At 37.7% G+C, this 60,948-nt stretch overlaps 4 protein-coding genes and 2 long non-coding RNA genes across 6 annotated transcripts; 4 read left to right on the top strand and 2 right to left on the bottom strand.

Annotated features, from left to right (window-relative positions):
- Window positions 1–4,466: 4,466 nt before the first annotated feature.
- On the top strand, window positions 4,467–5,254 carry LOC122651191. Its single transcript, XM_043844504.1, has 2 exons — window positions 4,467–5,182; window positions 5,215–5,254. The coding sequence occupies exons 1-2, from the start codon at window positions 4,467–4,469 to the stop codon at window positions 5,252–5,254; spliced, it is 756 nt and encodes a 251-aa protein (XP_043700439.1).
- A 3,931-nt stretch (window positions 5,255–9,185) lies between these two features.
- Window positions 9,186–9,653, top strand: LOC122649743. The gene is made up of 3 exons (XR_006331323.1): window positions 9,186–9,257; window positions 9,348–9,440; window positions 9,543–9,653. It is a non-coding gene; the product is annotated as an uncharacterized LOC122649743 (long non-coding RNA).
- Window positions 9,654–10,696: 1,043 nt separating this feature from the next.
- LOC122649744 lies at window positions 10,697–21,204 on the bottom strand. Its single transcript, XR_006331324.1, has 2 exons — window positions 21,162–21,204; window positions 10,697–10,815 (listed from the first exon to the last, which is right to left on the bottom strand). It is a non-coding gene; the product is annotated as an uncharacterized LOC122649744 (long non-coding RNA).
- A 2,736-nt stretch (window positions 21,205–23,940) lies between these two features.
- On the top strand, window positions 23,941–30,260 carry LOC122651189 (endoglucanase 11-like). Its single transcript, XM_043844503.1, has 5 exons — window positions 23,941–24,171; window positions 24,267–24,482; window positions 24,609–24,809; window positions 28,900–29,154; window positions 29,588–30,260. The coding sequence occupies exons 1-5, from the start codon at window positions 23,941–23,943 to the stop codon at window positions 30,224–30,226; spliced, it is 1,542 nt and encodes a 513-aa protein (XP_043700438.1). The 3' UTR covers window positions 30,227–30,260.
- Window positions 30,261–33,139: 2,879 nt separating this feature from the next.
- LOC122651188 lies at window positions 33,140–34,258 on the bottom strand. Its single transcript, XM_043844502.1, has one exon. The coding sequence runs from the start codon at window positions 34,256–34,258 to the stop codon at window positions 33,140–33,142; it is 1,119 nt and encodes a 372-aa protein (XP_043700437.1).
- A 12,453-nt stretch (window positions 34,259–46,711) lies between these two features.
- LOC122652331 (dihydroceramide fatty acyl 2-hydroxylase FAH1-like) lies at window positions 46,712–54,515 on the top strand. Its single transcript, XM_043846042.1, has 7 exons — window positions 46,712–46,734; window positions 50,648–50,716; window positions 51,584–51,676; window positions 52,015–52,211; window positions 52,323–52,428; window positions 53,463–53,609; window positions 54,396–54,515. The coding sequence occupies exons 2-7, from the start codon at window positions 50,666–50,668 to the stop codon at window positions 54,513–54,515; spliced, it is 714 nt and encodes a 237-aa protein (XP_043701977.1). The 5' UTR covers window positions 46,712–46,734; window positions 50,648–50,665.
- Window positions 54,516–60,948: the final 6,433 nt, after the last annotated feature.

Here is a 60,948-nt window from a genome sequence, read left to right as displayed (position 1 = left end):
AAAGTGAAATCCTTTTATTTTGCATTGATAATTCTAATTACAAGGGTCCTCATATCATGAAAATTGTACAGTTTATCAGCTTGTTTCCATGGAAATTAGTTTAAGTAAGGTCCTTGTACCATGCTGAGTGATAATTCTACTCAGGCTCCCTTGGTTGTACAAAAAAGCGAAATTATATTCGCTTCTTTTATTTTCCACTAAAAAAATAGAGTTACTTTAAAAGGATCTTTGTAGCATGATGACTATAAAGTTTATCAGCTGATCTCCAATAAAATTAGTTTCAGCAGGGTCCTCTTTACCATGAAAAACTACTTTTAAGTGAAGATTAATTTCAGTGTTCCTTGTACCATGTTGAAATGATATTTACATACTCAGGTAGCCTTGGTTGCACAAAAAGGAAAAATGATTTTGCTCTCATTTTTCAATTTAAAAAATAATCTTTAAAAGGGTTTTCATATCATGAAAAACTATTAGTTTTTCAGCTTGTCTTAATGGAAATTATTTTTATATTAGGTCAAATTAGGGATTGTTATTCTATTTCTTACTGTTCTTTCCATAGTTCGGCTCCATTGAGAACGCCCAAGAACAATTTTCACCTTCATTGAAACTACTACATTAACATTAATTGCTGGCATTGCTTTTGATGACAGAAACTTGGAGTGAGGTTCACATGATGAGGTAATAAAACAAATGCTATTACATTAGCATTCATTAGTGCTTTGTGTTTGAGAAACTTGAAAAAAAATAAACAATTCCATAGCTGTAGTTTTTTTTATTTCTGGGAATGCAAGTGAAGAAAAGTTAAAAATTGAAATAAAAGAGAGAGAGAGACTGATGAACTCATCATTACTTTTGTCTTATTTTGGTTTTCTTTTCTTTTTCTATTCATTTCTTGCATTCCAAACATAGCCTTAGTGTTGTTAGTCCTTAAAGACTTGATAGGTTTTGTTATTTAGTTTACTTTTTATTAATAAAATGATGATTAGTGTAATGTTAATTTAGTTACACTATTACATTTACGTTTATCTTGCATTTGATGGAGCCCTAAAGTTCTAAATAATTGTTGTTCATAATAAGATATGCTGTCTAAGATTGCTCGTGATGTCAATTCTCAGTTTGTTTTCTATGAATACATTTGAACTCTTTGGGTAAGATCGATTTTAATTGTCTTGTGGGATTGCTGAAACAATTGCAATGTTTCCTAGACCACCTTACTTAGTACCTTACCATGCCATTGCCAGCCTACCGGGTTATAAGATTAGGAAATTAGGGAGGGAGAACGCCACCTAGGTGTGTGCGGTGCGCTGCCCCTGTGCCCAGACACATGCGTGCGAAATGACCACTGTGCCCCCATTGAAAGGTGGAAACCCCCTGGGACGCAGGGGTCATTTTGCGCGTCACTCTGTCTTGGTGCAGGGGCAGCGCACTGCATGTGCCTGGGTAGCGTTCTTTTTCCCAGGAAATTATTATTAGATAATTGTGTCCTTTTTACTGTTCGATTGTTGAAAATGACCTCTTTTTCATTAAATGTCTTGGGATCTTGTGTGGCTATAATGATCAAACCTCTCCCCAACCAGTAAGTCAAGATTGCATCCAGCTTCTAGTCTTTGCCAACAGTAGCTGCTTCTTCATTGAGCTTTTTCCGAATTACTTGAGAAAGAAATAGATGTACACTGAGGAGTTGCATGTCCACTGTTTTCAAAAGAATCATTTAGCTGACCAGTTTGTTGGCTAGTAGAACTGCGTTCTTTTAGTTCCTTCCACTGAGAGAAGTTCTCAACAGTATTGAGAACTGCATAGACATAATGGGACCTGCTGAGCATTCTTCCAATTTGCATGATTCTCTAGGCTTACTAGATAAGTTGTTCCAGAAGTTTGCATCTCATCAGTTAGTCTTAATGGTATTGGACAAGGAGAACAATAAGATCCATTCTGACTACCTGGGCATCAGTATGCTTCAGACTCTTTTTTTTCCCATTTGATGGATAGTTATTTTTTTGGTAGAACATTTGATGGATAGTTACATTCAAAGCACACTCTCTTGTTCCTTGATTAAATATCTACTGCCAGGGGCTCAGGAGTAACTGAGGCGAGGTTATCATGGTCAGTTATAAAAAGAAGGTTTGTAATTTGTGTCAGAGATCACAAACTTGCTACCTTCTTTGATACAGTTCTGCTCTACCATATCTCCTTTAGACATACAGCATTGGGAAGTGATGGAGTAACTATAATATCAGTTAGCTTTACAAATTTGAGAAATAAATCAAAATCCCACACTATTAAACAGTCATACTCATGATACCGAAGCAGCCTATGATGAATCTCACAGAATGATCGTTTCAAATTAGAGAAAACCTATGAGCATTACCCCATATTTTACAGATTCTTTATATTATGTTTGTATTTCTTTTTTGTTTTTCATCTCCTTATCCTGAACACTCAGAGGAATAAAAGGTATTTGATGGTAGCAGTCAGTCAACTTAGGCATATGATGGCAATGCTCAACTTAACATGATTACCCCTAATGGTAGGCCAGTTTCATTGCTTATCAAACAGTTCCTCAATGTTTCTAGTTGTGAAATAAGTAGTTTACAGGAGTGGCTGAAACACAACCTGCTAGGCCCGTGCTCAAGATAATACAATTGCCCTCCCAGATGTTCACAAAGTTTGGCAGTGGAAATAGAAACCTTTTCAGGTTGTTCCTTCCAAGAGGGTTCCTTGATGGAAGAACTGGGAAGCTGTGATTGCAACCTGGAAGGCTCCTCTGACTTCACTGTTGTTTTATGAATGGATTTAAGTTAATCCTGATAAAAAGGACCCAAAAAGGCTTGGCTTTTGCATTACCTGTCTCTCTATTCAGTTACAGCAGTGGAGATCAAGAGATTCACGTTAGCAACCAAACCAGAACCAAGATAATGATTCAACAATACAAGTTCACGTGGAAGTTAGAGGAGTTGAGGAGTGTTCAGAAACAATGCAGCTCTACTTAGAAAATGACAATCTACTTATTTGATGCCTCAGAATTTTATAGGATGAATTACTGAAATTCGGTGTACTCAGGAAAGGTTCACCTTTTTCATTGGGTTTTGTGTGGTGCTCTTCCTATATGCCCTACGGCTAAGCTCTCAATAAAGAATCCCCACATTGTAGTCGATACGAAAATCAGTCTCTCTGGCCTTCGGCTGAGTGAGCCAGCTGGATCCGGCTCCTCTCCACTGAATGGAGAGTCCAATGAGGCATCTGACGGTTGGGTTGTGCCGCATACATCTGAACGGCTGATTAGGTGCATGCTGAGATGTGTGCAGCACAGCTTAGCCATCGGATACCTCATTGGGCTCTCCACTGAGTGGAGAGTAGCCCAATCCGTGCCAGTTTGCTTGTAGGTTCCCCGTACCCTGTTGGCTGTTTTCGTTTGCCCCCTTTCACAGTCTCCCCCCACCCTCCAACACAAACACAAACCTCGAGGTTGTTCTGCTTGAAATTGTGTTAATGTATCCTCATGTTAAACCAGTCGAAGAAGACTCGTTGGGGTCTCTGAATCCCCTCCCTCTCACCTCTGTTTTGATTGAAACTATGACATGTGCTACACATCGTACCCCCCAACACCCTTTCGCAGTCCCTCCCCCACCCCCACCACCACCACCCACAACCTACACACACACAAGCCTTGAGGGTGTCCTGCTTGATACTGTGTCAATGTATCCTCCTGATAAACCATTCGAAGAAGACTCGTTGGGGTCTCTGAATCCCCCCTCCTTCCCCTCTCTCTCACCTCTGTTCTGATTGAAACTACGACATGTGCTAGAGCATGGATGTGGATTGGAATAGGATTGTGAAGAGAGGTGAAGGCGTTTATTTAACCCTGAACTTAGAGCTAAATAAGGCCTAGCCCAACCTTATCATATCAAGCTGAGCCCAGCCCTTGTCCCCCTTTGACCCCTCTCAAACCCCAATGCCCATACATCATTCACACATAACCCGGTCAACCTATTTCAAAAGAAACCACCTACCTCCAACCGCTAGCTCGGCTGGTTGGAGGCATTGCAAGTTGAGTGCCCTGTGGCCCTTGAATAGGACAGACCAACAAAAACAAAATAAAAAAACTCTCGGTGGAGATAGGGTAGACTGTAGAGATAGGGTTTTCTCACCAGTTTCAGAGTTCACCAAAATGGATTGATCGGAGCTGTCAACTTCAGGATTCTCTGTATGAGCTTTCGTCTTCTCTTTCGGCTTCATCAATAGATTGAGCTGTTGTGCCCAAACTCCAGGTAAGAGATTTCTACTTCAGAGTTCCTTATTGATTCTGAATCAGATTTCATATGGAAGTCTGTATTTCCTAATCTGGTCATTTTCTTGTTTTTTTCGCTCTTTTCTTGTTACCTTCTTGAACCGTTGTGCGGTTGGGATAATCTTACTTACTCTGCTTTACAGAATCTATGCTTACTTTGTGATTGCAACCATTTGAGATGACTGAGAATAAGAGTACGGTGATGGAGGAAAAGATATCTGCTGCTCTTGATTTGAAAATTTTTAATGACCTCTTTTTCGACATCCTCAAGAGATTAGAAGCTGATACTTTGTACAATTTAAGGGTGGTATCCAAGCAATGGTATAACCTGATATTTGATTCTCAGTTTGCTTATTACAACCTCTCTTATGCGGTACCTGGTGTCATGCTTCAAACCCCAGACCAAGTTTCTTATAAATTGGGTTTTATAGAGATGAAAGGAGGAGAGATTATGGTTAGGGATTTAAATATGGGTTTTCCGAGGCCAGTACGTGCCTCCTGCAATGGCCTTGTCTTGGTGGAAGACTTCCCAGAACTTGGCGATTTATTTGTAGGGAACCTTGTCACTAAAAAAGCGATGAAAGTTCCTGTACGTTTAGGTAGTTTAGGACAAGACAGGGTTATTGGGTTCACATATATACCTCAAACAAGAGAATACAAAATCGTCCGCCAGGTGATTAATATAAGTACTGGCGTTGTTTATAAGATACTCACTCTTGGTTATAATGAATGGAGGGAGATCAAGGGGCCTTGGCCTTGGTTGGCTCCGAGGTCGAGTGCGGACAAACCCATCTCTATTAACAGTTTCATACATTCCTTAGATCATGAACACTCCTTGTTTTCCATAGACACTGCTGATGAAACCCCTCATACGACTGCACTCCCGGGTAAAAGGCCAAGATTTAGTGTCCTAATGGATTTAGGAGGGGTTTTATCTTTTGTGACAATTTCTATTTATGGTGCTGAAGTATGGGTTTTAGAGGATTTGTATAAGAAAGTTTGGATTAGACGACACTGCATCAACCTTGAAAGCTTTGCTGGTGAACTTTTTTTTCCTACACCAATTGGTAGCCTTGGAAATGGTAAAGTAATATTATTCTTTGACAGAAATTTGATCTTTGGTTCCTGTTATGTAGTTGATCTCAAACTGCAGCAGGTTAAGGAGTTACCATTTATCAAGGGTAACAGAATGCATTGTATGCCGCACTTGTGCACCCTCATTTCAAGGTGATCGTTAAAGAAGACCATTATATACTTCTTCTATGATGATAATTAGCCCAAGGTTGAAAGGTTTGGTCATTAGTTGTTTAGCTTTCAATTATGTCATTATGTGATGAATAGATAGACTTGTGAATGGTTTTCCTATGAATGTTGGATTTTATGCTCAAGGAAAAGGTTAATGTGTTATATGTGTCTCAAGAAAATTGGGGAAGAAAAATGATCTCCTTCCATTGTTGTTGTATTTTCTATTCTAAGAATGATTTATTTCCAATCCTCCTCTGTTCTATTATAATTGTGCAAACTTAAAATACAAAAAACACCATGCTGCAGTGAAATTCATGTGGTAACCTTGGTTTCACAAGAAAGTGAAATTACTTTCCTTTTATTTTCTATTTAAAGGACTAATTTAAAAGGGTTCTTATTATTATGAAAAACTAGACACTTTATTTGCTTTATTTCCATGGAAATTAGTTTCAGCAGGGACTTTGTACCATGCTGAATGATCGCCATGGTTGTACAGGATTATTATAATTCCTTTTCCTTTTATTTTACACTTGAAAAAAGAGAGAATCTGTTTGTGTGAGAACTGTTCTGAAATTCCCCCCACTCCCACCACTGCGATGGATCATTCCATGTTGATGTCCATGGGTTACTGCAACAAAGGTGAATGCCAATGTCCTCCAGGTATTCTTGTTCTACCTTTTATGGACCCATAAGATGCTGAAAAAATGAGGTTAGGTGCCCAGATTTGGAGAGATCAATTTCCAATCATCAAGCGTCGGGAAGAAGGATAAAAGAAACACAGCTTCCATTTGAGAAACTCAATAATGATGGATGTGTCCTCAGCAAAACCAAATTATCTTTTGCCTTTCATTTGTTTCCTTCTTAAAACTTCCGTCTGTAACAAAGGCTGAATAAGCATCATGTGGGATCAAACTTTTTAGAATTCAAGGTTCATAGGAGCTGATTCAGAAAGATAAAAAGATTTGGAGGATTGGATTGCACACCATCTGTTAATAGTGGAAAATCCTATGAATCGGACAACAGACGATCATCATCTATGATCATACTGGCCTTTAGTTGTATTATGAATAATCTCCATCCACCTAGCTCTTTAGCTACTGGAGTTTAATTTCTCCCAAATTAAAGGCATATTAAATTGGCCATTTTGTGTACTTTGAAACCTCACTAGAGGAAGAAATTCATACAATTATGGGAAAGAGTTCTCTGTGGGGGTTGCAGCCTTTGCCTACACACCAGGGTAATAGAGACACGTGAAAAATATTAACAGGGCAGGCATTTCTGCTTTTCATAGAGCGGGGTGATCATTTTGCCCCTTTTTGTGATGGTGGTTCAGGATACTTTTATTTTGGTAAAATTTGGATTTTGATTTTATAGGATGTCCACAAGAGACACAAATGAAAGGAATTATTCTAGGACGACACAGCTGGGAAACTCAAAGGCTATGATTTTGATGAGAATAACCATGCTTATTGGCCATGGCATTTGGCTTTTGTTATTTTGGATGTCTCTAAATTGTATATTTTTAAGTCTGTAATATTCATATTAAGTCTACCACCCCTATGATTTCAAACAATTATGTCTACCACCTTTGAAGTTTTAAAATTTACGAACGTATCCCTAGGTACTAACTGTTAGTTTTATTTTAAAAAGATAATTTTGCCCTTTCTTATTTGTTATTAATAAACTCACCCCATCCACCCTTGTTACCGTTGCATACCCTATTATCTAGAGTGACAAGGGTTTGGGAGTTGACGATCTTCCATTTTGCGATCACTTGTTGCTTCGATGGAAGTGCTACGTTTGATTTTGCAATGGATGTGTGGGCGACGACTTCCTCTTTTGAGACAATGGGGTTTCAAACAAATGGGGGAAAATATGTAAAAACACTTTTTTTTTTAATTTAAAAAAAAAAAATTCAAGAGTGGTAGACGTGATTGTTTGAAACCACAAGGGTGGTAAACATAAATTTCCTTAATAACAAATAAGAAAGGGTAAAATTGTTTTTTCAAAATAAAACTAACAGAGTTAGCACTTAAGGGTACAGACATAATTTTTAAAATTCCAGAGTGATAGACGTAATTGTTTGAAAACATAGAGGTGATAGACGTAATTTTTCCAAAAAATAAGAAGTCTGTAATATTTAGCTTAATGCTTGTTCTATAATGTTTATAGTGAATAGATTAGCTAAATATATTTTTAGTGGAAAGTATAGGGGACTCAATCTATAGATAGTTAGGAAAATCCAAGGCTGTTTCACCTACTGCAGGTGTGGGATCAACTCAGATTTCGCAACAAGAAGGATGGTGCTCAAACCCTTTGCCTCTTCTCCTTTGTGTGCTGGTATATTTGGCTGGCGAGAAATGATTTCATATTCCAATCAAAGGAATGGTCTCCTATTGAAGTGTTCTCACAGGCTCAAAAAGCTTTTGCAGAGTTATGGATAACTACCAAGGGGCTCTCGGTGCCCAGCGAAAGCTCTCCCTCACCATTACATATCTGGAGGTTACCACCGGCTGGGTCATGGAAATTAAACTGTGATGCAGCCATCTCAGTTTCTACTTCAACAGGAGGCATTGGCGCTGTTCTCAGAAATCATTCGGGCATTCCAGTCTTGGCCTTCTCTGATCCCATTATGTGTGGAGACGTTCTTTTGGGTGAAGCTCTTGCTGTTCGTGCCAGTCTTCAGGTAGTTTTGGAAGGCGACTTCAACATTATTTGCGTAGAATCGATAAAGCAAATCTTATGGATTTTGTAAATGATCCTTTTCTCCCCCCCCCCTTCTGATGCTGTGGGTATCATTGAGGACATTCGGATGTTAGCCTCTAAATACCACTCTTGCTGTTTTAGCTCTATCTCTAGAGAAGCGAACCTAATCATGGACTCTCTACCCAAGAAGACCCTATCTATGGCAAGTAAGATGTTTTTTTGATAATATCTATGGCAAATAAGACAGTTTGATCAAATTCCACTCATTGATGCTTGTAATTGGGATGCCTTGTGCTTCTCTTGCACCCCCTCCCCCCTCCCCTTTGCAATGATATTGCTTCTTACCAAAAAATAAACATAAAATAAAATAATCTATACATAGTTTCTTTTCAGTTTTTGCTTTTCATACAAAAAAGAGGGAGGGAGGGAGGGTTGGAATGAGTTGGTATCAGCTACCCATAAGGGGAGCAGTGGGGATAGATCCCAACCCTCCATGGGCTGTGGGATCCATCTCTGGGTTGTGGAACCCACACCCCATGGAGGGTTCAGATCTGTCCCCAAAGTCCCCAAGTGGGGAGTAGATCTAGACTCTCATGGAATGAGATCCACAATCAAATTCATTTTATTTTCTCAATGAAAATTAGTGATTTACATGGATCGGTCCATTTCTACCCTGGATCTGTCAGATTGATCAAGACCAATCGGTTCAATCCAAATCGAACCATGGTTGATTTGGGATTGTATGAAACTGATAAAATCCGAACTGGACCAAAATCAAAACTAATCAAATGAACTGGACCAAAATCAAACTAATCATACCTACCACCGCCGCCACCCACTATTAACACCATCACCAACCCAACCCCTTCATTCTGAGACTAATGCTGCTGCTGCTGCCACCAACACAGTTGTGGTGCCGTCTGATATGGCGGTGGCGGAGACCGCGGCAACCCCATCTTCAGATCGGCCAAATCTGAAACCACATGATCAGAGACGGTTCAATTCGGCAAGGCGTCAGGTGGTCCTCTATCTCAGGCCAATTTTTGATTAATTAGTTAATTATAGTTTTTTTTTTCTTATTAATGAAGTAATGTGTATATTTGTTTAGGGATGGAAACAAGAGAAGAACTTGAAATTTTTGTTGCAGAAAGTGTTGAAACAAAGCGATGTGGGTAATCTTGGGAGGATAGTATTGCCAAAAGTAAAATTTCTCTCTTTCCTCATCTTAGGGTTTTGAATTGAATTGATAATTATTGTGGGTTTTGTCTTTAGAATCTCAATTTGGTCGAAAATATTTAACCAGAAGGAAGCAGAAATGCATCTCCCGGAGCTGGAAGCAAGGGATGGGATCTCTATCGTCATGGAAGATATCGTAACCTCTCGCATCTGGAACATGCGTTATAGGTTAGATTCTATTGATAATACATTCAGAGAGAACTCATCTTTCATTCATTTTGGGTTACTTATTTCTCTCCTATGGGTGGTGGTGGTGGTGGTGGTGGTGATGGTGGGTATATATAAAAGAAGATGATGATTTGGGGAAGATGAGGGCATTTTGGGGTTTTTAGGAATAAATATTTAGGGATAAAATAGTCTTTTCAAATTAGGTTAAGGTAATACATAAATGAAAGCAATTAGATCTTTTCATTTATAAAAATAAAACAAAGGGTAAAATGGTCATTTTTAATTAGGTTAGGGCAACAAATAAATGAAGGTAATTAAGTCTTTTCAGATTTAAGAAAATAGAGCAAAAGATAAAATGGTCAAAATTTTGGTATCTAATGGTCGTATTTAACGGATTGGACTTATCTGGCATTTGGGGTGTAAAACAAGGATGGGACGTAGAATATTGAAAGATAATAAGTGGAATATTGAGTCGCTTAGGGCTACGAGGAATATTGGGTACATTATCAGAGGGTATGTGCACTTTACCTTTTTTTTTTTTTATTCCTTGTGTTTTTCCCTCTTTATTGGTTTGGGGTTTCCTAGGCTACCCCTACATGGTTCAAGGAATCGATCATGAAACGAATCGGTATTTGCCCGAAAGCGGGAAAGGCGGATTCCCCCTTCGTATATACATACAGAGTAGTGGTCTGTTATTTCTCACCTGTTTCAGAGTTCACGAAAATAGGGTTGATCGGAGCCGTCTACTGCTGAATTCTCTGTAAGAGCTCTCGTCTCCTCGCTTTCAGCTTCATCAATCGATTGAGCAGTTTTGCCCAAACTCTAGGTAAGAAATTTCTATTCCAGAATTCCCAAGGGAACGTTGTCTTTGATTCTGAATCAGATTTCATTTGGAACTCTGGATTTCCTAATCTGGTCTCCTCCTCCCCCCTTTGTGACATTCTTGAACAGTTGTTACTCTGCTTACTTTGTGATTGCAACCCATTGGGATGCCTAAGATTAAGAGGAAAAGAAAGATAAAGATAATTGCTGCTATTGATTTTGAAAAATTTGATGAGAATATCATCTTTGACATCCTCAAGAGACTTGAAGCTGATACTTTGTACAATTTAAGGGTGGTATGCAAGCAATGGTATAACATGATATTTGATTCTCATTTTGCTCATTCCAACCTCTCATATGCAGTACCTGGCATCATGTAAAAAACCCTAGTCCATGGTTCTTATAAATTAGGTTTTATAGAGATGAAAGAAGGAGAGATTGTGGTTCAGGATTTAAATATAGATTTTCCAAAGCCAGTACGTGCTTCCTGCAATGGCCTTATCTTGGTGCAAGACTTCCCAAAACGTGGAGAGTTATCTGTAGGGAACCTTCTCACTAAAAAAGCGATAAAAGTGCCTGTACGTTTAGATAGCTTACCACTAGACAAGGCTATTGGGTTCACATATATTCCTCAAACAAGAGAATACAAGATTGTGCGGCAGAAGTCTGATATAAGTACTTGCAAATTTTATGAGATACTCACTCTTGGTTCTAATGAATGGAGACAGATCAAGGGGCCTGGGTTGGCTAATGGTGTAGAAGTACCCATATCTATTAACAGTTTCATACATTCCCTAATTACTAAAGAACATGGAGACTTTTTGTTTTCCATAGACACTGATGATGAAACCTCTCATAAGACTGCACTCCCACATTACAGGGCAAACGATCGTCTCCTAATGGATTTAGGAGGGGTATTATCTTTTGTGAGAATTCATACTCATCGTGCTGAAGTATGGGTTTTGGAGGACTTCTATAAGAAAGAGTGGATTAGACGACACTGCATCAACCTTGAAAGGTTTACTGGTGAACTTTGGTTCACTACACTAATTGGTAGCCTTGCAAATGGTAAAGTAATATTATTCTTTGACAGATTTGTGGACTTTGGTTCCTGTTATGTCGTTGATGTCGAACTGAATCAGGTAAAGGAGTTACCATTTATCGAGGATAACAGACGGCTTTGTATACCGCACTTAAACACCCTCATTTCAAGCAGATCGTTATTAAAGACCAGTTTATAACTTCCTCTATGATGATACTTATAGCCCAAGGTTGAAAGGTTTGGTCATATGTTGTTTAGCTTTCAATTATGTCATTATGTGATGAATAGATAGACTTGTGAGTTGTTTTCCTATAAATGATGGATTTTGTACTCGAGGAAAAGGTTAATGTATTATATGTGTCTTAAGAAACTTGGGGGAGAAAAATCACCTCCTTCCATTGGTGTTGTATTTTCTATTCTAAGAATGATTTATTTCCAATCGTCTGTTCTATTCTAATTGTGCAAACTTAAGTACAAAACACCATGCTGTACTGAAATTCATGTACTTAGGTAACCTTGGTTGCTCAAGAAAGAGAAATTACTTTCCTTTTTATTTTCGATTTAAATAACCAATTTAAAAGTGTCTTAATATTATGAAACACTAGACAGTTCATCTGATTTATTTCCATGGAAATTAGTTTCAGCAGGGACTTTGTACCATGCTGAATGAGCTTCATTGTACAAGAAAGTCAAATTATATTGTCTCTTCCTTTTTATTTTCCATTTGAAAAGATAGATGCTCTGTATAAGAACTGTTCTGTAATTATGGGTACTACAACAAAGATAGGGACTATGCCCAGCATTAAGCAATAACCAGAGCCTCCACTATTCTGATGAAAAAATTATAAAACCCTCAAAACTACCTCCTTAATTGAGATTGGGCTTCATCAATAACAGCATAAACATGAGAAACCTAGCCCCTATCGAATTATGTCCAATATTAACAGATGGTGTGTAATCAAGCCCTCCAAATCTTTTGATCATCCTATCCCTAAGTATCCTTAATCTCTTATGAACCTTGGATTCCAAAGTTTGAGCCTGCAAGATGGATGACTATTTAGCCTTTGATAGAGATGTAAGTTTAAGAAGGAAACAAATAAAGCTGGTCAGCTCCTGTATTATTTAATAGATCGAGAACTAGCTAGTAAGCTGTAGGGAAAATATTTGGTATAAGTTCTGATTTCTGTGTAATTTTTGTTAGTTTGCTAACAGATTTTGATGAATCTCACAGAAGGATCATTTCGAATTAGAGAAAACCTATAAGCATTATTACCCCATATTTTACAGACTTATTTCCATTGTGTTTTACATCTCTTTTTATTTTTCCTCTACTTATCCTGAACACTCAGAGGAATACAAGATATTTGATGGTAGCAGTCAATCAGCTTAGTTATATGATGGAAAACTTCAACTTAACATGATTACCCTTAATGCTACTAGGCCAGTTTCATTGCTTACCAAAAAGTTCCGGCCTCAAGGTTCCTAGTTGTGAAATAAGACAGAAAAGTAGTTTCCAAAAGTGACAGAAACACAACCTGCTAGGCTCGTGCTCAAGATAACACAATTCCCCTGCCAGATAGATAGATATTCACAGAGTTTAGCAAGGGGGAGATAAAAAGCTGATTCAGGTTGCTCCTTCCAGGAGAGTTTCTTGACAGAAGAACCTGGAATCTGTGATTGTAACCTGGAACTGGAAGGGTTCCTCCTACTACTCTCTATTACAGTATTGTGAATCTTTCACTTTCTGTGTTGCTTTTTGAATGGATTTAAGTGTATCCTGATAAAAGGACCCCCTTAAAAAGGCTTGGCTTTTGCATTTCCTGCCTCTCTAATTCAGTTACAGCAGTGGAAATCAAGAGGTAGGTCCAATTTGGCAATCAAAGCAGAACCAAGATAATAATTCAACCATACAAGTTCACATGGAAGATAGAGGAGTTGAAGAGTGTTCAGAAGTTCTGCAGCTCTACTTAGAAATGATGATAATCTACTTATTTGATGCTGGTCAGTCTCAAACACTACATTCTCTAGTGTTAGAAAAAAATTTCATCATAGCATGAATTACTACTGAAATTCGGTGTATAATATGTATTCATATTGGTAATGTAACTACTCCACAGGAAAAATTCACGTTTTTCATTGAGTTTTGTGTGGAGCTCTCCCTCCCTATGTAATCTCCACATTGTAGAAGTCAATATGAAAATCGCAGTCTCTAGGTCTCCTCCGCTGAGTGTGCCAGTACCCTGGTGGCTGTTTTTGTTTGCCCCTTTTCAGTCTCTCCGCCCCCCCCCCCCCACACACACACACAAACCTCGAGGTCGTTCTGCTTGATACTGTGTTAATAATGTATCCTCCTGATAAACATTACTCGATGGTGTCTCTGAATCCCCCCGCCCGCCCCCCAACGTCGCCTTTGTTTTGATTGAATCTACGACATATGCTAGAGCATGGATGTTGGATTGGATAGGATTGTGAAGAGACGTGAAGGAAGGCGTTATTTAGCTCTGAACTTAGAGCTAAATAACGCCTATCCCAACCTTATGATATCAAGCATAGCCCAGCCCTCTCGCCCCCCTTTGACATGACCCCTCTCGAACCAAAGCCCATACATCACATGATATAACCCAACCTATTTCAAAAGAAATTAACCACCTACATTCCAGGCCCATCATCTCTTAAACCCTTCGAACTCTTTACCCCATCGGCCCATCCCATTATTGCCAGACCTTCCATTAAGCCCATAGCGAATAGCTAACTAACCCTAACCCCAACTCTTTATTACCCCGCTAACTGAGGCCCAGCTAAGCACCCTCAAACCTCCCATTCGAAGTTGCTTTAGACGTGGGAGGTTTGAGTTTGTCAGTTACATCTGCAATTCGACTCCTCTACTTCCGCCTGTCCTTAGTGCCGTGTACTTTCCACACACAAGCAAGACGGAATGTACCTCCTTACCCCTGCCTGAGCGCCTTGCCCGAGCAACTTACCGCTAACTGAGGCTTGTGTGTGGGGGTAAGGCCAACCTATTTCAAAAGAAACCACCTGCATTCCATTCCATTCCATACATCATTCACGTGTAACCCTTATTATAACTGTTTACCCCACATTCCATTACCAGCCCTTCGTTCACGTGACTGCGGAAAGGCGGATTCCCCCCCCCTTCTTATTGTATACATGCTTACAGATTACAGGGTAGAGTTAGGGTTTTCTCACCAGTTTCAGAGTTCACCAAAATGGATTGATCGGAGCTGTCTACTTCAGGATTCTGTGTATGAGCTTTCGTCTTCTCTTTCGGCTTCATCAATAGATTGAGCAGTTGTGCCCAAACTCTAGGTAAGAGATTTCTACTTCAGAGTTCCTCATTGATTCTGAATCAGATTTCATATGGGAAATCTGTATTTCCTAATCTGGTCATTTTTCTTGTTTTTTCGCCCTTTTCTTGTTACATTCTTGAGCCGTTGTGCGGTTGGGATAATCTTACTGACTCTGCTTTACAGAATCTCGGTTTACTTTGTGATTGCAAACATTTGAGATGACTGAGAATAAGAGTACGGCGATAGAGGAAAAGATATATGCTGGTCTTGCCTTGAACAATTTTAATGATACTATCTTCTTCGACATCCTTAAGAGACTAGAAGCTGATACTCTATACAATTTAAGGGTGGTATCCAAGCAATGGTATAACCTTATACTTAATGATCCTCATTTTGCTAATTCCAACCTCTCTTATGCGGTATCTGGTGTCATGCTTCAAACCCCAGACCAAGTTTCTTTTAAATTGGGTTTTATAGAGATGAAAGAAGGAGAGATTACCGTTAGGGATTTAAATATGGGTTTTCCGGAGCCAATACTGGCTTCTTGCAAAGGCCTTGTCTTGGTGAAAGACTTCCCAGAAGTTGGAGATATATTTGTAGGGAACCTTGTCACTAAAAAAGCGATGAAAGTGCCTGTACGTTTAGCTAGAAGAGACAAGGTTATGGGGTTCACATATATTCCTCAAAAAAGAGAATACAAAATCGTCCTCCAGGTATATAATAGAAGTACTGGCTTTGTTTATAAGATACTCACTCTTGGTTCTAATGAATGGAGAGAGATCGGGCCTCAGTTGGCGGCTTTGTGTCAAGACAAACCGATATCTATTAACAGTTTCATACATTTCCTAAATTATGAAAACTTCTTGTTTTCCATAGACACTGCTGCTGAAACCACTCATAAGACTGCACTCCCGTGTTACTACCCAAAATTTAGTGTCCTAATGGATTTAGGAGGGGTTTTATCTTTTGTGACAATTTATAATCGTGGTGGTGAAGTATGGGTTTTGGAGGACTTGTATAAGAAAGTGTGGATTAGACGACACTGCATCAACCTTAAAGGCTTGCCCGCTGAAGTTGTGTATCCTACACCAATTGGTAGCTTTGGAAATGGTAAAGTAATATTGTACTTTGACAGAACTTTGTCCTTTGGTTCCTGTTATGTAGTTGATGTCGAATTACAGCAGGTTAAGGAGTTACCATTTATCAAGGGTAACAGATTGCATTGTGTGCCGCACTTAAGCACCCTCATTTCAAGGTGATCGTTAGAGAAGATCATTTTATAACTTCCTCTATGATGATAATTAGCCCAAGGTTGGAAGGTTTGGTCATTATGTGATGAATAGATAGACTTGTGAGTGGTTTTCCTATGAATGTTGGATTTTATGCTCAAGGAAAAGGTTAAATGTGTTATATGTGTCTTAAGAAAACTTGGGGGAGAAAAATGACCTACTTCCATTGTTGTTGTATTTTCTATTTTAAGAATGATTTATTTCCAATCCTGTTCTATTCTTATTGTGCAAACTTAAAATACAAAACACCATTCTGCAGTGAAATTCATGTATTCAGGTAACCTTGGTTTCACAAGAAAGTAAAATTGCTTTCCTTTTATTTTCTATTTAAAGGACTAATTTAAAAGGGTCTTATTATTATGAAAAAACTAGACACTTTATCAGCTTTATTTCCATGGAAATTAGTTTCAGCAGGGACTCTGTACCATGCTGAATGATCGCCCGTGGTTGTACAGGATTGTTAAATTATATTCCTTATCCTTCTATTTTTACTGAGGCTTGGGGTTATGCGGCCATCGTGCTGCATGCAACTCCTAGGTTGCCACCTCAGCATAGATGCCCGTCTGATGGTTGGGCATCGAGCTCCTCAACAATACCATTCAAAATTCAAATTTGAAAGGAACTCTTGGATGGGGCATATGTGCTGAGGCGGTGACATGGGAGTTGCGTTCAACATGATGGCCGCAGAGGAGCCCAATCCTTATTTACACTTGAAAAAAGAGAGAATCTGTTTGTGTGAGAACTGTTCTGAAATCCCCCCCCCCTTCTCTCTCTCTCTCTCTCTCTCTCACATACACACAAATTGTCTTTTGCCCTTCTCCATTCCCTTCCTAATGCAACTCCATTCCCCTAACCGCTTCCCTCGTCTCTGGAAGATCAGGTTCTCTCTCTCATTATTATATTTCCACATCATTGGATGGGGAAATTGGTTACAAATTATGTTGGTAAGATTCGTGGTTTCAAAAAGACACCCAAGAAAATGTCTAGTTTTAAAATTTCCTTCTAGCATGAAAACTATAAAGTTTGTTAACTATCCCGTAAAATTGTTACAGACTCACCCATGGAAAAAATATACTTTTGGAAGTTTTTTTTTTTTGGTTTTTTTGATAGGTTAGCCCCAAGGAGAAAGATTACGTTTATATAAAAATAAATATCTTTTGAAAGTTCTTTCTTAGCATGAAACTATAAAGTTTGTCAACTATCCCATTAAATTAGTTTCAGAATAGATAATGACATCATATCTTTAATTAAAAAACCAATCAAACTAAAATCAAGAGTTCAAAACTTTTTTTTGTTGTAGAGCTGAGAGAAAGAGAGTCTTTTTGTGTTATGTGGACAAGGGGAATGATGTGAAGAGGGCGAAACAGGGGTGAGTCAGCTGAGTGCGTGCGTGCTTCTTTTGTTTAAATCTATTAACTAATACATGAGCTGACCTAACTGCCTCCCTTTATGTTTTATAAATAAACAGAACCTCAAAATGATCAAAATATGATACTATATTATATAAGAGATGGAATAGCTTCCAAGGTTTCCAGAAGAAAAAAAAAAATTAACCACCAACATTCCAGGCCCACATCATCTCGTAAACCCTTCTAACTCTTTACCCCCATCGGCCCATCCCATTATTGCCAGCCCTTCCATTAAGCCCATAGCCAATATCTAACAACCCTAATCCCAACTCTTTATTTTACCCCGCTAACTGAGAGGCCCAGCAAATCACCCTCAAACCTCCCATTCTATTCTAAGTTGCTCTTGGGAGGTTTGAGTTTGTCAGTTACATCTGTAGGTTGGTGTTCATAGAGACCTCCCCATATTTATATCATCTCCCTCCACCTCGGTTTTCCGTCCCCAACTCATCTGTAGCTCATCTTAGCTAGCTCTCCTTCAACTCTTAGGATCAGGATCGTCTTCAGGGAGCAGGGAACACTCAGGGGGTTGCTGCCAGCTGTTGGGCTATGCTGCACACATCCCTAAGCGTGCACCGAGATGTATGCGGTACAGCTCAACCGCTGGATGCCCCTTGACAGCACCCTGGGCACACACTTCCCTGGAGACAAGCTAAATTCTCTTAGCTAGCCCTCCTTCAATCACTGCTTATACATTGTTCTTGTGGGAATTTTAAATGCAGATATATATAATCAAGAACTCCAAGTCCTGTCCTAAAAAAACTAAATGGGAAAAAAAATAATAATAATAATTAGGGAATAAAAATGACTATCTATCATTTTCGGACAGCTTGTCTATGGTTAAAAGACCATTTATTCAGTCTTGAAATGCAAAGGTTGAGTTTCAAGGCCATAAGTACAGATTTGGCACATGATCGAAAAAGAAGATATTGGGGGGTTAAGTGGGCAACCCCCCAATCCCTGAACTGTTGTTGACCTTGATGTTTCTCCATGGTTGTCACACATTCATTGCATAATCCAAAGCCCTTACTTAGGTGTGATCGATCAAAACCCAATTTCAAGAGTATTAATTTGCTCAAGGTAAGCAAGCTCATTTGATTCGATCTTGTCATATACAGGCATTATTACAAAGGTTGAGTTTTAAGGCCAGCATAAGTCCAGTAGATTTGCCTTAATTTGTTAGATCGCATAGACCAGTGCAAAATCTCATGGAGCAAGAAGCAATGTAAATACTATCAAAGAAGGCCTGGCCTGGGTGGGGACAAAAAACACTTTGGCATTAATTACCATCACCATGAGGATTAAGAGGGAATTAATTAGGGAAGATCCATTAGAATTTAATAATTCATCCTCTAAGTTTAAGCTTTTTCTTGTGGAAGGTGCATGCTTGTGGGTATTATTACTTTATTAGGGTATTTAACTAAGCTTTTTCTTAATGATAATTTGCGTTTTAATTGTATGGATCAATTTTCGGTACAGATCATAAGCAAGCTTGAGTTTAGAACTCGTTGCCATCATGCTCTTGTGGTTAACAGATGTTTATATCTATGAAAATGATATCGTAGCCAACAACAAACATAAGGGTGTCAATTTCCATATGTCCTGAATTAATTGATCATTGCAGATTTGGGTTCGGTTTGGATATTTATGAAACCGATAAAGATCAAATTGAATTGGACCAATCAATCAAATTCACCTATTACTAATACAAAATCAATTCAACCCAATCAAATCAGATCGAACCGACCCGACTCGACCAAGTGACACCCTTAAGTATACGTATTGTAAGGCTATAGAATTTTTTTTTTTTTTTTTGGGCAGGGGAAATAAATAGCGCGATACATTGGATTGAGCTCCTCTCCAGGGAGCTCAGCACACCCAAGGGGCATCCAGCCGTTGGGCCGTGCTGCAGAAACCCTAGGCGTGCGCCAAGATGTGAGCAGCACAGTTCAACCACTCCCTGGACGCTGAGCTCCCTGGAGAGGAGCTGGATCCCTATACACTCGCTTAAATCAAGCAAACAAAATAATCCATTTTGAAGGATTGAGGCTGGAGGAACGGATTCAATTATTTGTATTTTTTCCCTTGGTTTCGTAGGTGACCCTATATCTACCACATGGGGTTTAAGTAGGGGTGTCAATTGGTTGGGCTCAGTAGGATTCGGGCGGGCCTAACTGGGCCTCAGGATCCTTAAAGCCTGCACCGTGATCATCCGTTTAAGTATTTGGGCCAGGCCTGGTCCAGCTAAAATCAGGCTAGTGTAATCGGACCTTAAACAGGCCTTAAATGGTGCAAAACCGGGCCACGGGTCTGTTTAAATTTAAACAGTACAACCTTAATAACTATGAGTGGAAAAAACCCTAAGATACAAAAACAGAAATGAGTGAAAAAAATGAGTTGAGAGAAGTGTCATACAAAATGGATTTATGTTTGAATGATTATCAACAAATTTAGCGTCTATAAGAACCAAAAGATGGATGTTCCACGAGGGTTTTTTTTATGTTTGGTTGATATTGATTCATGAATGGTTGATGGTTGGTAAATGATTTAAAACAAGAGATGGGTTTTCTTCAATGGTATGATGGAAATTAGAAATAGGATCCCATGGGATGAAAATCATGTTGGAACAAGCAATGTTTACCTTTTCAAACTTGATGGTTGGGTTCACTAGCCTTTAAGAATGAGTTAAAAAAGCCTAAAAATTCAGGCTGATCGGGTGCCCAACGGACTAGGACCTCACACCGGGACTGTCAAACGTACTGAGCTTGGCCAGACAGGTTTGATCAAGTCTGCCGGGCCTGGCCTGGATTTGACACCACTAAGGTTTAAGGACCTTTAATACCCAAATTAAATAAAGTAACTCATGCGTTGGGAAGCAGTTGAGGCGGATTCTCCTTTATATACCTACGTAGAGTTCTAGGGTTTTCTCACTTGTTTTCAGAGTTCGTGAAAATAGATTGACCGGAACTGTCTAATTCAGGATTCTTTGTAAGAGCTTTTGTCTTTACTTTCAGCTTCATCGATCGGTTAAGCACTTGTGCCCAAATTCTGGGCAAGAGTTTTTATTTTATTTTTTTTTAAACTTCAGCATTCTCAGCGGAACATTATGGAAATCGGGATTTCCTTAAATTGGCTTTTTCATTTTTTTTGGGGGTGATTTTCTGGAACCTTTTATAGTTTGACCAGTTGTTCCCAAACTCTAGGTAAGAGATTTCTACTTCAGAATTCTTAGGGAACACTAGCATTGATTCGGAATTAGATTTCAAATGGAAATTTGGGTTTCATAATCTGGGCAGTTCCCTTTTTTTTTTTTTTTTTGGTTCTCTTTTTGTTACATTCTTTAACTGTTGTGCATTTGGGATAATCGATGCTGATTTTGTTGGACAGAAATATCTCTGCTTACTTAGTGATTGCAACCATTTGGGATGACTAAGATCAAGAGGAAGAGAAAGATAAGGATATCTGCTGCTCTCGATTTGGAAAAATCTGATGAGATCATCTTCAATATCCTTAAGAGACTCAGCTTATACTTTGTACAGTTTAAGGGTGGTATGCAAGCAAAGACTAGAAACTTATGCTTTGTACAGTTTAAGGGTGGTATGCAAGCAATGGTATAACCTGATATTTAATCCTCATTTTGCTAATTCCAACCTCTCTTATTCAGAACCTTGTATCATGCTCCAAACCCTAGTCTATAGTTACGCACAAGGGAAGGGATCCAAATTCTCTTATTATAGATCGAGTTGTATAGAGATGAAAGGAGGAGCGGTCGTTGTTAAGGATTTGAATATGCGTCTTAAGGGGCCAGTACATGCTTCCTGCAATGGCCTTGTCTTGGTGAATGACTTCCCAAAAATTGAAGATCTATTGGTAGGAAATCTTGTCAGTAGAAAATCGATGAAAGTGCCTGTACATTTACCTTGTGTACCATACAATGCTTTAGGGTTCACATATATTCCTAAAACAAGAGAAATAAGATTGTGTGCCAGATGTTTGATAAAAGTACTAGCCTTGTTTATAAGATCATGATACTCACTCTTGGTTCTAATGAATGGAGACAAGTCAAGGTGCCTCAGTTGGGTTTGAATTTATTTACAAAAGCCATATCTGTTAGCAGTTTCGTGCATTTACTAATTATAGATATTAAGGGTGATGAACAACACTTCCTGTTTTCCATAGACACTACTGATGAAACTTCTCATAAGACTGCACTCCCGAATTACAAGGCAAGAAATCGTCATTTCCTAATGGATTTAGGAGGGGTTTTATCTTTTGTTATAGTTTATGAGGATCGCGCTGAAGTATGGGTTTTGGAGGACTTTTATAAGAAAGAGTGGATTAGACGACACTGCGTCAACCTTCAATTTGAAAGGTTCGGTCGACCGGTATTCCCTATACCAATTGGTAACCTTGGAAATAGTAAATTACTATTACTCGTAGACAGATTTGAGAGCCTCACTAACTGTTATGTAGTTGATATAGACCTGCAACAGGTAAAGGAATTACTATTTTTCAAAGGTAAAGGACATTATTGTATACCGCACTTAAACAGCCTCGTTTCAATCTGATATTTGTAGAGGACCATTTTGTAATTTCCTCTACTATGATACTTGCCAAGGTTTGAAAGGTTTGGTCGTAAGGATTATTGCCTCCATTTTTTCTCAGGATCTACTATTATATTGCTTAGTTTTAATTTTTAGAAGGCATCAAGCTGTATGAGATGTATGAGACAACCATTTAGCTTGACATTTGATGGCTTTCACTTGAAAGTAGAAAAGACTTTCTAGATTTGATATACCTTCTTAGTTTTATTTAAATGTGTTTGGATTTGTTATTTTGTCACTTTGAAGCTGTTTTGAAGGTTGTGGTATAAATTATAAATAATTGAGCTTTAATAATTTACCAAAAAAAGGTATGTATAAACTAGAAGAGAAAGAGGACGCTACCTAGGTGCGGTGGTGTGCTGCCCCTTTGCCCAGACACAGGAGAATACGAAATAACCATCATACCCCCATGAAAAGGTGAAAAATCCCAGTGTGGTGACTATCATTTCATGTGCCCTTGTGTTTGGATATATGGGCAGCACACCACATGCGCTCAGATAGCATTCTTTCTCCCAAACTATAAAATTGATTTTGCAAGTGAAGATTTCAAGTATGTCATTATATTGATGAATAGATGATTTGTAGTTGTTTTTTCTATGAATGTTGAATTTTGTACTCAAAGAAAGGTAAATGTGGTATGTGTCTAAGAAATTTGAAAGAAAAAAAAAAAAAACCTTCCATGGGTATAGTGTATTCGATTCTGGGAAGTATTTCCAATCTTTTGTTTTATGTTAATTGTGCTAACTTAGAATACAAAAACACCACGTCATAGAAGCCCATGGCATTTTTAGGTTCCTCAATCATACACCTTCTCAACCTGATTTGACACTGAAGATACCTTTGGAATTTAAGCTCCATAAACAATTATCCACATAATAGCAACAAAATCCCTCCAAGAAATCAATATCGTCACCATTACCCTCCACCCATCTCTCTGTTTGAGAAACAAAATCCCAAACTTTTATTACCCTAGGGAATTGAAGAACTAAGACAGGATCCAAGCAAAGGGGAGAAACTAAGACAAGATCCAAGCAAAGAACTCCTACAAAAGAGGGATCCAAGCAAGAGGAACCCTCCAAGGGGCACCACCAAGAACCTCATCTAATAGTCCAAATGGGAGACACCCACTTCTCCACAAGAAAGTAATCCCCAACCCTTAACGAATTTTGTTTAGGTGGAAACCCTTTGTAGGCTTCTTGGGTGGCCTTGTTGGGGAGGGGGAGGGGGGGGGGGGGAGGAATTGCCCCATCCTCGCTCCTTGTATCTTTTTGTTTCTTTCATTTTCTTTAAACAATGATTTGTGACTAATTTATAGTCTCAATTGAGGAAAAAGAAAAAGAGAGTATGAATAAGCAAACTGACCTTTGAAGTTGTATAACATAAACAAAAGAATTGAGTTTTCCTTTATACATGGTCAAGGGAGAATCTTTTGAATAATGGGTTGTGATGGTGTCCATAAGAGATAGGGGAATAGTTAGGGATATTATCGACCATTCATCAGTAAGGATTGATATTTATGATCATTGATGACTGAACGATTCCTTCACCATGCGGTGAAAGAGAACTTTTCCCTAAATAAGAAAACCATAAAACTATACATATGTAAATGTAACATATGTTAAACTAAATGACTAGTGGCAAGTGAAAGTCAATACAGTTTACAGAGATTAATGGTTTAACTGAAAGAGACCAGGAAAGTGGAGAGGACAAGTCATCTTTTTCTTTAAAAGTGTAATAGAAATGGTATAAGCTTCCCCAAGGGGAGAAATTAACTTCATTCCTCCTCCCTTCTTAACGGTTTGAAGTTCTTGAAGGGAGGGCCAATGATGGGGAGAAAACAACTTGGAGTTCTTGGAATTCCAAAACATCTACAACAATGTTACCTACTATTCTTCTTCATCTTCATCATCTTCCCCACTGTTCGAGCTTTCGATTACGCCGATGCTTTAGCCAAGAGTCTACTCTACTTCGAATCTCAACGATCAGGTCGATTACCATATGATCAAAGAGTCACTTGGCGATACCATTCCGGTCTCACTGACGGTCTAGAACAAGGAGTAAGTTTTCCAACTTCACATCGCAAATCCAAGTAGTCCAAATTTCAAATTTGTTTTTAGTTCTTAGAACATTTACAAATGAATCATAACTACAGGTAGACCTGGTTGGAGGATATTATGATGCAGGTGATCACGTCAAGTTTGGCCTTCCAATGGCTTTCACTATGACAATGCTATCATGGAGTGTCATTGAATATAGCAACCAGATTGCGGCGCTCGGCGAAGAGTATAAGCATGCATTGAAAGCAATCAAATGGGGAACAGATTATTTGATTAAGACACACACTAGCCCTAATGTCTTATGGGCCGAGGTATTATAGATTTTTTTTTGGAACTAATGAAAAATATATTAACGAAACATAGAGAATCTTTCCTCCAAATTGAATTGTGTTAGGATTGATATATAAATCGATAATGATGAATTAATTCATGTATAGGTGGGTGATGGAGACACAGATCACTACTGTTGGCAACGTTCGGAGGACATGACGACACCGAGACGAGCTTACAAGATCGATAAGAAGAATCCAGGTTCGGAACTGGCAGGTGAGACAGCGGCAGCCATGGCCGCGGCATCAATCGTGTTAAGGAAATCAAATCCTCATTACTCGCAGCTACTCTTACATCACGCAAGACAGGTGAGTTCCAGACTACTTACTTGGAATGTAAAGAATACACAAGAAATCACGTAAAAATTGTGAGACAAATAAAATATCATTGGTTAGTCTTAATCCAAAGATTGTGGACACGTAATTTACGTCACCTCATCTAATCATTGGTGGATTTTCAACCTATTAAATTTTTTTGGGAGAATAAAATATCGTTGGTTTTTTTGTTGTTGTTGTGCGAATAGACATTATATTTAGGGTCGACTGCAGGCTGCGCCCAAACACATGGGGGTGGGGTGATCATTTCGCCCACCCCATGGGTTGGGAGGCGAATTTAGGCTCTCGGCATAGAGAACATTTGACCATTTATTTAACGAAGCTCAAAAAAGTAAAAACGATCTCTTACAAGAGAAGCCTCGAAACCCCAAGAGGACAAAAGAAGAAGAATCATACATCCAAAAATAAATCATCCTTAGGCAAGGGAAGCATCACGAACCAAGTGATTAATCCCATGGATTCCAGATTTCCATGGCGGTTGGAAGTAGGGGTCACAATGGGTTAGGTAGGATTGGGCAATGACCTTACCCTTACAGGCCATTAGCAATGACTTAGGCCTTGGTATCAGATCCTGTATTAGCTAGTATCGATCGATATTGATACTGATATGAATTGGATGTATTAGACTGAATTGAATTGTTTTACCCCTCTAAAAACTAATAGAGTAACGATTAGGTATTGATATCAATAATGGCTGATACTGATACAAATCGACCAATCCAATATCGATACCTAAAACAATGCATGGTGTTTAGGGGCATTGAAGGGAGAGGGGGGGATCTACACTCTAACTTTATAGGGTAAGATCAGGATACGTCTTTACAATTTCCCCATTAGGGTATGAGTAAAATTTTCCATTAGCTGATTAAAAATGTAAGATGAGTAAAACATAGTGTTATGGGTACTTTAACCTAGCTTTAAGTATGTATGCGTATGGACCATGGGTCTACAACTGCCTAATAATAGGAAGCCCTGAACTGAAGGGAAATATCCCAAGCCGGACCTATCCGTCTGTTTCTCCAAGAATCTTTGCACGAGCTGATAATCGAAAGATCTTTCTACTGCAACTCAAAACTGATAGAAGTCCAAATATATTGGTGCGGATGCGAAGATTTGATTCATCTCCTCAAATTTCTCTCCCACCAAATATGGTTGATGATCACACAAAATGCCAGGTCTTCTCTTTTTTTCTTTTATATTGACTTTATTTAAATCAAAATTCTAATTCCACTTTTATTAAAAAAGATTGGTTCTGCCATCTCAATATTTTTTTAGAAGAAAAAACTTTTCTTGCAAAAGAGGGTTTCTTAGATTATTAGAGTCTTGCCACATGCATGGAATAAAGATTTTGACCATTATATCATTTGGAGCATATATTTCCCTTTAATTATCGTCACATGCCAAATTTCATTCTTTGTTTCAGTTATAAGATCCAAATTTCGTTTTCTTCCACTTACTTTATAAATTTCACTTTGCATGCAAATATATTTAAAATGAAACATATGGGTAGACGATAAGATAGACAGAATTTCCACAAAGTTTCTGTTCCACCTAAATTATGAAGTGGTTTAACAGTAGTGCAAGAAACCCCTTCTAATTGTCAACGTAGGAAACTTACTCTTTTTGACAATATAAAAAAATGTCATAGCTTATAACTGAGATTTTTTTATTAACAATATTCCATAATTAATGTGTCAAATAAGGGAAAGGATCTCTACTTGGTGGTGTTTTCTACGCTCTCTCATAGGGCACCATGAGATACACCTTCTGTCCCCTGGGTAGATAGATACCCAGACGTGCTCAACCATTGGCCTAACTTACCCGTCAGATAATTACTTTATTTTTTTTGTCCTCTTCATATGTCACTTTTTTTTAAGAGATATTAAAATCATGTCATTTCACATTCAATTTTTTAAATATAATTTATAGGGAATGATGTTTGGTAATGGATGATACCATAAATGAAAGGAACAACATTAGTTTTTTTTTCGGTTTTTTTTTTTTTTTGATGGATAGGGAAGGGATTGAGTATCATAAACTGCAGCATTTGATCAACTAAGAATTCAGTGCAGGTAGCAGAAATTTTTGAACATGAGTAATTTCTGTGTGAATATCATTATATGGCACAAGACAGATTTATTTCTGCATAAACTTTGTAGGAATGTTTGTCCTGAAACCATTTGAGATTTGACAGTATCTATGATCAGTTATTTAAGACTTTATCGATTTTCAAATCAATTATTTCTTAATTTATTGGCTTCAATATATAATAAGTCATACAGTTGAGATGGCTCATTAGGGGAAGATTAACTAGCTTTCGATAGAGTAAGCAGCATACCATTTGGGATTTATATACCTAACCAGTTTACCCAATTGTTGAGTTCTAACAAGTTGATCAGAGGATGTGAGTGTTTCAATAGTTGACTCTTTATTAGACATTGTCGCCATTTTGAGAGAAGCCGTTGCAATAATAGAATAATCAAAAGAAGACGTATTAATTTGGGGATCATCCAAGGTATATATTATGTAGCTATCAATATAACTACATTCAATGTAAGAAGTTGATATTGGCTCTCATAACTAGAAGGGCTGACCTAAGAAGCTTATCTAGGTGGCCCATCAATTATACCATGTGATAGGATGATATAGCAATTATGACCGTTGGATAGACAAGTCTTTTTTAAGATTAATTACATGTCAAATTTTAGGACTCAATTCAATCAAATATCCTCTTATTTAATTAATTAGTGACATCCATCTTTCTATTTTCTAACTATCCATGTATGCCCATACCCCCTCCTTTAATCCCTCGATTTTCGTTCGCAACTTCACTAACTCTATTTAGACTGAAATTTAATATATAAGTTGAGACTTTAAAGATTGGTATCTATAAAATTTAAGCACCATCATCTAATCTGCCATGTAGCAAAAACCTAAACACAAATTTGGTCCAAAATTATTGATGTTCCTGAAACTTTTTTGTACAAGCTAGGTTAAATATTTCAGTTCGGATCTGTTGTAAGGTCCATATCATATAAGCCTTACTACCCAAAAACAGGTCCATGTCAACCTGACAGGTTGAACTAAACAACCAAGTTACTTATAACCTAAGAAATCCAGTTGACATGGCTCGCTTTGGTGTGACCTATTTGATTAGATTGTCTGTCTTACTAATTTATTTGAAGTCTTAAAAAGTTATACGTTAGACCAACTAAGGATATAAAGTATCGAATTTGAATTGAATTTAGCATTCTTTGTATCCGCGTCTGATTACTTTTCAAATTGATTGGAATAATTTTGAACACTGATTTTTTGAATATGGATTCCCTTAGTGTATATGAATACCAATCGAATTTTTTTTACTGTGCGTTTATATCCCTGGTGGAGACAGAAAAGTGGAATCGTGAGTTTGGAGAGAGCGGTGCTATAGTCTCACTGTCTGCAATGAATGGAGAATTGAATCAAACGAAAATTCGAGAAGACTAGGTGAAGTGCATAATCTACTACCCCACTAGGGTTGATCTTGAAGTATCGTATCTGAAATTACATAGTTGTCCTCATGATATTTTTTTCCCATTTAATTTATTGTTTAATTACTTATAATATACCATTAGTATTATAAATATTGTATATAAAACTAGTATTTAATTATATTTTATAATAGGACCTAAACTGATCGGATAATATCCGGTTTGAAATCTGAATATTCGTAACCGCATCTGATTAGCTTTCGAATGGATTTAGATAGTTTCTAAAAATCGATTTTTTGAATATGGATTTTCCTAAATAGATACGAACATGGATCGAATATGGATTTTTGACTGTCTATTTACATCCCTAGTTTCAATTGATCAACCCATAAACTGAACCTCCAAATCGAGTTGATGATAGACCGGGTTTGATTGATAACCATATTTTTTTATTTTAGTATGTTTGGTTAGAGGTAAATTAAGTGAGTGAAAGTGAAGTAAAAAACCAAACGCTCCATTGAAAAGTTCCCTTATTTCTCTTTTTCCATTTCATTTTACTTAATAAATTAAATGAGGTCTTCTTTGTTTTGTAGGTGTTTGAGTTTGGAGACAAGTACAGAGGAAAGTACGACAACAGTATTGAAGTGGCTAAGAGCTTCTATCCATCAGTAAGTGGTTATAAAGATGAGTTGTTATGGGGAGCTCTGTGGCTTTTTAAGGCCACTGGCAATGAGGATTACTTGAAATACATTATCCAAAATGCTCAGAGCTTTGGTGGGACTACTTGGGCAATTGCTGAGTTCAGCTGGGATATAAAGTATGCAGGTGTTCAAATAATTGCTTCAATGGTTAGTCTCTTCAATCTCTCATTCTATTTTCTTCAACTTTGACTATATGAGAGAGAGAGAGAGAGAGAGAGAGAGAGAGAGAGAGAGAGAGAGAGGAAACTGCGGTTGTCAGAAAAATCCAACATTGACCCGCCCTCAGGTTCGGACTAGGCTGATCGTGATTTGCCCTAACTAGGGGGGGTGGGGGGAAGGAAGATGCGTGAGCTGGACAGTCTGGGAACTGGTTGGGTCGTTGGGCTGGGCTGGGCTCAGTCTTAGGCCTTAACCCTAACCCGATCTGGCCCTGACTCAAGGCTGGGAATTCCCAATCTTGACCCGCCATCAGGGCCAAGGTATCTCAACCCACGGCAGGCTCGGGCTGTCAAGACCAAACTTGCACCCGAGATGAAACTGAATTTGGATCCCTAAAGCTGCTTCTTGTTCCTATTTACAGTTGATGGTGGAAGCAGAAACCAAAGAGCAAACAACTGTACTTGAACAGTATAGATCGAAAGCTGAACATTATCTATGTGCATGTCTTAACAAAACCCACAAACTTAATGTTGATCGAACACCAGGAGGTTTGTTATACGTCCGTCAATGGAACAATATGCAGTACGTATCCACATCAACATTCCTTCTCACTGTTTACTCAGATTACTTACAAAGCTCAAATCAGAAATTATATTGCCAAAGAGGAGTAGTGGAACCCCAAGAAATGCTCTTATTTGCCAAATCTCAGGTGGATTATATATTGGGTTCCAATCCAATGGGAATAAGCTACCTAGTAGGGTTTGGATCAAGGTATCCACAGAGAGTACACCATAGAGATTCATCAATTGTATCTTATAGAAAGAACAAAGAGTTTATAGGTTGCACACAAGGGTATCATAATTGGTATGGAAGGAAAGAAGCAAACCCTAATGTTCTAGTGGGAGCCTTAGTTGGTGGTCCTGATTTTCATGATCATTTCATGGACAAACGTGGTGATTACAGACAGTCTGAGGCTTGCATCTACAATACTGCTCCATTGGTTGGAATTTTCGGAAAACTACATCACTTAGAGAAAACTTATCTTGTAACCAGTCAATGATTTCTTGATTCAATCAGATCACAATAAAATGAAATTTAGATAAGGTTTTTTTTTTTTTTTTTCATTTTCTTTTTGTTCGTTTTTAAATTCATCTTTTTATTTTCGTTAAAAAGATTCATTGATAAGTTTTGGTAGCGTTGGTGTGGCCTTCAAACTTTTCTTGATTCAATTGATTGGAAGATAACTCACTGCTATTATGAAGCCAACCCTGTTGCTGATTTCTTGGCAGAATCAGCAGCAAAATTTCAAGATTCTTCATTGATGGTGTCCCTTCCCCCTCAGTTCATGATGACCTTGTGATGAATGCTCAATGTAGATCAAGGTTTAAGGTATTTTCCCCCATTCTGCTTGTTTGTTTTCTTGGTGTTTTTATTTCCTCGTCATTGGCATTGCCAAAGGTGAGGATTTAATCTCGCATTTCTTGTAATTGTGTTTGGCACTTAGCCAGTTTTTTTTTGTACATTCTCTTTTTATTCTTTTTTCAATACATATGATCTTTTAGCGGGAAAAAAAAAACCAGAAAATGGGAAATATATAACAAAATAACCTGGACATTCCTAGGCGGAGTTTTTTTGGGGTGCTCTCCTTTGGTTGTATATATTTTTTCCCTTCTTTTTCGATAATTTGATTCTACTGATAAAGAATAGCTCATTTGTCAAGGAAATTTAGATATGGAAAGCTTCCCACCAATTAGGTCTCTTTTCTTCGAGATCGATCGGCTTGGGATTCACAACTCCTAGCATATCTTCATAAAACTAGGTGAAGACATCTATTAGATTTCGCCCAAGATGGGTTAGGCAAAGACAGTGTGGTTCTGTGTGGCCACAATTTTCGGTAGTCTTTCATTTCATCTCATTCTTGAGGATTTGGGAGTGGATGATTTTGTTGGGAGGGTGATGAGTTTTCTTCTCTTTGTTTGTCTACTTCATCTTTTGAGGTTCCTTTGGTGTATTGTTTTTTTGTAAGGCCTCAATGCCTGTGAATAAAAATCAAAGGAAAATAATTTTACCTTTTTGTGCAAACAAGGTCAAGTGTTGGACCTCTCCAAGGGCAATCCATGACTTCGATCATGAATGTCAGTGGATTCTTTCATCCTTCAAGGGGAAGCCTTGCTGTGATTATATAGGGAAGATAGCCTTTTGTGCCACGGTGCTCCAACGAAAGGAATTTTTTTTTTTTTTTTTGGGTAAAAAGATTTTATTAAAGATAACGTGAAAGATCATGGCTGAAGATTACAAAGATCTCTAAGCCAATGAGAGGAATCTGAGAAAATGAATTTCCAAGTCAAGGATTTATAAATAAATTTGGGATGCCATTGATTTTGAAAAAAGGGGGAAGCTTAGCTCTCTCATTCCCACTGTTCCTAATAATGGTAGAAATCATCACAATGTTGCTAGTTGGAGCATCCCTATCTTCTTATTGGATGTAATTACCTCCCTCCAGTGGCATGCCTATTTGGGAAATGCTCCCCATCTTCGCCTTATTGGGTGCTCTTGTAATTTGTCCGTTTGTTGAATATATTTGTTATTCATTGAAAAAATATATATATAATTAAGGACCTTTTTAATGTATTTTTCTTTTTTTTTTAACGTAAGGGTACAGGATTCGTACACGGGAGATTCCTCCCATCCAGCCTGTCCCATAGGGGTGCGGGTGTTTTTGGTTATGCCCATCCAGCTGGCCTCCATGTAGGCTGTGCACATGCACCACCGTGCATGAAAACTTCTACCTTAACGTAAAATAGAAGGAAGGAATATAATTTTTGTCATCCAAGAGAACTGAGTGCCGGACTTATCACAAAGCATGGTACACGGACCTGGCTGAAACTAATTTCGATTGAAACAAGCAATAAATTTAAATGGAAAATAAAAGGAAGGAAAATGATTTCACTTTCTTATGCAATCAAGTTTACCTGAGTACGTGAATTTCACTTCTACGTGGTGTTTTGTATTTTAAGTTTCCACATTTAGCATAGAACAAATGATTGGGAATATTTAGTGTGGTGCCTTGTATAGAAAAAAGGAAAGAAAAAAAATACAAAAAGAAAGCTCCACAAAAGAACACTGAATAAACCTACAGCCGAATCAAGCTATAGGGAGATCACACAAAGAGGAATTAAAGGACAAAATCATCCCCAAACAACCAATCTTGCAATTACAAAGTTGCCCTTCTTCCCATTAGAATTATAGGGAGGAATCACCCATCTCTCACTCTGATTGATTGAAGCAATAAAAAAAGTCACACCCTGTCAATAATTCCTAAAACACTGCCATCCGACCATGGATCTCCTAGAGTATTGTTGACTAAACCAGACCGAAGGTCCTCCACAGGGAGTTGTAGCTTGAAACAACACGATCAAAAGCCACAGCCAAGGAAGTAAAGCATTCTGTGAATTGAAAACACTACAGCCAAGGAAGAAATTAATTCATTTTTTAAAAAAAAATTTTGTTAGACACATAAACCATATTTACTTATTCCTTGGATACAAAATCCAACAATCATAGAAAAATCACTCATAAGTCCTCTAATCATCATATAAGTACATAATTGAAAGCTTCACTTGCAGAATCAATTTTGTCCTCCAACATTCAAAACCAAGATATGTAAAGCTTTAAAGGTGAAAAAAAAAAATAACAAATCCAAACACATTTAAATAAATCTAAGAAGGTACAAAGTATATAGGAAGCCTTAAGCGACCACTTCCACATGAAAACCATCAATATAAAGCTAAATGGTATTCAATACTAGATAATGTACTTCCAAACAGATCTTCAGTATAATCTTTACAACCAAACCTAAATGGTATCCAAAACTAGATAATGTACTTCCAAACAGATCTTCAGAATAATCCTTACAACCAAACCTTTCAACATTGCAAAGTATCATCATAGAAAAAAATTACAACATGAGCTTCTACAAAGATTGGCATGAAATGAGGCTGTTCAAGTGCGATATACAATGATATCTGTTGGCCTTGACATTTGGTAACATCTTTACCACATGCTTCATTTCCATATCAGCTACATAACAGGAACCAAATGGATTATCTGCGTGAACGAACAATATTAGTTTACCATTGCAAAGGCTACCAATTGGCACAACAAATTGTAGGACATCTTGACGACCGAATCTTTCAACTCGAAAGTAGATGCGGTGTAGCATAGTCCATTCTTTCTCAATAAAGAATTCCTGGTCATTGTACAGAACCCACACTTCAGCATAACCATTATACACAAACCCTGCCACAAGTGATATTTCTCCTCCGAGATCCATTAGGTTACAATCTACAGGACATATAAAAGTTGGGCGTCGAAATAATGGAAGTGCCATCTTGTGAGAAGTTTCATCAGCAGTGTCTATGGAAAACAAGAATTCTTCTTCAATCTCATCATCAATGATTAGTGAATACACACAACTGTTAATGGATAAGGGTTCATGCTTATTCGAAGCCAATTGAGGCCCCTTCACTTGTCTCCATTCATTAGAACCAAGAGTGAGTATCTTGTACACAATAGAACCAATATTGTCATCAAACATTTGGCACACGATCTTGTATTCACCTGTTTCCTTAATATGTGTGAACCCAAAAACATTGTGAAGAGGTAAATTGCAAGTTTCCAAAGGCAATTTTGTACCTTTTCTGGTGAGAAGGTTCCCTACTGATAAATCTCCAGGTTCCGGGAGATCTTTCATCAAGACAAGTCCATTGCATGAAGCACGTATTGGCTCCTCAAAATACAAATTCAATTTCTCTACCTTCACCTTTCCTTCTTTCATCTTTATAAGACGTAGTGAATAACCCTTGTGGGCATGGGTTTGGGTCAAGATACCAGGTTCCGCGTAAGGGAGATTGGAATTAGCAAAATGAGGATCTAATATCAAATTATACCATTGCTTGCAGAACACCCTTAAATTGTATAAAGTATCAGCTTCAAGCTTCTTGAAGATGTTGTAGAAGATATTCTCATCAAAATTTATAAGATCAAGAGAGGCAGATACCTTTTTCTGTCTTTTCGTCTGATTCTTGGCCATTTCAAATGGGTTGAAATAAACAAAGATATTTCTGTCCACCAAAGTAAGTAATTATCGATTATGCCAAACCCAACCAAAGAAACAAAAAAATCAAAGTAATGCTTCACTGAGAATTATGAAATGGAAAACTCTTACCTAGAGTTTGGGCCACAACCGCTCAATCGATCAATGAAGCTAAAAGTGAAGACGAAAGCTCTTACAGAATTCTGAAATAAAAAAATTAAAAAAAAAACTCGGATCAATTTCTTTCGATAGAGAACTCTTATAAACTGAAGGAAAAACTTAAAAAGCCCTAGAAACCTTCTTTATATGTATATATAAGAGCTGGAATCTTCTTCTACCGCTTCCCAAAAGCCCTAGAAAGTAAGAGCGAGAATCTGCATGTACCGCTTCCCAGAAGCCCTAGAAACCTACCTTATATATGTAATAAGAGCGGGAACCTGCTTCTACCGCTTCCCAACGGGTGAGTTACCCTATAATACCGCTTAGCACAATTTGGGACCACTAAAAACCCCATGTGGCAAAATATGTGATCGATCACCTAGGAAACTAGGGCATAGGAAACGTTAATCAGGATAAGATAGTTTAGAAAATGAAACGAATATCATGATTTTATATTTCATTTCAGACACCTTAATTACCTTGTTTACGCTGTAACACCCAAAACAAAAAACCTTTAAGCATGAGAAGAGCAAGAAGACAACAGATCAGGTTACAGGGATCGGTATCGGCTCTATCGGGTATGATATCAGTCACCATCGATACCGAACTGATACCGATCCGGATTGGCTCCTTTAAGTCTTGAAGAAGCCAGTTTAGGATCGGACAATAGATCGGCTCAATAGAGGTTCGATACTTTGGGTTCCATTCCTGGTTGTTACTCGAACATGCTCACGTCTAACTTTGAAACCCTATGGTAGGAATACATGAATGAAAATACAGAGAGATGCATGGTAGATCGATGAAGATGAAAAATGGATCAACACACACATACAAAGAGAGAGAGAGAGAGATCAGAGAAAGAGAACAAAAGAAAAGTTGAACTGGTGGAAAAACCCTAGAAACCCTAGATCAAGTAGAAAACTCTTACCTAGAGTTTGGGCACAACTGCTCAATCGATCGCTGAGCTGAAGGTGAAGGTGAAGGTGAAGGTGAAGGCGAAAGTTCTCACAGAAAGCTCTGATCAATCTCTTTCGATAGCGAGCTCTTATAAACTGGAGGAAAACCCTAGAAACCTAATTTGGAATTTGTAAACCTAGAAACCTACCTTATATTTTTTGTAAGAACACGGGAATTCTGCTTGCTTAGCACAAGTTGGGCCCACTAAACCCCACCTGGCAAATGTAGGCTCGGAAGTTAGGACATAGGAAACGTAGAAAACGTTAACCGTATAAAATATTAGGAAAATGAAACGTATATGATTTTGTCATTTTCAGACACCTAAATTATCTTGTCTAAGTTTTAAACTTTTAACCTAAAAAAATAAAATCAAACTTGTATTTGTTTTTTTTGGTGTAGTGGATCAAACTTGTTTAAGCAAGAGAAGAAAACGAAGAAGGCGGATCAGCATAATCGAACATTGCCGATATGGATCCGATATGGATCCGGATCATGTACGTGCATGATCTACTCGCATAAATTGAATCATTCTTTCTCAAGTATTACAACGGTTTTTTTTTTTCCCTATATGGTTCTAGGGGCATTATTCATCTATATCTATCCCAATATGCCCATCTATCGAATCCGTGCAATGGATGTTCGATCCTAAAGAGAAGGAAGAGATATTTGGATAGTAGGTTTTTACGACCTGATAAAGAATCAAACTTATTTAAATGTTTCTCTTATTCTCTATTTACTCGAACAAGGTGTACGTTCAGCCTTCAGGGAATTGTACATGATATTTCAAAGAAAGTAGTAGTTATAAAGAACTTCGGATTAATCAAACGAAATGAAATTAATAAAACTCAAAATGAACAAATATAATCATTCATAAATTATTAGGAAATTGAAACCATTATGATTTTGTCATTTTCAGACAGTTAAATTATCTTTTTCTTTTTTTTTTTGGGTAGTAAAACAAACTTGTTTAAGCACAAGAAGAAAAAGAAGACAGCGGATTAGCATAACCGAACATTGCCGATATTGATCCAATACCGATCAGGATCATGTATGTGCATGATCTACTAGCATGAATTGAATTATTCTTTCTCGAGTCGTACAAGGATTTCCCCCCCCCCCCTTATATGGTTCTAGGGGCATTATTCATGTATATCTATCCCAATATGCCATCTATCGAATCCTTGCAATGGATGTTCGATCCTGAAGAGAAGCAAGAGATTTTTGAATAGTAGGTTTTTACGACCTGATAAAGAATCAAACTTATTTAAATGTTTCCCTTATTCTCTATTTACTCGAATATGGTGTACTTTCAATCTTCATGGAATTGTACATGATATTTCAAAGAAAGTAGTAGTTATAAAGAACTTTGCATTAATCAAACGAAATGAAATTAATAAAACTCAAACTAAATAAATATAATCATCCATAAATTATTAGGAAGTTGAAACCATTATGATTTTGTCATTTTTAGACACCTAAATTATCTTTCTTTTTTTTTTTTGGATAGTAAAACAAACTTGTTTAAGCAAAAGAAGAAAAAGAAGACGGCGGATTAGCATAACCGAACATTGCCGATATCGACCCAATACCGATCAGGATCATGTATGTGCAGGATCTACTAGCATGAGTTGAATCATTCTTTCTCGAGTCGTACAAGGATTTTTTTTCCCCATATGGTTCTAGGGGTATTATTCATATATATCTATCCCAATATGCCATCTATCGAATCCTTGCAATGGATGTTCGATCCTGAAGAGAAGAAGAGATTTTCGGATAGTAGGTTTTTACGACCTGATAAAGAACCAAACTTATTTAAATATTTTCCTTATTCTCTATTTACTCGAACAAGGTGTACGTTTAATCTTCAAGGAATTGTACATGATATTTTAAAGAAAGTAGTAGTTGTAAAGAACTTCGCATTAATCAAACGAAAAGAAATTAATGAAACATAAAATAAATAAACAAAAAAGAGGTCACCCATAATGATATCTAATTTTGTGTAACTTTTTCTCCACTATTTTTTTCATTGATTCGGACAACTTTAATGAGGAGATATTGAGAGTGTATAGAGCGTATATATAGATCGAGCTCATAATTCACTTATGAGAAGTGCATTCTCGTGTTTGGATCAAGGGTCATTTGTAAGAAGTCTTGAGTGTATATTAATATTATTTTTGGGCGTATGTTTCCTTTTGGAATACTTAACACAGTTGTATCGTGAGTAGATTTCTTTTTTAGGAGACTTTATGTAAAGTGCTGGTAAGAGAGTTGTAATTTTCTCTAGAATATTGAAGTTAGCTCCATGCGATTGCCCGTGGCATAGGCCACTATGTCTAACCATGCAAATTTCTATCTTTGTATTCTTATGTAATCTGTATGGGATATTTTCAGAGAGAGAGAGACTTTATGGTAGAATTAATACTGCTATCTTTTTTTTCTTAGTATCTCAATTGAAAATTCCATGGTTTGTGCGCCAAGAATGGTTTACTCTTCTGTCCAATTTTGGATCCATTCAGTGGAAGATTACTCATTGTTTCAGAGAAGCAAACCCGGTGGTGCCCTGCCCAGTGCACCTTACTTGTGCATCCGATGGTGCACTGGACAGTGTATCTTTAAATTTCATCCTCTCAGTTTCATGGCCACCATCGGATGCATGTGCTGTGTGCTCAAGTGTGGTGCACTGGGCGATGCACCGCACTTGAGAGAATAAAAATTCCTTAGAAGTCCTCTCTCTCTTGTATCTTTGCACGATAGATCGGCAATATTACTTAGGACTCTTCACTCTTATCTCCCTTGTAACCATGGACTCTTCATATAACCTTTGTAATCTCTTATGAGTTCACAATGAATGAAAGTCAGTTCAATCTATGCTAACATGGTATAAAGAGCTAACAAGCTCCTCCTTTAATTTTTCTTTTTCTCAATGTTTAAAATTGAATAGAATAATTGCACACTTTTTTTATTGATGAAGAAAAACATAGTACATCATTTGCTTTTGTGTTGAAGTGGAGCCATACTCTAAACTCCCTTCTCTTTCTTATTGTTAGAGTAGTTATCCCTATGGAGATTCACTAACTCCTCCTATTGGAGTATACCCCTATGGATTACCATTCCTCTCCATGCGTTTTTCTAGGGTACAGTCCTTCCCATGTTGGTTATTGCTGCATGGACCTTATTTTCTAGCCATCGCGTCTATATTGCTTAGTACATTTGCTTTGACGAAACTGTCTTCTCTCTCTCTCTCTCTCTCTCTCTCTCTCTCTCTCTCTCTCTCTCTCTCTCTCTCTCTCTCTCTCTCTCTCTCTCACACACACACACACACACAACACGTCCCACACATTACATAAAAAATGACTATAGCACAACATTAATGACCTTAGATCGACTAGTACACGACTATAGCTCGACTAGCGAAGCGTAGCAGAGGTCGACTAGTTCCTTGATCAACTATCCCTTTGTTGACTAGAGTATTAAAACATCTCAAGAAGGGAGGCATAAAAATTTTCATAGTTCGGCACAGTGGCCTATGTCCATGGGACAATCACATGGAGCTCACTTCAATATTCCAAAGAAAATTAAAATCCCTTCCCAACACTTTACATGAGGTATACTCAAAAAAAAAAATTAAAAAAAAAAATTCTCACTCACAGTACAACTTTCACAAGTATTCCAAAAGGGAACTGATATAGAGGAGATATCAAACAAACGAGTATTTGAGCCAGTTGAACCAGCAGAAGTCCACCCGGAGTGGTCGGAGGTATTAGGATAAAATGGGGTGAATCATATATCAAATCAAAGATCTCGAAGAGAAAAAGCCCGCCCAAGTTTTGAAATTTGAATTTTAGCGCACTTTTTGAATTTCAAATTGTGTTTGGCCTATTATATAAAGTCTCTTTAGGGTTTGTAATCTTCAGTTGGAAATCTATTGAAAATTGAGATTTTTGTCCTTATCTTCTACCATGTGGATTCGAGGGTCGTCTGTAATAGAATGATATTTAGCCCACCTATCTTCTATTCCATCAAGATACACCCAGAGATAAAATTAATATACACCCAAGCTTTCTTACAAGTAATCACTAATCCAAACACGAGAACACACCTCTCAAAAGGAAAACTTTCTTCTTAAACCGAAGGGGATAAAAATCCGTAGAAAGTAATAAAGAAGATGATTTGATTGTGGTTATTTGCATTATTATTTTTTGGTCAAGAGAACGCTAACCCGTATGCTAGTCCCTGCACTAGTGCGTTAGCCAATGAAAATGCACACAAAGGAATTGGTTTGGATGCGATTTTTTATTTCACTAGAGGCTGAACAGTCTTTTCGAGCAGAAAAGCATTGGTTTGTGTCTAGGCACAAGAACCATGCTAACTATGTGACCAGTAGCGTTCTTTTTCCCTTATTTTTAGAAGAGAATAATTATATACAAAGATCCAATAAAATCAACAGTACAATACTGATCAGAAGAATTACAAAGAAAGTTCGAAAAATTAATTGCTGTATTTACATAGCACAAGAGTTATAAACAAAGATCCAACAAAATCAGAAGTACAGTAATGAACAGAAGACGATCTGTCATTAATTTTAACCAAAAGAGTAATCACGAAATGAATTTCACTTCATAAATTTTAAGCTATTAATCCTCTGTAGGCATTGTGAATCGGCACAACGGGCACGAATTCTTCTGTTCTAACCACTTGACAATGCATTCATTGTGGAAGAAATGTGAGCAAGGCAGTGGTGAAATGTCGACTCCTCTCACATACTCATCCAAGCAAATCATACAAGTCCTTTTAGAAGAAGAAGAAGAAGAAGGAGAGAAGGGCCTCCTTCTTCTTCTTCTTCTGTACCATCAAATTTCTTAATCTCCAATGCCTGAATTGAAGATGGTGAAGCTGGAACCCAGCTAAAACCTGTTCTAGCTCTAGCGATATCCATGAGAATGGCCTGAATCTCTTCAACACTTCTGCGATATTCTATAAACCGAACAGTAAGATCAACGACTATTTCCAAGGATCGAAACATCCTTGTCTCTAGGCCGAACAAGGCCACCTCATGAACATAGGTGGATATCTGTCGTTTTAGTTCATCAATGGTGTAGGGAGGCATTCCTAGCTGTGTGAGCATATGATGGAAGAAGAACTCACTAACTCTAGGGTTAAGGAGGAAAGGGAAATCGATGTAGATTATTTGCTCTGGCAACTGAAAAGATATCTGCCCAAGTATGGTTTGATCAGATCCTCCATTCCTGGTTGTTACTCGATCATGCTCACGTCTAACTTTGATACGGATCGGTACTTTGGGTTCCGAGTTATTAGCGGAGGAGGGTATGGGGTTTTCAGCCCTATGGTATGTATACATGAATGAAAATACAGAGAGATGCATAGTTGTTTGAACTTAATTTCTTAATGAAGTTGAAAAATGGATCAACACACACATACAGAGAGAGAGAGATCAGAGAAAGAGAACAAAAGAAATGTTGAACTGGAGGAAAAACACTAGAAACCCTAGATCAAGTAGAAAACTCTTACCTAGAGTTTGGGCACAACTGCTCAATCGATCGCTGATGAGCTGAAGCTTGAAGCTGAAGGTGAAGGCGAAAGCTGTCACAGAAAATTCTGAAATGTAAAACTCTGATCAATTTCTTTCGATAGCGAGCTCTTATAAACTGGAGGAAAAACCTTAGAAACCTAATTTGGAATTTGTAAACCTAGGAACCCTACCTTATATATATATTTTTTTTTTTGTAAAGAACGGGAATTCTGCTTAGCTGAAGCACAAGTTGAACCCACTGAACCCCAAGTGGCAAATATAGGCTCGGAGGTTAGGAGATAGGAAACGTTGGAAACGTTAACCCCTATAAAATATTATTAGGAAAATGAAACCAATATGATTTCGTCATTTTCTGACACTAAATTATCTTGTCTAAGTTTTAACCTAAAAAAATCAAAACTTGTTTTTTTGGGGGTAGTAAAACAAAATTATTTGAATCATTCTTACTCGATTCGTACAAGGATTTCCCCCCCCCCCCTATATGGTTCTAGGCGCATTATTCATCTATATAAATCTATACCAATATGCCATCTATTGAATCCGATATTTGATCGTGATGTGAAGGAAGAGATTTTCGGAAAGTAGGTTTTTTACGACCTGATAAAGAATCAAATTTATTTAAATGTTTTCTTTATTCTCTATTTACTCGAACAAGGTGTACGTTCAATCTTCAAGGAACTATACATGATATTTCAAAGAATGTGGACGTAAAGAACTTCGGATTAATCAAACGAAATGAAATTAATGAAACATGAAATAAATAAATAAATAAGAGAGGGTCACCCTTAATGAAATCTAGTTTTGTATAACTTTGTCTCCACCATTTCTTTTTTTCTTCATTTCGACAACTTTAATGAGGAGATATGGATAGTGTACAGAGCGTATGAAGCTCAAAATTCATTTATGAGAGGTGCATTGTCGTGTTTGAATCAAGTGTCATCTGTAAGAAGTCTGGAGTGTATATTAATACTTAACACAGTTTTATTGTGAGTAGATTTATTTTTAAGTAACCCTTACGTAAAGTGCGCCAAGAATGGTTTGTTCTTTTCTATCCTATTTTGGATCTATCCAGTGGAAGATTATTCATTGTTTCAGAGAAGCGAACCTGGTTGTCGACTTTCTTGCAAAGTCTGCGGCAAAATTGAGTGTCTCTTCGGTGATGATAGACTTCCCTTCTTCAATCAAAGATGAGTTGTTAGTTGATGCTCAATGTAGACCGATATATCGGTTTATTTAGCTTTATTTTTCTCCAGTGTTTGCGATCTTTCCTCTCCTGTTGATGCCTTTGCCGTGGGAGCAGGTTTGGTTGGCTATTCTTTGTTTGGGTATCTAGCTTACTCCAGTTTTTTCTATTTCTCTTTATATATCCTATTTTCTCTTTTAATACAAATGATTCTTTAGCAAACATAATATGGGCCTATCCGGGATTCGGGATAGATGTAGACCCGATACGGTACTATATTGGGCCGATCTACATGTCTTTATTTTTTGTTTATTTCTTTTTGGGGAGTTGAAAGTTAGACAAGATAATTTAGGTGTCTGAAAATGACAAAATCATATTCGTTTCATTATCCAGGTTAAGGTTTCTTATGTCCTAACCCTACCAGGTGACCCTACATTTGCCACATTGGGTTTAGTGGGCCCAAATTGTGCTAAGCAGAAATACAAAAGTAACTCACCCGTTGGGAAGCGATAGAAGCAGGCTCCCTCTCTTACATAAAATAAAGTAAGTTTTTAGGTTTACGAAAAAAAAGTAGGTTTCTAGGGTTTTTCCACCAGTTTATAAGAAATCGCTATCGAAAGAAATTGATCAGAGTTTTACATTTCAGAATTTTCTGTGAGAGCTCTCTTGCCTTCACCTTCAGCTTCGTCGATCGATTGAGCAATTCTGCCCAAAACTCTTGGTAAGAGCTTTTTACTTCAGAAATCTCAGTGAAACATTACTTTGTTTATTTTATCAACCCATTTGAAATGACCAAGAATAAGATGAGAAGAGACAAAAAGATATCTGCTTCTCTTGATCTTATAAATTTTGATGAGAATATCTTCTACAACATCTTCAAGAGACTTAAAGCTGATACTTTGTACATTTTAAGGGTGTTCTGAAACAATGGTATAACCTGATATTTGATCCTCATTTTGCCAATTTCAACCTCTCTTATGTGGAACCTGGAATCTTGATCCAAACCCAACACCACAAGGGTTATTCATTGTGTTTTATAAAGATGGAAGAAGGAAAGATCAAGGTACAGAAATTGAATATGTGTTGTCAGGAGCCAGTAAGTGCTTCATGCAATGGCCTTGTCTTGGTGAAAGACTTCCCCAAAACTGGAGATTTATCAGTAGGGAACCTTCACACTAGAAAAGGTATAAAATTGCCTCTCCATACTTGTAATTTACCTCTACTCAATGCTTTTGGGTTCACATTTATTCAACAAACAGGAGAATACAAGATTGTGTGCCAGATGATTGATGAAAATAATTGTTGTATTGTCTATAAGATATTCACTCTTGGTTCTAATGAATGGAGACAACCCAATGGGCCTCAGTCGGAATCGATGAAGGAAGAACCTCTATCCATTAACAATTTCGTGCATTCACTAATTACTGATGATGAGGTTGATGAAGACTTCTTCTTTTCCATAGACACTGCTGATGAAACTTGTCACAAGACAGCACTCCCAGATTTTGCACACCCGATTTTTAGGCCAAAAGTAGATTGTAACCTAATCAATCTTGGAGGGGTTTTATCGTTTGTTGCAGGGTTTGGTACTCAAGCTGATGTGTGGGTTATGGAAGACTTTTATGAGAAACAATGGATTAGAAGACACTGCATCATCCATCAAGTTGAAAGATTTGGGCGTAGAGATTTCCTAAATTCCGTTGTGCCAATTGGCCGGTAGCCTTGGAAATGGAAAAGTAATATTATTTGTTGATGCATATGCAGCAATTGGTTGCTGTTATGTAGCTGATATCGAAACGCAGGAGGTAAAGATGTTACCACATGTCAAGGTGAACAGATGTCATTGTATACCGTACTTAAACAGCCTCGTTTCATGCCAATCGTTGTAGAAGTCCATTTTCTCTATGATGAGACTTGCTAGGGTTGAATTACCTGGAAAATTACTCACTGTTTGTTTCAGGGAAGCTAACCTGATTACGGATTTTTAAGCGAAGGAAGTGGCAAAATCGGGTACCTCATCAGTGACGATCAACTTCCCAATGCACATCAATGAGGAGCTTGAGCTACCATCTAATTCTATGTCCATGCCTAGATTTCATTTCTTTTAGATAGCGTTTGTGGCCTTCTGCCGATGGCAATGTCGAAGGTGACGGTGCCATTCTCACTTTGTGGTTAATTTTCTTTTCATTGTTTAGTTTTTACTTTTACATTGATGGTTTTCACTTGAAAGTAGAGTCTTAAGGCTTGCTATATACTGTATACCTTCTTAGATTTATTTAAATGTGCTTGGATTTGTTATTTTGTCACCTTCAAAGCTTTACATACCATTGTTTTGAATATTGTGGGAGAAATATGATTTTGTCCTATTCTAATTGTGGGAACTTAAAATACAAAACATCATGCTGACGTAAATTCACGTACTCAGATACTTTGATTGCACATGAAAATGAGATTATTTCGTTCCTTTATATTGCATTTGAAAAAACTACTTTTGAAGGTCCTCATTCATGAAAAACTATACAGTTTATCATCTTGTTTCCATTGATGGTCATGCCGAAGGTGGTAAGAGGGTTTTTTTGTGCAGCTAACATTAAATTACAAAGAAAGAACCCTTAGAAGTTGGTCGGGAAATCTAGATCCTTTTCTCAGATTCTGGATTCCATCTCATTCGAGGTTAAGGACAAATTTGAACTCGGTCCGTAGAGATACTTTGATATATATAGGATTACAATGACTTGATACGCAAGAATAACTATTGCATGGATATGGATCAATACATTTGTGGTTGCTGATATCTGCTATATATGGTGGGGAGGAGGGTTGTGGGTCCGGTGCGATTCTTTTGTTGGAGTGTTTTTGTAATGGGGTAGGAGTGCAGTTGGGGAGTGTAGCATGGGGGAGTAGGGAGGGTACGTAGTTGGCTCCGTTGGGCCGTCTGTTGTCTCCAATTCAACTTGGTTAGGGTGGGAATATAGAGTGGAATGTTAGGTGGGGGGTTGGTGGTTGGATGGGGTGTGGCCGTGGGGGTGTGGCGTTATGAATGAGTACTGGGTTAGGGTATCTGGGTGCACTTTGTGTTGGGGATCCATGCGCGCGGAAGGGCGGCGGAAGTCGTTGAATGTGAATAGCCTAATGTGGATGACTTATACGTACTTGTCTGAGTGGAGGTAAGACGGTCATTGCATGTCTTATCATGTCTGGATAGCACAGTCTTGTCGGGTAGCTCGATAGTAAAGAATCTGAATCCGTAGAGAGCCCTCTCACATTAATTACATGCACTCTTCTACCCTGATAGGCTGATATGATGATACCTTTTTGCATTGCCAGTTCAACACACCAATGATGTAATCACTGCACTTTGATGAGAATTTATGTGCCGGTGAACATACATGTGAGAGGGAACCACTTGTTCTTTTTTGTTTCCATTAATACCCCTCCTCTGGTCCTCCTCTTGTAAATGGCAAAAATGAGACATGGTTACTTCTGATACGTACGTTCACATGCTAGAACGATAGTTAACCGCATTGAACTCCTCTCCATGGAACCCAACGCCTAGGGAGTGCCTAAGGAGGCATTTGATGATGTTGAGCCACTGGGTGCATGGGGATATGTGCCTGACGCACATGTCGATGCACCTAGCAACCAACATCGTTGGATGCCCCCTGGCACCCCCTAGGTGCTAGGCTCCTTGGAGAGTAGGGGGTGTCAAAGTTGGGACTGACCCGGGTAAATAACCCGAACCAAATTGAATTGAAACCAAAACCGACTCAATAATAAATCGATACAATAAACCGATGTAAACACAAAAACCGACCTTTTCTTATTGGTATGGTATCGGTTTCACCATTCCCACACCAAATCATGCCGAACCGACTGAGTGACACCCCTACTGGAGAGAAGTCAGATCCCAATTAACCTTGGACAATGATTCTGTTGACTATTTGCAAGCGAGAGCCAAAGAGAAAAAGAGACGGAGTTTAATCTTCTCCAATTCCTTAAACTATGCAATGCGGCAGTTCGGCCATCCAACGGTCCAAACTCATTGACTTCTAAAATTTTTTTTTCTTTTTTTTTTCTTGAGCTCGATACCATTGGATGTCTGAGCTGCCACGTATGTTGACATCTCCATCCCGAACTGTGGCACTATACAATTTTGGGGAATTAGTGAGGATTATTTTCCGAAAGGTAATGCTAGAGAATTCAAAAATAAACAAATATTTTGAAACCTCTCCCTTTCTCTCTCTAATAAAGTTTGTTTGTTGTTGTTGTAAAAAAAAAACCCACTACTTCATATACAGCTGGCAACCAGGCAACCGCTAAGACCCCACGTGAGTTCACCGGTGGTATTCCTAAGATGCTCGCTTTACGGTATAGATATGTCCTGTTCGTTTCCCCTTATTATAATGGATTTAAAACCCTTCTCAATATCTCTCTGGCGCTGAAAATCGTCGTCACTCGTTTCCTTATCTTTCTGCTCCCTCCACATTCAATTTTTTTATTTTTTATTTTTGGTAAAGACATTCAATTCAACCTTCAATCCGCAAGGGGGGGTGGGGGCGAGAAAGAGAGAGTGTCTTTCACAAATTCGAAGCAGAATCCTAGATCGGACCTGCATTCTCTCCGGTTAGTTTCTTTCATTCTCTCTGCATACCTTACATTTTTTATTGATATATAACATGGGTTCTTAGGTCTGAACTGGTGGGTAATGAAAATTTTTTTCTTTTTTTTTTTAATAGTTTTGGACATTCTTGGTGTTGATTTGTTGTTCTGATGGGGTTTTCTGGGCTGCATTTTGTGTTTTGTTTTGGATGGCTGTTTTAGGAAACTGGTACTATTTCCTTTTTTTTTTTTTTTTTTTGGGGTTGGGGCGGGGGGGGGGGGGATGGGGTGGGGGAGGGGTTGTTGTGTGTTTAGGTCTGGTTTCTTGCTATTATGAGTTGACAAGATTGTTAATGGTTCTTTGCCTGGAATGCAGATTTTGATGTTGTTCAGGAATGATTAGATTGATGACATGTGGTTTTAGTGGGTTGATCTGGTCGTTAAGTTGATATAGATGTACTGGGGTTAATGTCGTCCTAGCTAGATGTTAGATCTACTAGGAACCAGGTCAAACAAAATTCTGTTAAGCTACTGGATTAGGGGGGCAGATTTCGAGGAACTTGGTCAATGCAAGGGTTAGGATTGGGGAATTGGGGGTTGATTTTTATGTAGTAAAGCAGGGCAGGTGTACGGAGGCTAAGAAACCAGATTTGGATAAGAAATTAAAAATCAGAAAATTAGGGTTTCGGATTTTAGGTTTTGAGGAAGAACATGAAGATTTTAGGGCTTTTAATGGAGGGTTTGATGCAAGGTTTGGATCGAGTTTCCCAGAGGCTGAGAACAGCACTCGGCCAAGGTTGGGTGATGGTTGGATGGTTGGAAATGGCTGAGTAGAAATCTAGGGTTTTGGGGTTGGAGAAGGTGGTGATTTTGGGGAAGGAGATGGTGGTGAATTTTGGGGAAGGAAATGGGACAGAACTTAGGATCGAATGGAAGGGTTGATATGAAGGAACTGTGATTGAGAGATGAAAGGATTCTGATGGCTGGAAGTGATGGACAGAAGTTGAATCTTAAGAAAGAAATTGCAGAAAAACTGTAAACACTTACTGATTTGCAAAGAGTGCAAGACAGCAGCTTGAAGATGAGCTTGAACAAGACCTCCCGATCTGAACAGATGCAAAGAGTCAATTGGAGTCCACCAATTCCTTCACCTTGAGATCCACAAGGCCTTCTTGAAGTAACTCTCAAGGAGCACTCACAAAGGGAGCATGGCAGCAAAGCTGAAATAGATTTTAACAACAATCAAAAGTGGGCAGCCTCCCATGATTCTCTTAGCTATTAATAAGATGGCCAAAGGCCCAAACCCTAATACAAGCTAAGTAGATCCTCTAAGGACCAATAGCAATACAAGATCCTCTAAAGACCAATAAAAATGGAAAACACTTAAACTGAACCAAAGCTGAACCAAAGGTTGAACCAGTTTGGTTCAACTTAAAACATAAAAAAAATAACACTTAGCTAAAAAACTAAGTATGGAAAACAGAAAATAAACTAAGATTAAAAATATTGGTCAATTTTAAGATTTATCCATTTTTATGTTTTTGTAAAATTTGATTAGTTTTACTAATGTTCTATATTTGATAAAAATATTGCAAAACTGACTGGGTTTTTGACTTAAATGTTGGGGGAAGTGGTCATTGATGCAGTTAAGGATTTTAGTTGTTAATGTATGTTTATTTATTTTTCATGATTTTGGCTCTGAATAGAGTTGAATGGTAAAACAGGATCCATCCATGTAGCTGACTATATTTATATAGCTGGGAGCCTGGGATAAGGCTTACTTTGAGTTTGAGTTGAATCTCCTAATTATGGTTGTGATTTGTTTTTTATTCAATTCTCTGTCAAGTCTAGTTAGCTTCATTTGTAGTTTTCAATTTGGATTGGTTTGGTTAGTTAAGCAAATGCACTTTTCTCTGGTTTTTACTTTTTACTATGTTGTCAGAACATAGAAGTTTGATTTTTCCAACTTGAGTCTCATAGGATTACCGATAGAATTGTTTGGGATGTCCAAGCCTTATATGTAGACTTCTGAACTGCTTTATTAATATGCTTTTTTGGGGGAAAAGTTTGGCTTTCTGCTAGTAAATTAGTTTATGCGTAGAAGATGTTTTATCTGTTGGGCCTTGGTGTTATCAAATGTACTAGTATTTCTGATAAGTAGAATATTATTTCTACAGAAGGTTTTCATTCACTCTATTGTCTCGTTTTTAATTTTATGCACCTTCAACTAATTACAGTCCCCCCCCCCCTTCTTGAATTTAAGTTGTTATCTCCTATCAATCTCCATTATTTCCAATTTTTTATATTTCTGTTATTTTGCTTTTAGTTTTATCCCAACAAAAAATTAGCTGTTGTTTTTAATCAGAAAAGAGTACCTTAAGACTCTATCACCATATAGCCCCTTTCACTTACCAAATTTGGTCATATAGTCGCATGGCCCAAACTCATTATAGGCTTGGCTTAGCTTCAAGAGAATTCCATTCTCTCAGCAATGGCTATCCAATTTTTCTCATTCTTCTCTCCTGTTTATTCCTTTGATCCAGTTCCAACTGGCCTTTCTTGCTGGTTCTATGACCTTCGGACTTTTTTCAAACCCAAGCCTTTGTTTTCCATACCAAGACTCAAGCTTTTGCCTTTCATGTCTTATCTTGTTTTCTTCATTTGGTGGAATATTAGACCAACTAAAGAATACCTATCACTGATAATGGAAAGGATCCAGTAAGCTTCTATTTGTTTCACATGATAAATTTTCTGGTGCTTTATTTTTCTCGTCTTAATTAATATTTTCATGTTCCAATCCCCTCCCAACCTTCCAAGAGGGGGAAAAGAAAAGTGAGTGAGCAAATTTGATGATCATCCTATTATTTTATATGTTAAATGAAGAATTGTTCATGGATACTGACCAGTAAGCATGCTGCTACAATATTAGTATGTTTACCTAGAATAAGTTTGCAGGGGAATATAGAGTACCATGGCAAACTATTTGTCATTGTAGGTCCCTTGTGAAGCAAAATATTCCTTAAGTTCATGTTAGATTACATTTGCAGGAGGCATTTGAATTTAGAAACATATAAACCTGGGAACGTATATGCTTTTTATTCACTGGACTATTATTGATATGATCATTCACTATGGAGGTTGTCTCACGGTTATAAAAGAAAGTGAATCCAAGATACATTTCTGACTAGATCAAATGCGTTATCTATGTTTATGCGGATGTTGAAGTGATCTCTGGGAGTTATCCAAGTAGACTTGTATCTTTCAGTCCACCCATGGGATCAAATTTATTAGAAGTTTAGAACCGGTATCTGTTGAGGTAGAGTGACTTTGAAACTTTCTAGGTAGCCTAACTTTGTGGACTAGGCCACTTTTCCCATACCTTTTCATTGAAACTACTAGGCGACAATAGCTTAAGTGGAAAACTACATCGTAGACCACAAGATATCTTTCCCATTATCAAATTTACTACAGCTTAGTCTCTGGAAGGACGGGCTTTTACAGGTTTATTGTGTTTAGGCATTATCTGTTCACTCCTGGGTGATTGAAACCTTTTTATCCTGTTGAATATTTAATGTATTGCGTAAAAGGATAGTGCTGTTGATTTTGTACTTCTGCATGTATGCATATAGGACAGGATACCAATCAGACTTTTTTTGGCCAATAAATTAATTTTATTCTTGGCGAACCCCAGAGCACTACCAGCGTTTGGATGATTTATTTATGTTTCTTTGCTCTTGTAAATAACAAACCTTTCAACTCCACCCTTATTCCTCCACTCCTTCAAATAAAATGGAAGATGTCTAATCAAAAAAATCATCCCTAATAAACTCTTCTCCTTATAGTCTCCATGTACATTCCTCTGTCCTCTCCTCATTCCTTTTTGTTCTAATTTTTGTTTGATATATTTGATCTCTAATTTTTTTTAGTATACCTACAGTGACATAACGTGCAAAGCATGGTTGCACAGGGCTTTACCGTGGACTTGAGCAAACCTCTTGTCTTCCAGGTTGTTTTTCATTTCCTTTATTATTTCTTTTATTCTTGAATCTTGAAAAAATCCTGTTTGTTTTTTCCAATGGTTGTAGAATATTTTATCGGGTGCCATGGCTTTGCTTGTTCTATTAACATGTTGGCGGTTATCATGTCCAAGGATCAAAGAGTCAATCAGCTAATCAAATTCGACATTGGTGTGAACCACCCTGTCCATTGACTGTGTCAGATGAACTGATGTGAGGGTATCCAACAGAATGACCATTGTGAAGGCTCTAAAAGCAATAATTTTACATGATAGGATAAAATGGCATGTGCATTTTGACTTAGACCAGGTACATTCCAATTTGGGTCAGGTGATGTAGACCACAATCTCATCAAAACTTCAAAATGTTTGTTGGGTGCTCAAGTTTTACATCTCTCTAAGGATTGCTTTAGTGCCTCTCTCGCTTTATCCCCCTTTGGTGGGATGGTGTTGTTATGCCGTATCTCTCTACTTTGAGAGCATGATTGCTTCTTTGTATTCTGTTCGGTTCTGTTTAATCTCCTGCCTATACACCCCCCTCCCAACAAAAAAAATCCTGAGTTCATTGTCTGCATTTGAGTTTCTTCATTAATATCTCGTTTAAAGTCTAAACTAGGTGTACAAAATCCGACACAGAAAAAGGAAAAAAAGTTGTGCAAATCTGCCTGGCCCATGAGAAATTCAGACTCAGATTGAAACTACAATTAGTTGTTCCTCGAGGTCTGCTCTATTCACAATTACCAATTCCACAACCCAGCCCAACCAAGTTGCACCCTCATTTTCTTTTTTATTGCAATTGACTGTATTATGCCTCTATCTTTCATTCATTTGGTATTAACCTTGTAAAATCCTTCATAGGTTGGCCATCTTGGTGAATCCTACCAAGAATGGGTTCATCAGCCCATTGTTACGAAGGAAGGCCCACGTTTTTTTGCTAGTGACTTCTGGGAGGTACCCTCTCTCTTTCTCTCTCTCTAAAATAGGTAGGTAATAGGATATATGAAAAGAAGAAAAAAGTAGGTAATAATTGTTACAGAATCTCTTTCTAAACGAAAATTCCCCACTACCATATTCATGTGCTTACATAATTTTTCACATATTTATTTGCACAAGGAATTACGCAACTAGCTAGGAATGGTGTAAATAGGAGATGCTTCTTGGAACTCTCATTCCTTTTTTGTTTTGTCTGGTTTGAAGGTTAACTGAAACTCTCATCACTTGCTGTTTCCTCTATTTGCTTCTTTCTGCTTGTGAAATCGGCCTTTTGATTCTTTTGCCACTTGAAACAGTTCTTGACTCAGACGGTATGGTGGGTGATTCCCGTCATTTGGCTTCCAGTTGTGTTTTGGTGCATCTTTACATGTATCCTGATGGGCCATACACTTCCTCAAGTATCTCTATTGGTTGCTAGTGGGATATTTATATGGACTTTACTAGAATACACTTTGCACCGCTTCCTTTTCCACATTGAAACAAAAAGTTATTGGTACTCCCCCTTCTCTCCCCCCCCCCCCCCCTCACTTCCAATGTTCACTCAGCTATTTCTGTGATTGGGAGTAGCAAAGAACTACTAAAGATTATTGAGCTCTTTCTGCAGGGGCAATACTATGCATTATCTTCTTCATGGTTGCCATCATAAGCACCCCATGGATGCATTACGTCTTGTTTTTCCTCCTGCTGGAACAGCTGTTCTCTCTCTACTGGTATGTTGCATGCTCCCTTCCACACCTTTCCACTTTCCATGGGCTTGTTTTGGAGAGTGAAGTTGTTTTTTGCAAGCTAGAAAAATTAACAACACAAGTTTCCACATGAATATGCAGAGCATTGGATAGATAGGATATCTGTGATAATTCTGGAACAGTCAACTAATCATGTGTACCCTACTTCATGCATAGACATAAAACATATATTATCATGCTCATGGGCCTCCAAAAGAAGGCTATCGCCATGATAAATGACTATGAACTTTATCTTCACCTTTTTCCTCACCATGCTGCAAAGTTCCTATGTAAATATTAAGGTTCTACCAAACTTGTTTTTTCCTGTGTTGTTGAATCATTTATCTTCTCTCCCAAAATTGGAAAAAGAGGGTGGGAGCAAAGAGTAGTTAACTTTTTATACTTTGAAAAGGCAAAAGGTTCTCAAGAAAAACATGTCTAGAGAGTCATCTCTTGCTGAGTGGTTTATTTCTGCCGTGTGAGGTCTGATGTGACTATTCCAACACTTCAGTAGATATAACAACTGTTGGATTGTTTAAAATTCAAATTTGAAGGCTCATCTCTACTGGATGACTCACCATCTAGTGGATATTCTTCCTTTCTGAGAACCTTAGCCAAACCTTTTACCATGGATCCTTTACAGTTGGGATTAAGGCTTTGTGAGTTAAGTTGGAATCAGTGAAGGGGTGATGTGAAAATTTAACTGTTGGATAGATGAGAGACTGTGGATTGCTGATCTTCAAATTTTGAAGCCAAACTAAATTGTTTGGCCCACCATACATTGAATCTTTTTTTAAATCATCAATCATCCAAATCTTGATTAAAGTTGACCTTTTGATTGTGCCACATGGTGTGGTGCTTTTGGGCTGGAACAACTACTAAACTGAGAAGTGGCAGTTCAAAGCACCTAAGGGCATTCATCAAGAGATACCTCTCTTGGCATGCCCGCATAGGGAAACCTTGCCTGTTTGGGTATTGCTTTTATTATTCTCTGATTCATTGCTGTTTATTACTACCAGTTCTGGAACCTGCTTAAACTTGTAGCCACTCCTTCTACTACTCCTGCTTTGTTTGGTGGCATCTTGTTGGGCTATGTAATGTATGACGTTACCCACTACTACCTCCACCATGGAAAGCCATCTACGGAAGTGCCTCGAAAACTGAAGGTGAGTAATAAAGTGAAATGAGTTTATTTTCTTTTGTGGAAATAATATTATTTAGGAGGAATATTGTGTCAGAATAAGACTAAAGGAGAAACCCTTCCTCCTGCTTGTATTGTAAATTTGGTGCATGTTAAGTGGTTAATCAGACTTGGGACCGACCATGCTTAATCTAGAAATGAGACTTTTAGGTTAAATAGACACAATCACATAAACGTCTTTACCAAAACACTGTTTGTAAGGATTGTTTTTCATGGATACATCCTACATTGCATGGAAGGTTTATTTCTGAGGATTTTCTCCTATTTGTTGAATGGAAAAACAATTTTGGATGGTGCTTCTTTCCCCCCCCCTCCCCTCATATGTCTGAAAGAGAACTGATTAAACTCCTACTTCTTCATAAGTGCGGTGAGGTACTTCTTTTGGTGGTTTTAATAGGGGGTTGCCCTTTTATGTTTAGAGGAGCCATGACTTTGGTTGTAGTCTATTCAAGCACGTAAACCCGCTGCATAGCCATGTTGTTCAAAATAACTAACTTTCATGCTTAGTTGTATGTATAAAATCAATTTAAAGGCCCTAACTGGTACTGTAAGTTGGCTCTAACCCCATCACCCATGGATGATTGGTCCTGACATTCTGTATCTTCACTATTTCTCTCAGAACAACTCTTTCCCTCGTTTGCCTGTAGAAAAATATCTTTCATTGATGACTAGATGATTTCTAGAATAGTAAACTAATGAGAATTTCATATAATTACACTGATGGTTGTGGTTTCCTTGCTTGTTTATACAGAAGTATCACTTGAACCATCACTTCAGGATTCAAAATAAGGGCTTTGGGATAACATCTTCACTATGGGACAAGGTTTTCGGAACACTTCTACCTTCCATCACTGCTCAGAAGAAAACATAATTTACTAGAAACCAGGAAATCTGCAATTAGGTTCTTTAAGGTATTAGCATCACTTCTGCCGATCAAGGGGCCTGTTGTAATTGATTATCATTATGATTAATTTATCTTCCGGTTTATTTACGCACAAAGCTAGGCCTGTTTCAACAGAGGTTTCATCTTTGTTTTTATTTTTTCTTGTGTCTCTCTTCCTATTTGTCTGCCTTATCATAGCAGCCTCCTCAGATTCAGCAGGTTATTCGTGGTGCTAGATTTTGTGGTCTCCGTGTCTCCTGTTGGTTGTGATTGTCCTGCATTCTTTCTTGGAGGTACTATGAAACCTTCATCTCCAACTCCTGGAGCAAAACAATTAAGAAATCTTTTGCTTGTACAGGATTTTAGACTTGTGGAATGACGTTGGTAATAGCAGATGTTTCTTGGAGGTTTTTCAATCAACATGTATTGATATCCTTACCAGTAATCTGATTAATTCAGTGAGTCAAGCGCTACTCTGGTGTTTAACACACTAGTCTCTTACATGTGAGGACCATGGCGGCTGGGTGCAGAGTTTAAACAATATTCAAGGCCTCTTTGTTCACAGATGTCAGTTAGTCACACTTCAAGGGTGCAATTGATGATCCCAACTGCCATCCAGCCTCAAACTTACCTAGTCTGAATCTGGGTTGTGTTAGGATTAGCATTTTTGCGACCATTTCATCCCAGCTTTGCTGCAATGCTACAAGCCCAATTTACTGGACATTAGTCACTGGCGAATCCTTAGCAGGCAAGCCTATGGAGTTTCAGGCTGATTTTTATATTGAAGTAACCTTTGCAGTGCATTTAGCTGCTTTCCAAAAGAATTCCATCTCCAAGGCAATATGGGAAGGTGTTTCCCACAGTTTGTCCAACAAAAAATTTGTGAAAGCATTGTAAAGAAAACCTCTTTGCTCACTTTTCCCATCCTCCTCCCAAGTTTGAATAAACAATATTACAAGGGAAACCACTTCCCTCATTTTACCTATACCTTTCTTTTCCCACATTGACCCAGGAATGCAACCAAACACAGCCTTAGTTACTAGAAAGTACATTGACCAGGCATGATTTAGGGTAGAGATGGTGATGTACTCATATACTCAGGAACAACAGTAGAAGTCCAGCACTGGGCCGTTGGGCTGGCTCAGTAAACCGGGGTTGGGCTCTGAACTACGTTTTAATTGACTTACCTAATTAAATTAGTAATCGCAGTAATTATTAAAGGGTTTATCAAACATTCTGGTTTTGTATGGACAATATCTTAACTAAAAAGTGGTGTGTTAGATAGAATAAGGGTTACAACCTATTAGTGATGTAACTTAACTTTTTTACCCCCTTTACAATGACATGGAAATATAATGGGAGGGTTAATGATGTGATTTTGCAACATGGACTAAGGAAAGTACCAAAATGACCTCATTTATGGAAGAGTGTAAATGATGGGCCCGAGGGTATAAAAAAGAGGTTACAAAAAATCTATTGTAATCGGCTTGATTACAAACAAGCTAACCCTTTATTATAACTCATATTGAACAAATTATACATTGGACCGAGTTTTCCTTCACCTAGGGGGGTATCAAATTGACGTCGTGGATACAGACGATCAAGGCCATTATAAAGTCTGAACTTCAGTAAATAAGATTAGTCCATTACCCCATTATACATAACGGTCAAGGACATTATAAAGTTGTTTTTTTTTTTTTTTTTTTTTTTTGGGGTAAAAGGAAATCATTTATTGAAGAAACATGACAGCTCATGGCAGCGAATTACATAACTCCTAGTCATGGATCGAAATTAGGCCATACTATCGTATATGTTACTGACAGGGCCTTCCTTGTCAGGGAGTCAGCTATACTGATGTACTCCCTTGGAATTAAAGTGAAATTACAAGCTTCAAAATAAGAAGTAAGATAAACAACATCCTCCAGGATAGATCTCAAATAAAGAGGGGATGTCGTGATTATTTTAACCATTATGAAGTCTTGTAGGGGAAAACCAGGTTTATTGACTCAACTTGTCTTTTAGAAAAACCTGGTGACTCGGTCTTGCCCTAAGGTGAATCACGTTTTTTCTTATTTCTTACCTCAATAAATATGTATAAATTATTTTTTAAAAATCAGAAAAAATATGGAAATATTAGAGAATATATATATAAAGGAATCACATTTCAGTGCATTTTGAGTTTATATCATTGAATAAGAAAAGGGAGCCGAGGAGTTTAGGGTTTCTTACTATTTTAGAATAAAGATTTACTATTTTACTTAACTCGGTTTCTAAGTCAATCGGCTTTATGATTTTTTGAAAAACAACTAAACTTGTTGTGTTTGTCTAGGTTTAGATAAAAATACCAATAGTTTGGTCATTTCTTTATCATAGCCTAGTCTACACGACTTTTGGCCTGATTTTCCAAAATTTTGACTCGACTTGGACGACTTGCCACATACTAGAAACTGGAATAGTATTTCCAAGTTTATGAGGGAATATATTGTAGTGGTATCAAGTTTTAATCACTTGTGTCTTCTAGAATAGTGGTTCCATGTTTATGGTTTAGCAAAATAAAATAAAAAACTCAATGTTTATGAGAAATTCAATCCTATAATAGAGAAAAAGAACTCTAATGTGTGAATTTACCATTTAGCCCCAAATGAAATTAAAAATCCTATTCCAACAAATCCCCTTGTGCGCACTCTTATTGGTCCATGTGTTGGTGCAAGCCGATCTCTTGCCTAATAATTTAAATTGAAGTTGATTAGGGTTTTTGTTGTTTAATTGGAGTAAATTTTTTCCTGCCCCCCGCCCCCAAAAAAAAAAAAGAAGTTTTCCATTATTGTGGGGTTTAGTGGAACCTAAGGGTGTCAATTAGTTTGTTTTGTGCTATCGGTCCGGTTCTTTAACGATTATGGTCCTAAGGGGTCAGGACCAGAACTGGATCAATATATTAATCGGTTCCAAACGTGACTTCCAGGACCATTAACTAATGGGTTGGCTAGTTCCGATTCCTAAATGGTTCCAAACAAATCAAAATAAAAAATTTTAAAAAAAAATCTCTATCTCATGCAACATATATTCAATAATATTACAATAAGATATTAATTTCATTCACATGAGATATGCAACTCACTATCATTTTTTCCCCTCAAATCACCAAACTAGCTCATAGTACCTCTTGTTTTGTGTTCAATTAATAAGTAGGAACACCACCACCCTCGTAAGTTAAGATTATTTTAAGGTGTCTCCTTAAATTGGCAATCCAAAATGGACCTTTGAATTAACAGCCAAATCTTTGGTAAAATAGCAAATGAGACAAGTAGTAATAATCAAAAGGGCAAGAGATCCCTACTTGGTCACATGGTCTCTACACAAGTGTATGGGCCAATGGGAAAACACGCCTAGGTATCAACCCATGGGACAAAGACGTCATTTCATGGTGCCCTGTGAATGGACGTAGGAAACACCACCAGGTAGAGATATTTTCCCCTAATCAAAATGAAATACTTAAAAAATAAAAGGTTTGACCTTATACTTAAGAATTATATAATATATATATAGATAAAATGTGAATTGGTTTATCGGTTCTGAACTGTTGAAGTACCATTCGGACCAATAACTTAATTGGTATAGTTGGAATCGGAGGATCGATTTTTATTCTTAATGGGACGGTCCTGGTCTGGTTCCCGGTTCGACCCAAAATTGTCACCGTTTGGGACCCACGGGAGATTTGGCCACGTAGTATTATATGAGCCGGTTAGAAGTCAAGCGTTAGATTATGAGCAAACCGCCTCACATACGACGATGTGCAACAAAAACCCTAATCTGACATCAGTTTATGTTATATATATATATAGACATTGCAAAACCCTAATCATCGTTAACATCTTCTCCCAATTTGTCGTCCCAGACGTTGTCTTTAGAATCTGTAAACTGCTGCCAGTCTTGCCTTCCATCACTGTAGAGTCATGATCGATGATGATCTTTCGTATACTTCTCTGATGATATTTTCTTTTCGTATACTTTTCTGATATTTTCTTTTTGGTTTGATCTGAATAATGTTATGGTTTGCGTTTGGGCTTCATTCGTTTCTTTTTTCTTTTCTTTTTTTTTATTGTAAAAAAACTGTAGAGTCATGATCGATGATGATCTTTCGTATACTTCTCTGATATTCTTTTTGGTTTGATCCGAATAATGTTATGGTTTGCGTTTGGGATTCATTCGTTTCTTTTTTGGTTTTTTTTTGTTTTTGTTTTTCTTCTTCTTTTTTTTTTTATTTTTTATTTTATTTTAAGTGGGGGTGGGGTGGGGTTTGATCTTTTATTGTAAAAGCATCAGATATTTCTCTTAGATATTGTATTGGCCGGTCTGTTGATTGTTCAGGAGATTTCCCAAAAAACTAATAAAGATTATCAAGATTAATTGTACATAGCAGAAGCCTCAACCCTAAAGTTGGATTTTATAGATCCATCCCAATGACCTTTTCTCTCCTATATATCCATGGTGTGGCGGAATCATTCATATTGATATAGGAATCGAGAATCGGCCCATGAATCTGTCTGATTAAAGGTTAATTACAATAAAAATGATTAGGAATTGGTGTATTCGGATCCTTTTCTAATCTAAATCGGACGATTCATCGATCTAAGGATTCTCGATTCTTAAAACTCTACTCCCATGATCACTTTGTCGTTGTTTCTCTTTTTTTCTCTCTTTTTGGACAAATGGGCTCACCACTATGGTGGCCTGGACACTTACTCTCATTTCATTTCCTTCTTCCCTCCCTCCTAATTACTTATTTGCTCAATATCAATGTCAGCAGTGATGAGAAGCGTGAATACTACTAGTACAGTGTGAATCAGGAACTAGTTTTACCTCCTGGTTACATATTCTATCCCAACGACGGTGATCTTATTATTATAAACCACCTTAAGATGAAGAAAATCAATGAGCGAAGCTTCTGGTTATATATTCTATCGAACAACGGACTATTTGTAAACTATCTCAAACAGAAAATAAATGAAGAAATTCATTTTCATTTATTTTCCGTTTGAGATAGTTTGCAAAATGTTCGTTCCTGTGTGGCCATATCTAGAAGGTAGCATGACATCTTGTGTGTAAGCCCAATGATGAAGGTGGTCTTGGTCAACAGGTTGCCGTTCTTTTTAATGACGTCATATGTAGCAGGTATGTGCACTCTCGATATCTCAATAATGATTCAATTTGGGGGTCTCTTAATCCCCTGGCTTTGGCTCTGATAAAATATCATCCACTCCATGTATAGTGTATGGTATGGAGCACCCATGCAATTAATGGGTCGCCAAAGAGATCAACGCATTGAAACTCTTCGGGAGAATGCATAGAGTTGTTTTCGGACTCTGATCGATCTATATTTTGTATTTCCTGCTACAATCAATGAATGTATGTTTGGATTTCAGATTCAGGTTCAGATTCATGGGCTGATTTCATTATGAGTACGTACATGTTTTTTGTTTTTGGGTTATGGTGGATAGGAATCCAAACTTCTGTTGATAAGATTGCTACCGATATGTGTAGGAGTTCGGACTCTCTACACGTACCAAAAGGTGATTATACATATGAAGGCAAACCACCTGTCTTATTTTTACCATTTACAAGGGGAGGAGGAGTTTTTATGGAAACAAAATTAAAGCGTGATTGGCTAGCTCAAACATGTACATACGTTCACCTGTTTATACGTGTTGATGATCCATTCTCTGTTGGAGGTGGTGTTTGAGGTGTGGAGGATCTGAGAAATTGGTGCATGTGTGAGATGAAAAAAGGAGTCTCATGGACTATCTAAAATTGTAAGTATAAAGATACTGAAAGCAAGAACAAAACTTCAGCCACTCATTCATTCTGTACGTTCTCTTACTTGGGTTCAGAGATGGGTTGAGTTAAATGCGTTATGCATGTATTTTCTAGGTCTCTTACAGCATTCTTCAATATCGATTGATGATTACATTAATTCATAGTTAGTTGAAGTGTTCAATCAGATTTGGCTCTCCACCAACCGTGGCTGCAGTTGGAGCCTCCAACATCCCCCTTTCTTCTTGAGCTCGGCATCGTTGGATGTCGCATCTTTCACTTATCGAGGAAATAGGTGGCCACATAATAACCTTGTGGGCTTTGAAAAATTGCAATGTTGTGAGGCTGTGTAATTTTTTAGCTGTGTAATGTTACTATTTATTAATTTCTTGTGAATAAGGATGTCATGGATATTCAAAAATTCGTATGTGATTCACGTTCGTATGAGTTTAGGAGGATTCGAATCTGTTCTAAAACTAATCGGATACAAATATGATAATCCCCTATTTGATCGATTATTATCTGATTCGTTTAGCAATCCGACGATAATAAAATGTTTGAAATATATCTCTGTGTCCGTCTATCCGATTAAGTTACCTTATTGGATTTT

The sequence above is a fragment of the Telopea speciosissima genome, chromosome 2 (genome assembly GCF_018873765.1).
Source record: "Telopea speciosissima isolate NSW1024214 ecotype Mountain lineage chromosome 2, Tspe_v1, whole genome shotgun sequence".
In the NCBI taxonomy this organism is placed as follows: Eukaryota; Viridiplantae; Streptophyta; class Magnoliopsida; order Proteales; family Proteaceae; genus Telopea; species Telopea speciosissima.
Note: the sequence above shows the minus strand (reverse complement) of the source record. Positions and strands in the feature narration are given on the sequence as shown.

Bases quoted from the DNA above. Each gene is read 5' to 3' on its own strand.
- LOC122652331 (XM_043846042.1), top strand. From the start codon at position 50,666: ATGGTTGCACAGGGCTTTACCGTGGACTTGAGCAAACCTCTTGTCTTC. The intron at 52,212-52,322 runs GTACTCCCCCTT...CTCTTTCTGCAG, and splicing joins ATTGAAACAAAAAGTTATTG to GGGCAATACTATGCATTATC. The intron at 53,610-54,395 runs GTGAGTAATAAA...TTGTTTATACAG, and splicing joins AAGTGCCTCGAAAACTGAAG to AAGTATCACTTGAACCATCA.
- LOC122651191 (XM_043844504.1), top strand. From the start codon at position 4,467: ATGACTGAGAATAAGAGTACGGTGATGGAGGAAAAGATATCTGCTGCT. The intron at 5,183-5,214 runs GCCAAGATTTAG...TGGATTTAGGAG, and splicing joins ACTGCACTCCCGGGTAAAAG to GGGTTTTATCTTTTGTGACA.
- LOC122651188 (XM_043844502.1), bottom strand. From the start codon at position 34,258: ATGGCCAAGAATCAGACGAAAAGACAGAAAAAGGTATCTGCCTCTCTT.
- LOC122651189 (XM_043844503.1), top strand. From the start codon at position 23,941: ATGGGGAGAAAACAACTTGGAGTTCTTGGAATTCCAAAACATCTACAA. The intron at 24,483-24,608 runs GTATTATAGATT...ATTCATGTATAG, and splicing joins CTAATGTCTTATGGGCCGAG to GTGGGTGATGGAGACACAGA. The intron at 24,810-28,899 runs GTGAGTTCCAGA...TTTGTTTTGTAG, and splicing joins TCTTACATCACGCAAGACAG to GTGTTTGAGTTTGGAGACAA.